The 72,089-nt window shown below is 38.3% G+C and overlaps 2 protein-coding genes and 1 long non-coding RNA gene across 4 annotated transcripts; 1 reads left to right on the top strand and 2 right to left on the bottom strand.

Moving 5' to 3' along the window:
- Positions 1-15,260: 15,260 nt before the first annotated feature.
- On the top strand, positions 15,261-17,819 carry LOC122022511. Its single transcript, XR_006122993.1, has 4 exons — positions 15,261-15,528; positions 15,948-16,020; positions 16,694-16,771; positions 17,620-17,819. It is a non-coding gene; the product is annotated as an uncharacterized LOC122022511 (long non-coding RNA).
- Positions 17,820-37,378: 19,559 nt separating this feature from the next.
- Positions 37,379-40,211, bottom strand: LOC122024756 (regulator of nonsense transcripts 1 homolog). Of its 2 annotated transcripts, XM_042583444.1 has the most exons (4): positions 38,638-40,211; positions 38,433-38,564; positions 38,262-38,294; positions 37,379-37,723 (listed from the first exon to the last, which is right to left on the bottom strand). In XM_042583444.1, exons 2-4 carry the CDS (start codon positions 38,511-38,513, stop codon positions 37,526-37,528), a joined length of 312 nt encoding a protein of 103 aa, XP_042439378.1. In that variant the 5' UTR covers positions 38,514-38,564; positions 38,638-40,211; the 3' UTR covers positions 37,379-37,525. The 2 variants fall into 2 exon arrangements, with proteins under 2 accessions (XP_042439378.1, XP_042439377.1); XM_042583443.1 differs by lacking the exons at positions 37,379-37,723; positions 38,262-38,294 and having other exon boundaries at positions 38,520-38,564; positions 38,638-38,883; positions 39,550-40,211.
- A 15,830-nt stretch (positions 40,212-56,041) lies between these two features.
- On the bottom strand, positions 56,042-64,702 carry LOC122023229 (probable N-acetyltransferase HLS1-like). The gene is made up of 4 exons (XM_042581302.1): positions 64,433-64,702; positions 64,124-64,313; positions 63,382-63,839; positions 56,042-56,314 (listed from the first exon to the last, which is right to left on the bottom strand). Exons 1-4 carry the CDS (start codon positions 64,700-64,702, stop codon positions 56,042-56,044), a joined length of 1,191 nt encoding a protein of 396 aa, XP_042437236.1.
- Positions 64,703-72,089: the final 7,387 nt, after the last annotated feature.

The raw sequence follows: 72,089 nt of genomic DNA, 5'->3' as shown, positions 1-72,089 counted from the left end.
ACGTGATGGAGAGGTACAATTCTATAAAAAGTAGTTGATTCTTATGAGCAAAGGTACGTGCGTACACATACTTTACATACCCTAATTTTCAGCAACTATTTTCTTCTTGATAAAAAGTTGACTTGAGCGTCAGAGGGACATTATCGGGGACTCCCCTAGCTGTCATTCTAACTCATTTTCTGTGAGTCTTTTCCTTCGCAGAATAGAAGTTGTCACCTTCCTTATTAGCAGTAATAGTAGTGCATTACCAGTGAGTCAAATGTCTTCATTCTCAAATAGGATCAAATTGACATAGTCCGTGAGAAACCTAAGTTAAGAACTGAAATGAGACGTAAGATGGATGATATCGGACAATCCAGTGCAGAAGCTAATGAAAAGTCAAATGTTATCACCATAACAAAGAAATAATTCAACAAACTTGTGGAGACGACTGTACAAGCGGTGCTACAAGAGCAACCCCAACCTTCAGGATTCCCTAGGATTCTCCCCCAAAGTAAGCAGCCATCCCAACCTGCTTTCCAAGCCTCGGTTAGCATTTCTGCTATGAGGGAGAAATCTCTGGGGTCTTAAGGGGAAATTTCCTATCGGAGTCCTCTGAAAGAAAAGGTGTATATGTCCAATAAAGTACACATTCTAAAGGCCCCCCTTTCTCATCCAAAGTTCTCAAAGATGAAATCCAAGGCATTTCTGAGCCCCACAAATTGGAGAATATAATGATGCAACAAATCCCGAAGATCACCTCTGTAAATTTAAAAATACTAACTTATTACATCAATACATAGATGTGGTCAAATGTCGAGTTTTTCTAATGACATTGTCCGGTTCGGCACAGAGGTGGTCCAATCATCTTCGAGCATCTTCTATACGGTCCTTCGAAGACTTTAAGACAGGGTTCATGAGGCATTTTACTACTAGCCGGAGGTATCAGAAGACTCCTGATGATCTATTTATCCTCAGGCAAAAGCCCAAGGAGTCCTTAAAAAACTATCTATAGAGGTTCAACACGTGGCCATGGATGCACCTTTTGTTACTCTAAAGTACAAGTCAGTGCATTTTCTTAAGGTTTGATCGATGGAGATTTCTTTAGTTCCCTGGTGAAAAAATCCCTAGCTGACTTTGATGGCTTACAAGCTCGGATTATTAAATACGTTCAAGTAAAAGAAGCACAATCTGTCAAAAAAAGAGAGGCGTCGACCCAAATCTCAACGCCCACCCAAGCAGATCGAAAGGCACCGCTTCCTCCCTTGCAGAATCAGGAATTCATGAATTGTAAGAAAGAAAAAGTTATGCAAATGATAGAAAATAATCTGATTATAGAATCAAGTCGGGAGCCTATAGCAAGACCTTACTACAACTTTCATTGGTTGAGTACGTATTCCACTAGAGAATGCCAATAATATGCCCGAGAGCTGCGATTGGTGGTCAATCAAAGAAGAGCAGGGTATAATCCACCAACCAAGAGACCTGGTGGACCTTATTATCATCAACAAAATGGGAGGTAGAAGATAGACGTTGGTAGAGACTCGTAGTAGCGGTCTCATTCTCCAGAACACTGTTTTGACGATATTCGGCCAAAGTGACCCTTGACAGACCAGGAGAAAGATAATTACAAAGGCAAGGGTAAGGTCGACCCTCGGGGAATGATTAATATAATTTCCGGAGGGTGATAGATCGTGATTCCACACAGGTCAGGAAGGCCCACGGGTACAGACTAGAAAATTATACGGTTAGCTCGAGTCAGGGCATTTGTCCTAGTCCCATGACCAGCTTTGATCCAAATGATCTAGAGAGAGTAGAGATCCCTTATGAAGATGCTCTTGTGATTCAAACCCTTATTATCGATTACATAGTCAAACGGGTGTTCATCGACATAGAAATCTCTGTTAATATTTTTTTTCAAAGACACCTTTGATAAATTGTAGCTGGACGGAGAAGAGATGCATCACATGAACACCTCTTTATTCAAGTTTACGGGGCATCGGGTACAACCTATAGGGCAGATCAAGCTTTCCCTTTCTCTAGGGGAAAACTGAGGAGAAGGACCAGACACACACCCTTCCTTATGGTGAATACCAAGTCATCTTACAATACTATATTAGGGAGACCAACACTAAATGCTTTTCAGGCAGTGGTCTTCACATTCTATCAAAAAATTAAATTCCCGATGGAAGGCCAAATCAAGGAGGTAAAAGGGAGTTAGTCGTACGAGTGGCCAACGACCTCGCATCATGCCTCAAAGTTGATTGCTTGTCTCTCTCATAATCATGATGTCTTCGCCTGGTCACCAAAAGAGGTTATAGGAGTCCCTCCTTTGGTGACAGTCCATCGGTTGAACACTCTGCCAGGAGCTCAACTAATGTGGTAGAGGAAGCAAAATTTTTCACCTGAGCAAGGTTAGGTGATCCAGGCAGAAGTGGACATACGGGAGGTTCAATTTCTAACCTGGGTATCCAACATAGTGTTGGTCTCCAAACCAACAGGCAAGTGGCGGGTTTGCATTGATTTTCGAGACTTCAACAAAGTTTGCCCAAACGATTGCTATCCACTTCCTTGTATTGATCAATTGGTGGATGCGACAGCTAGCTATGAGATCATTTGCATGCTCGATGATTACCAAGAGTATCACCAAATCCCTTTAGCTTAGGAAGATCAAGACAATGTTAGTTTCATCACTCTCAATGGAACATTTTGCTACATTATTATACCTTTTGGTTTGAAGAATGCAAAGCCAACCTACTAGCGACTCATGGACCGAGTGTTCAAGTATTAGATTGGAAAAAATATAGAGGTATATGTTGATGATATCTTAATCAAATTTGCATGCGTCGATACCCTCATTTCAAATATTGAAGAGACTTGTGCCACCCTCAGGAAATATGGTCTTAAGCTAAATCCTCATAAGTGTCTATTTTGAGTCAAGAGTAGAAAATTTCTAGGATATATTATCACTGAACAAGGAATCAAGATTAATCTAGAGAAAGTTTAGGCTTTACAGAGTATGTTACCACTCGTAATCTTAAAGAAGCACAGTGGCTAGTAGGTCGTATCATGACATTATCTTGATTCATATCTCACATAGCTGGGCAGAGTCTACCTTTCTTCAAGGTATTAAGAAAAGAGACTAAATTCAAATGAGATGATAAATGTGATAAAGCCTTCACAGAGTTAAAATTATATTTATCCCGACTACCCCTACTCTCCAAGCCGGTACTAGGAGAAATACTGTGGGTGAATTTGTTGTTGGATCGAAAGTGCTAGAAGGGGTGAATATCGCTCATGGTTTTTTTACTTTTTTGCGTAAAACTTAGAGTAAAGAGAAAACACAATGAAATAAGAATAAAGAATAATACACAACCAAGTTTTTTACATGGTTCGGAGCCTGTGGCAACTCCTACTCCAAGGCCCGCACTTAAGAGTGCTTTCGTTGGATAATTCACTAATAATTTGAAGTATTACAAGAGAGATCTCAATTACAATATAAATGCAAATATATAAAATTTACCGACAACTACAGATTTGAAGATTTGTGCTTTTGGTCGTTGGAGTAGCATTTTGGCATCGTAGAATCATTTTCAGAACAACGCGCAAGAGAAAAAGTCATTCAAAATGATGTGTTCAAGGTGCTGGTTGAACCCTCCTTTTATAGCCCGATTCAGGTGGCTGGATGAGTCCTCGGGCGCCCCAAAGTGTTAACATGACATGCTCTTGTCGAAACTCTATATGGTGAATTTTATCCATCTCCGAGTGCTCGGACCTATCCGGGTGCCTAGACTGTGACATAGACCAGCGAATCAACATGGGCCACCTCAGCCCATCGCCTAGGTGCCCTATCCACCTGTTCGGGCGCTTGGAGCAACTCCAGGCGCATGGACAAGCTCCGGCGCCTGGAGCCCTTTTTTCAAGCTTTTGATTTTTTGCAATATAGAGTTAGTCCAACAAGCAATAATATATAAAGCAGAGTAATATTTGGTAGTCTTCAGATTGTCCAGTCTTGATTTTGAGTTTCGTCGAAACTCTAGGTTGGATCGACGCCTACTATTCCCTCTACTGGGAACACATTCTCACCTACTCCTCTCAGGAGAGTTTACCTTTTGACAAATTAGTCCTGCATGTCGTTTGGTTTTTTGCTCAGCATTTGAGACCTTAGGACTTTCCACTGGATGTCTAAACCCCGACCCGTCCAGTCTTTTGCCTGGTGTTTGTGACCCCTAAGACTTTCACCTAGTGTTTTCAATCCTAGAATTTTTGTTCGACGTCTTCGACCTGCCAAGACTTCGCCATTCTCTCAAATCAGGACTTTCTTACCTAGTTGCAACTAGGACTTTCCACCTACCTAGTGTCCACTAGGACTTCTTTGCCTAGCCTCAACTAGGACTTTTACCTTGCTTAAGATCACTTAAGATTTTTTTACACACTTAGTCAAACTTGTCAGTACAACAATAAAACTTAACTTTGAACTATTTATCAATATAAAAACTTAGGCTTGATCATCTAATGTTCTTTACACCAACATTTGTAAGTCACCATGGTTTTGTTAAGACAAGGGGACAAGGTATAATATCTCATCTACTTTTTTGGTCATCTATTGAAGGAGACAGAAAGCAAGTATACTAATTTGGAGAAGTTGAAATGGGGGCTTACCTTAGGAAGTTTAAGATCTTACTTTTTAGCCCACCCAATTATTGTCCTTACTAATAGTAATTGGGGGCGAGTACTTACCAACTCGAAACTCGGGATGATTAATCAATGGATCACTGAGTTGAACGAATATGACATCCAATAACAACCAAGAACCACTATTAAGGTTCAAACCTTAGCTGATTTCCTTATGGAAGTCCTCGGGCAAATGGCTAAAGGCATCTAAAAAATTTATGTGGATGACTCTTCCAATCGATAGGGTAGCGGAGTGGGAGTTTTAATGATACCTCCTCGAGAGGAAGCATTGTCTCTTTCTATTAGGCTAGATTTTTGGGCGTCCAATAATGAGGCCAAGTACAAAACTTTATTATCAGGACTGCTGGTTGTAAAGTGATGGTCTCTTGCGGCCGACAAGATGAGAGTGAATTATCCTGCACAATAACAAATAAAAATACCTTTCTCAAAAATTACAGCTTCATTAAAATAAACACTGTTAGACCCTGTGCTAGTTTTGATGTGATCAACCAGATTAAGTTAGGTCTTGTTATGTTTGATCCTTGTGTCTAAGTATGCAGGAGCTTAGGAACACAAGAAGTCGAGCAAAAGACGCAACTAGCGAGAAGGATGATATGGGAAGGGAGTCGACGGACTCGATGCATCTAAGGGACGAGGTGCTGCAGAAGAGTGCACTGGTGGATGAGAAGGACGTGTGCGACGTTTCGAGAGACGAGAAGACAGAGCGGAAGCTTGCTCGAGAAGAAGGTCAGATATTGGGTTAGGGTGAGCACTATTTCGGTTGGCCGACATCACCTAGGTGATCGGAGCAGTAGAAGAACAAAAGGTGGCTGTAAGTGCTGCTGGAGGCGCCTTCAAAGGGAGTTAAAGGCGCCTCCGCGCACCTCCGCACCTTCACTGTGGAAGACACCTTCCATGGCGGGAAGGCGTCTTCAATGAATAGTCCGAAGGCGCCTTCAACTAGGATGATATTATCGTTGCCAAAGGATAAAGCTTTATCCTTCGGTGCCTCGCTGGAAGCGCCTTCCAGCCGCGGATAACTTTTCCCAGGGACTATAAAAAGACCCCTGGACGTAGGAAATAGACATCAACTCTTGTTTTAATTTCCTAGCAACTTTTTAAGTATTCAACGGGTGTAAGAGGCTTCTCCGCCTTCAACGAAGGAGATTTTCTTTTAGTGCTTTCATTGGTCTTGGATTAACAACCACCTAGGTTGTAACCAAGTAAATCTGGTGCCTTGTCTTTAAGTTGTTATTTTCATTTATTATTATAGTTGCTTTTAATTAGAGTTGAAAGAACGGGAAAGATGTTTGTTTTATTTTAACAGGCAATTCACCCCTTCTTGCCGGAACTATTGCACCAACAAACACTTGTATAAAAGAATTAAGAAGCTAATTGACAAAAGGAAGAGGCACAGAGATTTACTTGGTTTACAATTAGAGGATTGCTAATCCAAGATATTGAAAGTTCACTATAAATCTCCTTCATGTGGAGAAGCCTCTTACAGCAATTAAAGTACTCAATTACAAAACTAAACAAAAGAAGAATCATTTTCAAGTGTTCATTTAGCTATTACAATCAGGGCTATATTTATTGCTCTTATCAGGGCATCTAGAAGGGTTTCCGGCGCCTTGGCATAGATAAAACTTTATTCAGATCGTAATAATTCGCAACAGCTGGCGACTCAATAAAGTTTTTGGTCCGGGCGCTTAGACTAGGTCTGGGTGCCTGGACCAGGTCTGACCAGGACACACACGCGGGGTGCCCTGGCTACCCCGGGTGATCTGAGTGTTCGGACCAGAGTCAACAAAAGTGTTGACATTTTTGTTCGAGCTCTTGCTCCGTCTCCTCTTGCTTGGGTGATTTCGGCCATTAGGAATATGACTTACCTGAACTCATTTTCCGGCCTTCTTGAGCAACCTTCCGCTCCAGTTTCTTGTCCCTCGAAAATGCCGCGCACTTCCTTCTCATCTGCCACCATACTCTTCAACAGTGCCTCATCTCTCAGAAGCACTGAGCTCGTCAGCTCTCTCTCGTGCCGTCCTTCTCACTAGCTGCATCTTTTGCTCGACCGCCTATGCTCCTAAGTTCTTGTACACTTAGACATAAGGCATCAAAAAGTTAACAGGACCTAACATGATTTGGTTGACCACATCAAAACTACCACAGGGTAGTTACACAAAGTAAGTAGGAGTTTCTCGAGTCATAATCCACTAGGACTCCCAGTTGGTGCTCAACAGATAGCTGGGAATTTCAAGATTAGAAATGAGAAGTTACAAGTTTATACTAAATCTTTTGAAAAACTCCAAGCGCATTTCCAAGAAATCAATCTTCAAAAATTATCTAGAGTGAAAAATCAGAAGATAGACAAGCTGGCTAAGTTAGCCAGCGCATTGTCTAGCTGGAGAATCGAAGACTGCATATTCCAAGTATTGCTCATCTCTCAGGTTAACCAAATCACAGATCCAGATATATCTCCTGATTGGAGGGTTCCTATTAAGGCTTACTTGGAGTGAGGAGTTCTTCCTACAACTCGACACAGGCCCTATTGCTTAAGAAGAGGGCACCCCGATTCACTCTTATCGGGGACATATTGTAAAAACAATCCTTTTTTTGACCCATTCTCAAATACTTGGGTCAAGAAGATGTCGACTATGTAACGAGGGAAATTTACGAGGGTATTTATGGAAATCATGCAAGAGGAAGAACATTATTACGAAAAATATTGCTAGCAGAATATTTGTAGCCAACCCTCCAGATGGATGCAACTCAGTTCGTTGTTGTTTGTCCTCACTATCAAAAGCATCAGAATCTATCTCATAGCCTTACAGAATTCTTAAAAACCTTCGTAGTGGCTTGTCCCTTTAATTAGTGGGGTATGGATATCATAGATCCTTTTCCCATCGGCAAATATCAAATGAAATTTTTACTGATGGCCATTGACTACTTTTCCAAATGGGTAGAAGCTCTGTTGCTATAGCTCGCATAATGGAGCAAGAAGTTATAAATTTTTTATGGAAAATATAGTTTGTCGATTTGTCCTGCTTCACAAGTTAGTCTCAGATAATGAGAGACAATTTCAAGGTCGACATCTAAAGGATTGGTGTGAGAGCTTTGACATTCAACAGACTTTCACTTCAATGGCTTATCCATAGAGCAATGGGTAAGTCGAAGTCATTAATTGGAAGATAGTTTAAGGTTGAAGATCAAGTTAGATCATGTGGAGGTAGCTGAGTAAACGAGTTACCTAGTATATTCTAGGCTTATTGAACAACTCCTTGGGAAAGCAGCGGGATGACTCTGTTCCATCTTATCTATGGTGGCGAGATGGTTGTACCGGTGGAAGTCAGGAATGAATCTATAGAAGAAGTGCTTATGGGTCGGGCAATGACTGGTTACGCCTTCTCGACTTAGATTTGATTTCAAAAATAAGGAAAAAGGATGCTACCCGACTTATGGCATATCGCCAAAGGATGCGTCTCAGCCATAACAAACGGATGATACCCCAGTCATTCTAGATTGGAGATTTTGTCTCGATGAAAGTAAAGGTAGTTGGGGATGTTATCAAACTAGAGCTCCGATGGGAAGAACCATTCAAAGTGATTGAGAAGACAAACTCGGGGGCATATTATCTGATAGACTCCCAAGATAAGAAGTTGGACTGACTATGAAATGCCAACCACCTGAAGCCATACTACTCTTAAAGTCGCCTCAGTACCCTCATGCATTTAATCATTATGTTTTAGTCATCTTTTGAGATATTTTCTTTTAATAAAATGTGCACTCACTAATTAAGTATAAATGAAAGCACTTTTTTACCGCTTGATTCCCTAAATTCTCCCGACTTGAACATAATAGGGGGCAAGATCCTTCCGGTTCCAGTATCAACCTCACCCCTGCTAAGGGGTTGAGCCTATACCATATCGTTTGTGTTTGTTTCAGGACTCAAACTCCTTCGACTTGGACATGGTCGGGGTTGAGATCCTTCTGACTACAGTGTCAACCTCACCCTTGCAAAGATGTCAATATATATCATATCGTTCGCGTCCTTTTCAGGGTCCAAATTCCCTCAAGTTGGGCATATAGTTGGGGTTAAGATCCTTTCGATTGTGATATCAACCTCACCCTTACTAAGGGGTCAAGTATATATTGTATCCCTCGTATCTTTTTCAGGGCCAAAACTTCATCGACTTGAATATAGTCGGGGTCAAGATCCTTCCGGCTGCGACATCAACCTCACCCCTGCTAAGGGGTCGAGCATATACCATATCGCTAGCGTCCTTTTCAAGGCCAAACTGTAGGTACCCCGAGGTAGTCCTCTTGCCAGTCGAGCGAGGACCTATACAAACTCCCTCGACTTGGTCATAGTCAGGCTCGAGATCCTTCTGGTTACGGTGTCAACCTTACCCCTGCTAAGGTATCAAGCATATATTGTATCACCCGAGTCCTTTCCAGGGTCCAAACTCCCTCGATTTGGACTTAGTCGGGGTCTAGATCCTTTCGATTATGGTGCTAACCTCACCCCTAGTTGAGCATATACCATATCGCTCGCGTCCTTTTGGGGTCAAACTCTCCTGATTTGGATATAGTCAGGGTTGAAATCTTTCCGGTTGTGATATTAACCTCACCCTTGCTAAGGGCTTGAGCATATACCTTATCACCCGCGTCATTTTTATGGAACAAACTCCTTCGACTTGGACATAGTTGTTGGCGCTACTCGAAATTTCGTTCTATTTTCCTGTTCAAAAATTTGTACAAGCACAGAACTTTTCATAGCAACTCATGTGTTTTTCAGAAGTTAAACTTGGATTGCAAACGAAACTTAATATTATTAGTCCATGTTCAACCCATGTGTTCATCAGAAGTTAAACCATATTACAGAAGTTGATTAAATATCTATTTCAAGGATTGACTTCCAGGTCGTTGGCGAGGCACTCGACCTTCTTGGGTATGAGATCATCCACCACTTCCTAGTCAAAGTCTTTCAAAGAAATTGAATATTTAAACTTCTTACAGTAAACCCTAGGTTAAACTACAAAGATCTCAATCAAAGCACAAGATCACTAGTCTCTTGTGTTGGTACTTCAGGATCCATACAAAGGAAAAATAAACTAATACACAGCGGAAACAATTAACTAGTTATACTTTTTTTTGTATCTTAAAGACCTCTTGATCTTCTGCTATATTCCTCTTTTTCTCTTGGACGTCGTGTAGGCGGCGATCTACCAAGACGCAAAGACCACCCAAGTCCAGAAGTCCTTCTTTCTTCTAAAACTTTCGGCCACCAAGGAATCAAAGCTAGGAACACCACCTCTTGTTCTTCTTTCTTCCTTGCAACCCGCTAGCCACAAGATAGTTGAAGCCTCTTGATGCTGCCAGCCTTAGGTGAGAAAGCAAGGGGAGAATAAGAATATGAGGGGGACGACCACAAGGAGAATAGAAGAGGAATAGAAATTGTGTAGATGATTATTATTTCTAAGGCACCATCTATCCTCTTTTATAATCCTTGGTAATGGCTAAAAAAGGAAAGATTTTAACAACAATTAAAATCTCTTTTTTAAATTTACTATTATAGATGACTATAAAAGGAAAGTTTTAAAATTAAAAATCCCTCTTTTAAACATTGTAGATGGCTACAAAAAGGAAAAAATTTTAAAATTAAAACCTCTCTTTTAAATCATGGTTACAAAAAAAGAAAGTTTTAACAAAAATAAAATATCTCTTTTAAACCATTGTAGATGGCTACAAAAGGAAAGATTTTTTAAATTTAAAACTCTATTTTAAAACCATGTGGATGACTTCAAAAAAGAAAAGTTTTTAAAATTTAAAATCTCTCTTTTAAAACATTTTAGATGGCTACAAAAAGAAAGATTTAAAAAAATTAAAAATTCACTTTTAAACTCATCTTGGTCGGCCTCTTACTTGGGCACCAAGCAAAGGGTCGACCCCTTTGTGAAGGAGATTGGCCGACCCCTTTGACTTGGTCACCATGCCATGGGTTGGCCTCTTCTTGGACACCAAGAAGGGCTTTTATATGTGTGGACTTATGACTTTAATGAGGCTATGACAGGGACCTAGAGGAGAAATTAGTTTTGGTCTTCTGATGAGCTTGAGTATTCCGTGCTCGCCCCGAACACACAACTTAAGTTCATCAATAATAACTCATTACACTAGAGAGTTATTATTGTACTACCGCACCAATCCCAAATTACGTTATGGGTTCCTTCTTATCATGAGTGTGTTAGTCTCCCTGTGTTTAAGATAACGAATGCCCACTAATTAAGTAAGTTACTGACAACTCACTTAATTAATATCTAAGTCCAAGAGTAGTACCACTCAACCTTATTGTCATGTCGGACTAAATCCACCTCCAGGGTTTAACATGACAATCCTTTTGAGATCCTCTTGGGGACATTCTCAACCTAGATTACTAGGACACAATTTCCTTCTATAATCAATAACACACACTATAAGTAATATCATTTCCCAACTTATCGGACTTATTGATTTATCAAGCTAAATCTCATCATTTGATAAGTTAAAGAAATAAATACTTAATATATATGTTCGTTATTATATTAGGATTAAGAGCACACACTTCCATAATAACTAAGGTCTAGTTCTTTTATTAAGTCAGTATAAAAAGAACTTACATAAAATGGTCCTACTTAATACACTTAGAGGGTATTAGTGCAATTTATTAGTTAAGATAAACTAATACTTAATTATACTACAACTATTCCAATAGTTTGTTCCTTTCCATCTTAGTCGTGAGCAACTATTTATAATTTATAAAGAATTGATAACATGATTTTCTGTGTGTGACATCACACACCATGTTATCTACAATATAAATTAATTGAACAACTACACTTAACAAATAAAATGTAAACATTTGACCAATGTGATTCTTTTATTTCAAAAATAAATGTTTACAAAAATTAGGCTTTTAGTATACACTCTAACACCTCCAAAGTCATCCAGAGCGCCTCCAATGTGGATAAAGTTTTATCCACGTTCCAACGGTCAGCCAACGACTCTAACTGGTTGGAGGCACCTTCAATGTCATTGGAGGTGCCTCTGCTTGAGGTGCCTTCGAGCTTGCTCGAAGTGCCTTCACACCTTTTCATTCGAGGTACCTTAGAAACTAGATGCGGCAGCTTCGTTGCCAAAGCTTGAGGCGCCTCTAATGTGGATAAAGTTTTATCCACGTTCCAACGGTGAACCAACGACTCTAACTGGTTGGAGGCACCTTCAATGTCATTGGAGGTGCCTCTGCTTGAGGTGCCTTCGAGCTTGCTCGAAGTGCCTTCACACCTTTTCATCCGAGGTACCTTAGAAACTAGATGCGGCAGCTTCGTTGCCAAAGCTTGAGGCGCCTTCAATGTCATTGGAGGCGCCTCAATCACTGTTCATCCGAACCATCCATTTCCCGTGCTTGCTTGAGTGATACTCTGATCATCCAGAGTTGAGCTCACCCGAACCCAACTCTGATTTTCTCATCGAGCAAACTTCCTCCCCGGCTTCTCGTGCCTTAGATACGCATGCGCTTCCTTCTCAGCCGCCGGTGTACTCTTCTGCAGCACCTCGCCCCTCGGATGCACCAAGCCCGTCGACTCGCTTCCCGTGTCATCCTTCTCGCTAGTTGCATCTTTCGTTTGACTTCTTGTGTTCCTAGGTTTCTGCACACTCAGACATAAGACATGAAAATTACAGGACTTAACTTAACCTGGTTGACGACATCAAAACTAATCTGAGGTACTTACAATCACTTCCTTTTAATGTGCATAATCCCACATTAAGTTAGGGTAAACAAATAAAAAATAATTTAATAAAATAAATTTATAATTTATCACAAGTAATAAATTTGCAATAAGTACAAGTAAAGAACATAAAAATTTATTAAAATTATATACTAAGTATTTCTCCCTTAACTTAATTTTTCTCTCTTTTGATCCCATCAAAAAAAAATATTAGTAAAAATATGAAAAATAAGTAAAAAATAATGGGAAATATTTTTGGGGTTTCCAACATAATTTTCAAGAATATGATCAATTTTTATCAATTAAATCTTAGTTTTGGTAAAAATAATTTTAAAATTAATTTTAAATTTTGAAAAATACAAAAAATTGTAAATCACAAACATACGTATTCTGAACATGAAAAAAAAAATCACGAATAGATATATTATTATTTTAACCGTAAATATTTTTCAACATAAGTGGTTATTTTCGAATTTAAATATTTAAAAAAAGATTTTTATTTCAAAAAATCTTGTTGATTTTTGTAAGCATTCAAAATACAACTGTCATTTACCAAAAAAAAAAATCATATTTTTCAAAATTTATTCCCCAAAAATTTTAAATTTAAGATTATATTATTTGATAAAAAAATCATAAAAAAATAAAAAATTATTGAAAAATCTTAAAAATTTTATTTTAACAGAAAACCTAATTCATTGTCGTAAAAGAAATTAAATTTTTTAAAAAACAATTTTTGAAATATTTTTAATCATTAAAATTTATTTTTTGAAATGATTTTTAAAAAAATAATATAAAGACCAGAAAATTTTTAAAAAAAATTTAGTAGATAGCATCTTTATTTTTCATAAAAAAACAAAACAAAACATGAAAAAGAACCATGTGAAACAATTAATTTTGTAAATTATTTTAAAAATTAAATCAAATTCAATTCAAAGCATCCATAAAGATTAATTTCAATCATACAAAGCATTATTTAGGAACTCAATATAAATTTCTACTAAATTTTTCAACTATTTTCTAAGAATATATTTCTAGTAATTTTTACAATTTGATCCCTATGATTTTATAAATACCAATTTTGCCCTCCATAATTTCTAAACTTAAAACTTTGTGACAAATTTGAATTTAGGTATGCAGAGTTCTTTTTCAAAATTTTTAGTTCATCTTTTAATTTTTCATTTTCATCCTTAAGTTTTTTGAAATTTTCTTATAGGCATGCCTAGTTTTTCTTGAGTTTACATACTTTGTCCTCTTTTTAAATAAACTTCTAGATAACATTTGAATTGCATCGTAAAACTGGTAAGGAGCTAAGAGTCATACCTCACTTATCGTATCAGACTCATCGTTTAAAGCTTCCTCTTCATCGATGTTCTCGATGCTCATCTCGAATGAAGTTTCATCATTTTCTTCATCTTGGTGACTTGCCATTAGCACAAGTCTAGCGTATTGCTCTGGCTTGGATTCGAATGACGATATCTCATCCCAAATTGTCTTGAGGTTCTTGTGCTTTGACCGGCTTTGCCCTTTGTCCTTCTCTTTCTCCCTTTTCTTCAGTTTCAAACAGTTATCTTTTACGTGTCCTTCTTCATTGTAATGGTAACACCTTATTTTCCTTTTTCCTCGAAGAAACTTCTTGGCCTGCAACTTGTTAAATTTGTTAGACTTAAAAAACTTTAAAAATTTTCTTATGCATGCTCTTTCATCTTTGTCGAGAGATGTGTCAAAAATTGGTTTGTCCTTCTTGGCTTTCAGCGCTAGATTCTGATTCAACTCCTTTCTTAGTCTTGCACATTGAGATTCATGAAGTTTTAATGTAGAAAATAAATTTTCTAAGGTACTTACCTCGAGATCCTTGGAAATATAGCAGGAATCAATTATCGATGTCCAGTCTGGGGTCCTTGGAAATGCGTTTAGAGCATATCTTAGAAAATCTCAATTCGTTATCATTTCTCTGAGTTGGTCAATCTGATGATCAACTTCTTAAGCTTGGAATGCAATTGAGTGACTGATTATCCATTTTCCAGTCAAAGATTGCTGAGCTTGTTGTGGAGTATATATCTTTTTGCCAACTTAGTTTCCAAGGTTCCTTCGTGCAATTCTAGAAATTTTTTCTAGAGTTCTTTCATTGAGTTGTAAGTGCCGATTCAGTTAACATCTTGAAATGATAGTACGCTCAGGAGGTGGAATTTGGCATTACCATTTGTCATGGAGATTCACCTGATCTCCTCCAAAGTACCAAATTCAATAAAAATTTTAGAGCACTTTTTCACAATGGCAATCGAAGTTTACAATTTAAAAATTTAATTCTCGGAAGCTCAAAATTTCAAATATACAAAAAAATGGAGATTAAAGATTGGATTTTATGGGTTAAGGGATTAACATATAGTACACAAATAGAAAAACTATGCCATATCTTGAAAATTCCACAAATAATGGTAAGAAAAATAGTCTTGAGAAGGGAAAGAAATTAATAAGGCAACGACCAAAAAATAAGAGTTGTTCACTACAAGAAATTTGAGATACAATCACACATAATAAATAATAGTTTTTTAAAAAATGATTATCTTCTTTTTTATTTAACAATGATTTTATTAAAAATTGTTATTGTTGGATGCTTTCGTTTTTTAAAAGATAATGATTTTTAATAAACCGTGTTGTCGTATACATGTCAAAAATAGTGATTTTTTAAAATCATTATTTTTGAGATTTTTTTTGGTACACGGGTTTTATCGATCATTGTCTATTAATGTTGTTTATATGATAAATAAGAGTTTTATTAAATTGTTGTGTGTATGTGTTTTGGTGTCTAAGATAATGTAAATTATTTTATAACCCTAACTTTTTTTTCCCAGCTCCTCAGTCGCGTGTGGCTATTTTCCCCTACGCCTATCGAAGCACAGATGTCTTTGTCGACCTCTGCTTCTCCATCTCCTCTGCTACTCACTTTGCAACCACACAGGGCTCTTCCCTTCCACTGCTCTTCCTTCTCCCTTCGCCTTCCCAACCATCTCACATGGCCTCACTGCCGCTAGAGCCCCATCATCCGACGGAGCACGACGCCTTCCTTGTTGCCGCCGCTCCTTCCCAGAGTTCTCAGGTGGGTGAGGGTAAGGTATTATCCTCTCGACCCTCCTTGCTTTTCTTCGTCCCCCTTCGTAATTCTTCACCTTGTCTGTCGTTGGTTTTCCTACTTCCAGTTGTTGGTATTCTAGGTGATTCGAACTGTGTGCCTTTATGTGAATGATTTTTTTGCTCATTGATTTTATTTTTTCGATCCTCCTTGGTCCATTATTTCGTAAGGCTGAAGGGCTCGATTTTTTTGTTCTCTTAAACAACCCCAGTTTTTGATAAATTTTTAGATAGCGTAACTTTCCTTGTCCTGCTCGATCTCTTCATCTCTTATATGTAGTGTTATTCATAGTTTCCCTTTTTCATTTTTCATGATTTTCAGCTATTCATTAGCTTTTCCTTTTTCAAGATCTCACAGGTTTATGCATTCTAGTGATAGCATCTTATTTCAATTGTATGCAGATCTCTCTATGGTTGGTTTTGCGGCGGAAGCCAGTCCTAGCCATGGTCATTGTTGCCAAGATATTTTTTGCAGGTTTGCTTGATACTGTATTTTCAACTCCCCATTTTATGAGTGTTAATGTATTATGGAAATATTTTTCCACTTTCGCAATTGTGAACAGATGTGTACCAGAGATATTCAATTTTTTGTTTTCATCATTCTTTTTCTATAACATGTTTTGGAGATTTAAGTCTCATCAACATGCTTTGTCTGATGTGAACTAGAGATATTCAAAAAAAAAAAATATCATTATTTTTTCAATAACATGTTTTGGGGATTTTAATTAGTGTCATAGATGCACTATTTGTTTTCTGGCCTCTAGTTATTTAGTTTGCATGTGTTACTCCTATATCCATTTTACCCAAGGCAAGGCTTAGGCCTTAGCTTTTCGAGCCTTTTGTGTTTACATGTTTGTCAGTTTGTTGGTTTTGGCTCACATCCAATTCCTAGTTTATGGGCAACCTAAAATTAGTAACCAAACATGCAAAGTGTCAAAATGTTTCCAGCCATCTCGAGGGAAAAAAAAAACCTTGTATGATGCTACAGGACTTTCTTTTATATGACTGCACAATGCTTCATTAGTATAGCTACTTTTAATTTGGTCAAATTTGTGGTGGCTTTTAACTATAAGAATGCCTTTTCTGATTGTTATGATTTGTAAATGCTATAGAGACTTGGTATGAAATCCTAATTATTGATTTTGTAGATGTTCATCAATGCTTTTGATAAAGCTGCCGACTTGGATGTTCTAGACCACCCAATTCCGAACTTCATCTACTACATGGTATTATATTGTTTTGTATTGATAAACTGTTTTGTCTCAGTTTTTCTGGCTTCAAACTGTGTCACCAGGGATTTTTTTCTTTCAGTTTACTGAGCTTCTATGTTATTTGCTAACTCTTGCTTGATTGCAAGTATTCATGCTCCTTGAGTAACTCTAAGTATTGACCTTCATATTTATTGTTTTACAATTTTTAGTTGTTTTGTTTTTGCATACATGTTACTACCAATTATGTAAATCAAACTTCTCGTTCATAATGAATCTCAGCAAGGTTTTGTTCCTGAGGGAAATGATGTAGTGTTCATAATAGTTCATTATGTCTATGAAACACGTATACTTTAAATGAAATTAACTCTTTTACATAGTGTTCATAATAGCTCTAAATAGTTTGGTTGTTTCATTATTAATTGTGTAAAAAGTTCAGATTCCTTATAGATAAATGTTTAATACTTTGTGATCAATCACTTCTTAATGTAAATTGTGTCCCTCTTTTTCACTTTTTTCTTGCCGATTTTTGAATTTTGATGTTTTATTCCTGTCACAACAGCATCTGCTCATGATTCACATGATTCTTTCTTAATGGTTGAATGTTGATGTGAAATTTATCTCTTATTGTCACGTATGCCTTTCAAATTTGCTGAGAGTTGCAAGAGGTATATTTTTTTTTCATACAATTCTTCTTCTATTGAGGTCTATTTTTTCTTAGAAGCTTGTCTTGTAGTCTAGATGCATGAAATGTAATAATATTACATTTCAATTATTTGATGGTTATGTGACATTTAGGCTGTGCAATTAGAATTAGGTGTTCAATTTTGATTTCTGATTTGTAATATATATCTTTATTCGAGCAGGTGTCCTGAAGAGTACTAGGAAGAATGGCGAAAAGTTGAAAAAATGGAGAAACTTTAGCAGGTTAAGGAACACTGGGAGCTGCAGTGTCGCCTCTTCACCGGCATCTAAGAAAAAAAATCTCATGTGTTGTAAATATTATTTTCGAATGTTAGAAAATTGTATATTAAATTTTATATGTCAAAAAGTTCTAAAATATAAATTTGGGTCTAACTACCCAAGATCCTAATTATATGCCTAAAATATATAATACTAAAGAAAAATTTTGAGGGCCTCCTAAATTCTGGGTCCAGGGCCATCACCCAGTGTGGCCTTCCTCCAGGGTCAATCTTGAGATAAATTTGATCATCTGTCTATATCATCTGTGGATTCTTTACAATGTTTAATTGCTGAACATACTGCTGGAATTGTTGATATGGAGCTTGATGCTAATGTATCTTCAAAAGATGTGGATCTTGTAGCAGTACATGGGAACAAAAATTCCGTTTCTTTGACACCTTTGCATGGAAGCTGGTTTTTATTGTGTTGGGGCGGGGGCATTGGGGTCGAGTACCTCACTTTTGCCATTAGAGAATTGGTTTTTATCGATCCTAGATTCGATGTTATTTGGTTCATCTTTTTTTTAGAATTGGTTTCATCTATTGACCACGAGCATAGCTGAGATGGTAAGTGAATAAAGATTTGTCACTTAAGATCGAGGGGTACCGAATCTCAGGGCAAGCAGGGCATAAATCTTTGCACCCTATATAACTCACTCCTCATCCACTTGCCTCCTCAGTCATTATGATTTATCTTTTCCATGTTGGTCCTGGGATGAGACGGGCTGTGAGAGATGTCTGGGTGAGTGTAATCACCTTTTGTTACAATAAAATTGGTTTCTATTACCCCCATGGATTGGTGCAGTTGGTTCATGCAAGGATGTTGTTGCCAATAGGTTTGAAGTCGATTCCTAGTGGGTGTGTAATGCTCCGCTAGTTGTCTCTCAACCTCTCTTTTCATGCGCTGCTATTGTTGGACGAAACTCCCTTGATTTATCTCCCTTCTATACTATACAGTGGAGGATCACCCTGGAGGGATCGAGGGACCATGACAATTTCACCTTTTAATTTGCTGCCAATAGAATTAGTTTCTATTGCCCCCAAGGGGTTGATACTCAGGTAGTGATGGTTTGTCATATTTACCTATCTATATCTTAATAGTGGGACTGACGATACTAGGCCACCTAAAGTGATTGTATCACCGTTTGCCATATTAGAATTTGTTTTTATCATCCCATTAACGTAGCTGGGTTGATATTTGAATGATATATTTATATCACATGAGTGAATTTGAATCTCATGTGATTTATTTCCTTAGGAAATAAGTTTTTCTACCTAAGAGGTCATTTAATATTGTAATGTACTTCTCTTTCACAAAGTCTTATGGCGGACAACAGAGGAGCACTTAAAAATGAGCGTAATCAATTTTTTTTAAATCATAGAGTTGGTTTCTAGCATCTCAGAGTTTTATGCAGCATTACCATGTCGGACATGGGAGATGTTGTTTGAGATGACGGGAGAGAAAATGGCTCTAAGGTAGCTTCTTTTTGTTAAGAATAAAATTTCGTCATGTATTTCTCTTTGTACAATAGTACAATTTGGATTGTAACTGAGCATCCAATCCAATTTGTCTGAGCGCTCAATTTGTTTACTATCGTTCGTGAAAATATTTTTTTTTAATCTTTGCAAACATTTTTCTAGCCCTTCAGGATGTTTATCTGCCTCTTCATAGCAAGCTTATTATTTGCACGGACAATGAATTTTTATATTTGTATTGAGGCTTGATTTTACCGATTGAATGCTGCCGTTTGGGCTTAGTTCTCTGTTGAACGCTGACATTGTAATAGTTGATTGCATAATTTACGATGAGTTTCTTGCTTAATTTTTTTTACTTTGGGTATGAACTCTCGTATAAGAGGTATTCTTGCCGGGTTAAGGTGCAACGCAAGGTGTTTAAGTAGTTTCCCAATATTTATGATTCGAATGTTAGTACACTGTAGAATATTTTCCTCCATTATAAAAATTTAAGACGTTGACGATTAGATGAGGAGTTGTTTGCATTTTTAAATTTATTTTGATGATCGATGAAAAATTTTTATAGAATTAGGCCGATCATTTTTAGATTAATTGGATCGTAACATCAAGATATCGGGATTATCATATTTTTTCTTTACTAATTTGAAGTTTTTATTTTTGTTCAAGTTCCAACTTGACGGTCTAATTATATATTTTTAATAATTTATCTCTTTTCATATAATTTAAAGACGGACTATAAAAAAACATCTACACTAATGTAATCATCTCTATTATAATTATTTTTGTCCAGATTGGTCTACAAATTCAAACTAGTAGAGAAGCAAATAAAGGACATGCTCATAACACAATGCAAGTTCCTGTTGCACATAGATAAAAAAAAAGATTACAAAATAGAGTTCAAAAGCCACCTAGACTGCAACTAAGTTGACAACAAGGTACTCGTACTATTTTAACTATTTTAAGGAATGCATTAATTTACAATAAATTGAGACCTAACTCATGCAATTTATCGTACAATATTAATGAATGCCTTACTCTAAAACAAAACGACGTATGATCACGATGACAAGTTTACTAGTAATTATGTAACCGAGTTGCGAAACCTAGAGGTTAATTGGGTACAAAGAACCTTGAATTGACTATGAATGAGTTGAAATTCAAGAACAGCACAATTTCTCAAAAGATTGAAATTCCAAGAACAGTAAACAGTTTCTTGAAAAAAATAACCCGATATAATCTTTTCTCAAACTTCCCATCATGCAAGAAGATTCAAGCAAAAATCAAAAATATGATATAATTTCATTTCAAGAAGATCTGACGTCTGTCGTGGAAGCAGTGCCGAAGGAAATGAACACCTACGGCTTAAATCGACGTTAACGGTCGAATCCCGATCGATTATAATGCTCCCAATCGATCGGGGAGGCTTTGGATCGATCCACGGATCGATCCAGAGCGCCTTTGTGCTATGGAAAAACGCCTGGATCGATCCACGGATCGATCCAGCGCTTATCGCGCGAAGCAGCAGCGTCCCAATCGATCCACTGATCGATTGGAACCTCTGGATCGATCCATAGATTTTCTGTGCGCTGGGAAACTGCCTGGATCGATCCACTGATCGATCCACTGATTGATCCAGCTCTTGGTTTTTACCCAAAACCAAGTCCCAAGCCTCCCAAACCAACATTCGATCAACCTTACTCTGTTGGTACGTCATGCCTAGCATCTAGTCACTTCCTTAACCTGCTAGGACTCCCTTGCCAAGTGTCCGGTCAATCCCTTTGACCCACTTGGACTTTTCTTTGTGTCAAGTATCCGGTCAATCCTTTTGACCTACTTGGACTTTTCTTTGTGCCAAGTATCTGGTCAATCCCTTTGACCTACTTGGACTTTTCTTCATCATGCCTGGCTTCACTCACCAGGACTTCTCTTCTGCCTGGCTTCACTCACCGGGACTTTCACCTAGCTTCACTCACTAGGATTTCTCTGCTGCCTGGCTTCAATCACCAGGACTTTCATTTCGCCTAACATCCCAGTTAGGACTTCCCAGTCAAGTATCCGGTCAATCCTTGACCTACTTGACTCTTCTTCAATCAACCTTGTATTGCCAAACATCGAAACCCAAACCAAGACTCAAGCTTGGTCAACCTTGACCTGAGAGATGTTGCACCAACAAAATGTACATATAATCTAGATCGAACAAAATATAAAATCCTATATCTAAATATAGCTCCTGTTGTATTTTATAATACAATCATGCACACACAATAAAATGCCCTTGACATGTCCAAGGGTCCAATTACACATAATATCAATAAGTCATAATAGTTGGAGCCTGCAACCACAGAGTTAGCATATCCTACTATTATCCTGCCTAAATTATGACATGTGCATAATTAAACAAAATACTAAATACACAGAGGCAAACCCTAGCTCTGATACCAATTGTTGGTTGCTACTCGAAATACCTAATGGTTCCTCTGTACAAAAATTTTGTACAAGGTCTGAACCTTTCCTAGCTACCATGTGTTCTTTAGAAGCTAAACTTGAATCGCAAGCGGAACTTAACACTATTGATTCTAAGTTTAACTTATCTATTCTTATAGGTTTAGACTTGGATCACCTGCGGAACTTAACACTTTGGATCTAAGTCCACCCATGTTACAAAGTCGATTAAATATTTATTTCTAAAATTGGCTTCCAGTACTGCATGGCGAGGCACTAGGCCTTCTTGGGTATGGGATCATCCACCACCGACTAGACAAAGCCTTTTAAAAAAATTCAATATTTAATCTTCCTACAGTAACCATAGGTTAACCACTAAGAACAATCAAATCACAATATCAAAAAAGAAAAGAAACACATATCGAAACATAAATTCGAAACTTAGAATCACATGCCTCTTGTATTTGGTATTCATACAAAGAAAACTAGTATGATGCGGAATAAAATTACTAGTTATACCTTTCTTTGTAAGCAACAACCTCTTGATCTTCTATCATATTCATCTTCTAATTTCGGACGTTGTGTGGGCAACGAACTATCGAGATAAGAACCACCAAGCCTTCTTCCTCCAAGCAAGTTTCAGCCACCAACCAAAGAGCTCCAAGGGATGCTTCCTTTCTCTCCTTCTTCTTCAAGCAAGGACCGACCACCTTTAAGCTCCAAGAGATTATGTGGTTCGGCCAATGAAGAAGAAAGAAAAGGAAGAGGGAAAAAGCAATAGGGTCGGCCACCAACCAAGGAGGAAAAGAGAGGAAGAATAGAAGAGAGTTCTCTCTCTTGAAGGCACCCCTACCCTCTCTTTTATATCCTTGGTCTCGACAAATAAGGAAATTTAATTATAATTAAAACTTCCTTATTTTTCCTTGCCATTGAATAAAAGGAAAGTTTTAAAACAAAAAATTAAAACTTCCTAATCTATTCTTCAATGGCCAACCACACCATAGCACCACAAATAAGGAAAGTTTTAAACACAAAATTAAAACTTCCTTATTTGCTTTCGAAAATTTTTAAAATAAAAATTTCTCTTTTAAATTCTCTTCATGGTTGGTTATAAAAGGAAACTTTTATAAATTAAAACCTCTCCTTTAAACATGTGGATGATTTACTAAAAAGAAAAGTTTTCGCCAAAATTAAAATCTCCCTTTTAACTACAAATAAGGAAGGATATTAAACCTTTCTCTTAATCTTTTGTAGATAGCTATAAAAGGAAAGATTTAAATTTTAAACTCTCTTTTAAAATCATGGCTTCCACATAAGGAAAGATTTTAAAATAAATTATCCTTTTAATTAATTGTGGCCGACCAACATAGCTTGGGCTCCAAGCTTTGGCCGGCCACCTACTTGGCTCTAACCTTAGGCTTGGTCGGCCCAAGCTTGGGCTCCAAGCTTGGCTTGGCCGGCCACCTAAGGATGGGTAGAAAGGTGGGTATAGGTGTGTATAATACTTTATAAATAGGAGGCTACGATAGAGACCGAGAGGAGGAATTGGTTTTGGTCTCCCGATGAAATTAAGCTTCCCGTGTTCGCCTCGAACACCCAACTTAATTTTATCAATAATAATTCATACCACTAAAGAATTATTATTGAACTACCGCGCCAATCCCAAATTACATTTTGGGCTCCTTCTTATCATGAGTGTGTTAGTCTCCCCGTGTTTAAGATATCGAATGTTCATTAATTAAATGAGTTACTGACAACTCACTTAATTAATATCTAGTTCCAAGAGTAGTATCACTCAACCTTATCGTTATGTCGGACTAAGTCCACCTACAGGGTTTACATGACAATCTTTATGATCTCCTCTTGGGGACATTATCAACCTAGATTACTAGGACACAGTTTCCTTCTATAATCAACAACACACACTATAAGTAATATAATTTCCCAACTTATCGGGCCTTTGATTTATCGAACTAAATCTCACCCATTGATAAATTAAAGAAATAAATATTAAATATATGTGCTTGTCATTATATTAGAATTAAGAGCACACACTTCCATAATAACTGAGGTCTTGTTCTTTTATTTAGTCAGTATAAAAAGAAACTACCTCAGTGGTCCTACTCAATACACTCTAAGTGTACTAGTATAATTATATAATCAAGATAAATTAATACCTAATTACACTACGACTGTTCTGATGGTTTGTTTCTTTCCATCTTGGTCGTGAGCTACTGTTTATAATTTATAAGGAATTGATAACATGATCTTCTGTGTGTGACACCACACACCATGTTATCTACAATATAAACTAATTGAACAAACTACAATTAACATATAAATGTAGACATTTGACCAATGTGATTCTTTATTTCAAAAATAAATATTTACAAAAGCTAGGCTTTTAGTATACACTCTCAGAAGCTGCCCCCGTCCCTGCTCAAGTTGGCGGCGGCTGCTCCCAAAGAACCCAACCCCCCTACCTTTTTTCGTGAACAGTGCTTATAAGCACTAAAAACCCTAAAGCCTTATCCTCCAAAATGATGAAAACGCCCCCTTCCCTCTCCTTAATTCCCCTTATGCCCTAAACTACATGCGGATCACAAGCCTCCCCTTCAAGTCTAGTCGAAGGAGGCGCGAGTCCAACTAACTGGACAGTCTACCGAACGCGAAATCATATCACCGGGCTCGTCTTATTACGTCAAATGGGTAGTTATGGCGATGTCGAGCAAGCGACTCCAGTAGTATCGAGCGAGCGACGAGAAATAGTGTCGTCCCGGCAACGGAGATAATGCTGATCAGGCGAAAAGACGGGCGATCGCGCGCGCGATCGAGAAGATGTCGACTGGGTAATCGAAAAAAATATGAATCGAGCAATCGAGAGAGCGTCGCGCGAGAGATGGTAGCAATGCCGAGCGAACTACGAGAAATAATACCGAGTCGGCCACCGAACCAATGCCGAGCGAGCGACAAAACATCAAGCGAGCGGCAGGTGAAAAGATAGTAGACTGAGCGACACGCGGGACCAAGAGTAGACCGAGCGGACGAGCAATGCCGAGCGCACGACCACGAAGATGCCGACCGATAAACTATATAATGCTGACAGGACCATCTAGAGAATATCAAGCAAAACAAGCACATAGCTAAGTGGACGGTCGGACGTAGGATCAGGCGGCTACCAAAGTGTCGACCGAGCGTCGAAAAATAATGCCGAGCGGCTACCAGGCAAGATCTTGGCCAAACGCCAAGTAAGCGTATAGGCGGATACCGAGTGAACGACGCAGTAGAGCCGGGCATAAGTGGAGCCCCAAAACCGAACAAGAGCATAGCCCGTGAAATCGAGTGCGCATAGAGACAAAAGTCGTGAGCCGAACGGGCGCATCGCACGTGGATTGAACTGGGGTGTAGCCCGTGAATCGAAGGCGCATGGAAGCGAAAGTCGTGAGCTGAACGGGCGCATAGCCTAGGAGATATTCTGGTTCGAAAACTAGTGGAGATACTCTTGTCCGTGACCATCAGAGATAGTTCGTGTTGGTTGCTACTCGGAAAGCCTAGAGGTTCCACTGTACAAAGATCTGAACCTTTTCCTAGCTACCATGTGTTCTTTTAAATTAAATTTTGGATCGCCTGCGGAACTTAACACGTTTGATCCAAAACTTAATCTATTTGTTCTTTTAGGTTTTGACTTGGATCTCCTGCAGAACTTAACACGTTCGACCCAAATCACCTTAAGTTATTAATTCCATTAAATATTAATTTCCATAATTGGTTCCCAGTACTGACGTGGTGAGGCACACGCCCTTCTTGGATATAGGAGCAACCACCACCGACTAGACAAAACCTTTTATAGAAATCTAATATTTAATTTCCTAAAATAACTTTAGGTTAACCGAAAAGAACAATCAAATCACAAGGAAAAGAAAAAACAAAAGAACACAACATCGAAAAACATATTCGAAATTCTAGAATCGTAAGCCTCTTGTATTTGGTATTATTTCCATAAATAACTAGTATGATGCGGAAAGAAAAATTACTAGTTATACCTTATAGAAAAACCTCTTGATCTTCTACCGTATTCCTCTTCTAACCTCGGACGTTGTGTGGGCAACGATCTTCCGAGATGAGAAACCACCAACCGCCTTCTTCTCCTCCTAGCTAGGTTCGGCCACAAAAAGCTTAACCAAGGATGAAGAACAAAACACCAACCAAGCTCCAAGAGATGCTAGCTTTCTCTCCTTCTTCTTCTTCTTCTTCTTCTCCAAGTAGTATCCGGCCGCCACAAGAGCTCCAAGCCTTTGAGAGTTTCGGCCACCACAAAGAGGGAGAGAGGAAGAGGATGGCCGGCCACTCCAAGGAATAAAAGAGAGAGAGAAATAATAGAGGTTGTTTTTCATGAAGGCACCCTCACCCCTTCTTTTATATTCCTTGGCCTAGGCAAATTAGGAAATTTAATTACAATAAAATTTTCTTAATTCCCTTGACATGATTTAATTGAGAAAAATAAAATAAAATTTCCCCAATTAATCTCTAATGGCCGGCCACATTAAAAGAGATAGAACACTAAGGATAATAGATACAAGCCCAAAAACAAAAATGCTCATGGGTGTAATGAAAAATCAAAATCTGAGGATTTAATGATAGAAAATCAAGTCTTGAGATCAAGACTTGATAAAATGGAAAAGACCCTAAAAAGGATGGAAAATATCCTATTAGGGCAAAATGAGCATAGCCTAGGTTTAGGGGTGCAAAAGTCATTCAATGGCCATAGAGGTTTGGGATACAAACCCAAAACTAAAAAGGATGTGCCAAGTTATCATAGGGTTCCGTATAGCTATGGAACAAACCCTAAGTCTAGAGGTCAAGTCAAAGATACAAGGGAAGATATCCCTAGAAGTATTTTTGCAACCAAAGTGACTAAGACTTCTAAGAAGTCTAAGAAAGTCACTAACAAGGTCACAAGGGAGGCTATCCCTAGAGTTGACCTAGAAAATGTGACCAAGGCTTCTAAGAAGCCCAACAAGGTCACTAGGAAGGTATCTAGGGAAGTTATCCCTAGTGAGTACCTAGAGCATCCAAGGAGCACCAATAGGTGTTGGGTTCCTAGGAGTATCTTCTCTATCCCATAGATGGGTTGGAGAGTGTCAACTCCGATTAGAAGGGTAGTTAACCCAACTTTAAGGAAATTGACACTCAAGGAGCATTTTCAAGGTTTTTGTTAACCTTTGAAAATGAAATGGAATTATTATTTACTCCTTGAAAGAGTAAAATGTGCCTAATGGTGGAAGAATTGATTTTAATCTTAAATGGCACATATTGGGAAATTCATAAGAACTACCAAGTTGGGATTTTGGTATGTTCTTAGGAAATTTAAGGCAATCCGGGCCTTAATTTAAAAGTGCTACTCTTGTGAAAAATGAAATATGCCAATATTTGAGGATATGCTTAATTTCAACTGGCATAAATTAATCAAGGGAATTAGAAATGCCAATTTAGGCTTTGGCATTTTCATGAAGCACTTTAGGGCAATCTAGGTTTAAGTTGTAAGTTTAGCTAAGTTTTTAAGGATACTTAGATAGTTGATCTAGGTATATTTTATTTATGTTAAATCTTGCCATGATTGTTTGCCCATCATATGCCATGACATCATGTTTATTTTTGCATTCATGTTTTATTATGCAAAATCCAAAAATACCATGTCATGACTTTCATACATCATGTAGTTATAGGAATCTTTCTTTTGAAAGTTATTTTATTTTGATGTATGCCATAACATTATCATGCATTAGTTTAATTCCTTGTAATTAAGGACAAATGGCATTTTAGCAACACTTATTAACAAGTGACATCCTAGGTGGATGTCTAATATCTTTAAAATGCCTAGATAGATATGCATGATCCCTAGATTAGGGCAAAACCAAAATCTACATCTCACAAAGACCTATAAGATGACTTGTATGTGTTTTGTGCACATTAGATACAAGTGAGATGTTAGGATGATGAACAAAACTCAAGATGTTGATTTAGTGCATTCTTTTGAGTTTTAAGTTCATCAAAACACATAGTTATGTGTTTCCCATCATTGGGAAAGCTAATGTACAAGTCATGTGCATTAAGCCCAAGGAACATGGTGGGATATTGGTTTTTAAAATGTTTTTAAAATAAGTTTGGAAAACCTTGGTGAAGGTTATCTTTTGATAGTAATCACCATTGAATAGTTAGACACAAACTTGAAGAAAACACTAAAGTTTTTGCAAGTTCTCAAGTTTGTATCAATCTTTGAAAATATGATGTATTTTCATAGAAAGCTATTTTTCCATGATTAAGTATGCCCTAAATAATGTCTACACGAAATTTCATGATTTTTGGATTTTTGTAGAATTTTCTAGGGGTTTCTGAAGTTGACTGAAATGGAATTTCAGCAACTATCAGAGCTCCGATCGATCCGTGGATCGATTGGAGTGCCTGAATCGATCCGTGGATCGATTCGGAAGGCAAGTCTCCCGCGAGCAGAAGCTCGCTGGATCGATCAGCCGATCGATCCAGGGAGTCTGAATCGATCAGTGGATCGATTCAGAAAGGTTCAATCGATTGGAACCCAACTCCAATCGATCCAAGTTGCTGATTTTGGCTGGGAAGGCCTGATTTCAGCATCTTTGAACCCCTTTGAGTCTAGGTAACCATTCCAAACCCCTAAAATACATTTGTATACATACAAAGGGTGTTTTCATGTGAAAACAAGGATGGATTGGTTAGGGAAGGCTTCATTGAAGTTTAGGTTGAGGTTTGTTTCAAATTTTGAGTATTTGAACCTCAAAACTTCTAAATTTGGGTTTCCTAAAGGTTTAGGGATTCCAAGTCATTGTTGGTGCAATGACAGAAGTTACCACCATGTCTTTAGGGGGAGGGACTCTTTAAAGACATGAAAAATTTATTTTTCATGAACCTTGGAAGGTGGTTAACCTTCTTTAAAGAAAATGCTCATGTATGAGCTTTTGAACTTGAAATGGGGAGTGGATATCCTCATTATATCAAGTGGGAACTCACGTGGTTAGAAAATGCTCAAGGTTGAGTATTTGTCTACATTGAGGGAGAAGTTAAGGATAAATGAAGGGTATGAGACCTTCATTATCGTGTTGGTCACAACAAGTGATGTTGTGAACAACGATGAGCAACTCTTCAGGGGGAGAGTCTTCAACAAATGGAGTTGTTGAAGTGTGCCCAAAATTGGAGCATAGTTTGATGTGTGTCCAAAGATGGGTTGATGTGTTTTATTAGTAGGGGGTTGATGTGTGCCAATAGGGGGAGAATGAAAGGACCTGTGAATGGGTGTAAGTTAGACTTTCATTACCTAGAGGGAGTGTGCCCTCTTAGGGGGAGAATGAAGAGCTTAATTTATGTGTTCATTGCCTAGTGGCATGAAGATTGAGGCTATAGGATTAGCCTAACTTACATGTGGTATTGTAAGTGTTATTGTGGTATTGTCAAACATCAAAAAGGGGGAGATTGTTGGTGCAACATCCCTCGTTAATGAAACTGGTGACAGCCGAGTCTTGGTTTGAGTTTAGATGTTTGACAATAAGATATTGATTGAAGAAGAGTCAAGTAGGTCGAGGGAGTGACCGGATACTTGGAAGTCTAGTGAGTGAAGCTAGGCGAAGAAAATCTAGGTGGTGAAAATCTGGTAGTGAAGCGCGGTGAAAGTCCTAGTGAGTGAAGCTAGGCGGATGGAAAGTCCTAGTGAGTGAAGCTAGGCGGATGGAAAACCCTAGTGAGTGAAACTAGGTGAAAGTCCTGGTGAGTGAAGCCAGGCAAGAGAAATCCAGATGGATCAAGGATGATCGGACATCCGGTGTTGGGAAGTCAAGTAGGTCGAAGGACTGGATACTTGGCATGAGGAAATCCAGATGGGTCAAGGTTGACCAGACATCTGGTGGAAGTCCAAGTAGGTCAAGGGAGTGACCGGATACTTGGCACGACGAGAAAAGTCCAAGTGGGTCAAAGGGATTGACCGGACACTTGGTGGGGAGTCCTGGCAGGTCAAGGGAGTGACCAGATGCCAGGCATAATGTACCAACAGGTCAAGGTTGACCGGATGTTGGTTAGGGAGGTTTGGGACTTGGTTTTGGGCAAAAACCAAGTGCTGGATCGATCAGTGGATCGATTCAGGCTCTGGATCGATCCGTGCATCGATCCAGACCTTACCCAGCGAACAGAGAGCTTCTGGATCGATCAGTGAATCGATCCAGAGGTCCCAATCGATCAGTGGATCGATTGGGACGCGGCTGCTTCGCGCGATAAGCGCTGGATCGATCCGTGGATCGATCCAGGCATTTTTCCAGAGCACAGAGGCGCTCTGGATCGATCCATGGATCGATCCATGGATCGATCCAAAGCCTCCCCGATCGATTGGGAACATTCGAATCGATCGGGATCCGACCGTTGCGTCGGGTTTATAGCCGCAGGCGGACGTTGTCTTCGGCATCTCTTCTCCGATTCACTCCAGATCTCTCGCCAACTCCTCCACAGCGCTCTCAAAGATCAGATCGCCAGTTCTTGAAGGATCTTGGAAGCTTTCCAAGTCAAGAGGCGGATCAAAGGCAAGAAGAGAAGCTAGGGTTAGGGTTTTCTGTACTCATTGTAAGCTTTGCGCTTGTATTTTGTTTCCCTTTCCTTTCTTCTTGTACTGAGAGTCTTGTAGGGCTTCTCCGCCCTCGGTAGTTACCGAAAAGGAGTGTTTTCATAGTGGAGGGTGCGTGCGTGGTGTGGATCCTTGGATTAGTCACCTCTTGTGAGGTGGATACCAAGTAAACCAACCTTGTTAGCGTTGTGTGATTGTTTCTGTTATTTTCCGCTGCATATCCTTGAAGAAACAAGCCACGCCGAGCGACGAGCACGCGACGAGCTATTAACCCCCCCCCCCCTCTAGCTACTTTTGGTCCTAACAAGCTCGACCCCAAAAGGGGGAGAAAGAATATCCGATGAATTGGTCCATGAAGACGGGGGTTTAACGTTGCCGCTCGACGGTCTTCAAGCTAGGGTTTTTATAGTCGCTGGTTCGACTCTGTCGTTTAACGCCGCCGCTCGACAGTGTTCAGGCCGGGTGGTTTATAGTCGCCGGTTCGACTCTGGCGTTTAACGTCGCCGCTCGACGGTCTTCAAGTCGGGTGGTTTATAGTCGCCGGTTCGACTCTGGCGTTTAATGTCGCCGCTCGACGGTCTTCAGGTCGGGTGGTTTATAGTCGTCGGTTCGACTCTGGCGTTTAACGTCGCCGCTCGACGATCTTCAAGTCGGGTGGTTTATAGTCGCCAGTTCGACTCTGGCGTTTAACGTCGCCGCTCGACGGTCTTCAGGCCGGGTGGTTTATAGTCGCCGGTTCGACTCTAGCATTTAACGTCGCCGCTCAACGATCTTCAGGTTGGATGGTTTATAGTCGCTGGTTCGACTCTAGCATTTAACGTCGCCGCTCGATGGTCTTCAGGCCAGTGGTTTATAGTCGCCGGTTCGACTCTGGTGTTTAACGTCGCCGCTCGACAGTCTTCAGGCCGGGTGGTTTATAGTCGCCGGTTCGACTCTAGCGTTTAACATCGCCGCTCGACAGTCTTCTAGCATAACTCAAACCTGGTCGATCGGTGCGTGGTCTTCGGCATCGAGCCTGTTGCTCGGATAATATACGCCCGGCCGATCAGCGCGAGGTCTTCGACATCGAGCCTGTAGCTCGGATAATATACACCTGGCCGATCAGCGCGAGGTCTTCGGCATCGAGCGTGTGGCTTGGATAATATACACCCGACCACGAAGACCTCGTGGCTAGGATAATATATGCTCGGACGATCGACGCGGTGTCTTCGACATCGAGCCCGCGGCTCGTATAATATACGCCCGGTCGATCGGCGCGGGGTCTTCGACATCGAGTTCGTGGCTCGAATAATATACGCCCGATCGATCGGCGCGGGGTCTTCGTCATTGAGCCCGTGGCTCGGATAATATACACCTGACCGATCGGCGTGGGGTTTTCGACATCGAGCCCGTGGCTCGGATAATATACGCCCAGCCGATCGGCGCGCGGGGTCTTCGACATCGAGCCCGTGGCTCGGATAATATACGCCCGGCTGATCGGTGCGGGGTCTTCGACATCGAGCCTATGTCTCGGATAATATATGCCCGACCGATCGGCCCGGGGTCTTCAACATCGAGCCCGTGGCTCGAATAATATACGCCCACCTGATCGGCGCAAGGTCTTCGACATCAAGCCCGTGGCTCGGATAACATACGTCCGGCCGATCGGCACGGGGTCTTCGACATCGAGCCCCTGGCTCGGATAATATACGCCCGGCCGATTGGCGTTCGACATTGAGCCCGTGGCTCGGATAATATACCCCCAGCCGATCGGCGCGGGGTCTTCGACATCGAGCCCGTGGCTCGGATAATATACGCTTGACCGATCGGCGCGGGATCTTCGACATCGAGCCTGTGGCTCGGATAATATACGCCCGGCCGATCGGTGCGGGGTCTTCGACATCGAGCCCGTGGCTCAGATAATATACGTCCGGCCAATCGGCGCGAGATCTTCAACATCGAGCCCGTGGCTCGGACAATATACGCCCGGCCAATCGGCGCGGGGTCTTCGACATTGAGCCTGTGGCTCGGATAATATACGCCCGACCGATCGGCACGGGGTTTTCGACATCGAGCTTGTGGCTCAGATATCAAGGAACTAGGGCAGATCATATAACTAAAAGAGAAAAGATAACGTAAAAACTGACCTGCCGACTAGCAGGGGATCTGACTCAGTTCCTTGACTCTCGAATACCCGTGGAGTGAGGAGAACGACATATTCGTCGAAACCTACCACGGTCTTGAGGATGGTAGAATTTTTCGACGTCGTCCACCTTCACATTCCAGATCAGGTGCGTTTCCACAGACATCGCCAAATTTGTTCCTATCGAGAAGCTGAGAAGATGGACCTGCCGGTGTGACATGTTTGGAAAGTTGACCGCATCCCCATGACCCGGTGGTGTGATGTCTTCCGCGTTGACCAAGCCATCAGAAGTCCTCCGGTAGCCAGCGACCAGCTTGCCCCGGTCTCTGGTACCTCGATGCTTAAGGCGGGTCCCACGGATATATAAGTAGCCGCATAAAATAAATCAATAAAATAAGTGACGAGTATGAGAACGTACCCTGGCCCCGGGGGCGCCCTCGGATAGGTGGGTGAGTTGATCGAGTCGTCGTGGCCCTGAATAGTAGATAAATGTCCACCAGGCGAGTAGGTGGCTCCGGTGGCTCGAAGCCGGGCGCGATATGGATCCGCAAGGCGACGCATGGTCCGACTACAGCCTCGGCTCGCAAGTCGGCATACAACAACGGCACGAAGGCCAAACACTCCCTCGGCTCGCGGGTCGGGATACAATAGCGACACGAAGGCCGAACACACTCTCGGCTCGCAGGCCGGAATATAGGCATAGTACGATACCTGAGCCCTTGGACGGCAGCTGCTTGGAGGGTGACGATGGTGGCGCCCGCTGGGGACGACTGCGGTGGTTGCAGGAGGTGTAGTCGGTGGCTGGAGGTGGCATCGGGCGCTGGGGTCGGCGGAGGCGGTGGCAGCCGCTGTCGGCAATGATGACAGCCCCTGGAGGCAGCTGCGATGGTGGTGGCGGTGGCCTCAAGAGGCTGAGGTGGTGCCCGTCAGGGGCGGCGGCGCGCGGTGGTGATAGCGGCGTGTGCTGATGGTGGCCGCAGGAAGCGGCGGCTGTAGTCGCCGGAGGCGAAAGCAGTGCCCGTCGGGGGCGGTGGCGTGCACTGGCGGCACTGACGCGTGCTGGTGATAGCGGTGGTGGTGCTCCTCGTCGCCGTCCACCTGGAGACCGAAGGAGAAGACGACTGAATCAACGGCTGAGGAGAGAGGGAGAGGGGAAGAAACAAGGGGCGGCACCAGGAATGCCTGGCGGTGTTGTGAGGAGAAAGAAGGAGGAGGGTTGCGGTCGGCGTCACGAGGAGGAGAGGAAAAGAGTGGCGACCGGCGCCGGCAAGGAGCGAGAGGGGGAGAAGCTGCCCCCGTCCCTGCTCAGGTTGGCGGCGGCTGCTCCCAGCCGCCCCCCCTGCCTTTTTCAGTGAACAGTGCTTATAAGAACTAAAAACCCTTAAAGCCTTATCCTCCAAAATGACAAAAATACCCCCTTTCCCTCTCCTTAATTCCCCTCATGTCCTAAACTATATCCGGATCAATAGAGATTAAAGATTGGATTTTATGGGTTAAGGGATTAACATGTAGTACACGAATAAAAAAAATAAGCTACTATTTATCATTTTTGTGAATACAAAAGATAAGGGAAAGAAATTAATAAGGCAATAACAAAAAACAAGAGTTGTTGAAGACTTGAAGTGAGCAGAAGAAAAAGAAAAGGGGACGCAAGTCCTAGTAGCAGATGCACATCAGTCAGAGAAAAAAAGAGATGCAAGAGAGAGCTTCAAATAGAAAAAAGAGAAGACCTATGTTTTTGAGTCTTTCTTCTCTGTTCCACAGGCCATAGCTCTTATTGTTTGTTTAGCTCAGCCGCAAATCCTCAATTTTCTATTTGTTTGCTACGCTTTGCAAATTATAACCTAAAAGGGTAAAAGAAAAAGGCAATGTCAAAAAGTTTTGAAATATGAATTTGGGTCCAACTATCCAAGACCCCAACTACATGTCTATGACATATAATACTAAAAAAAAATTTTGAGGGCCACCTAAATTCTAGGTCCAGGGCCATCACCCAGTGCAAATTTGATCATCTGTCTATACCATCTATGGATTCTTTACAATGTTTAATTGATGAACACACTGCTAGAATTGTTGATATGGAGCTTGATGCTAATGTATCTTCAAAAGATGTGGATCTTGTAGTAGTACATGGGAACAAAAATTCCATTTCTTTGACACCTTTGCATGGAAGCTAGTTTTTATTGTGTTGGAGCGAGCTGGCAGGGGCGTTGGGGGTGAGTACCTCACCTTTGCCATTAGAGAATTGATTTTTATTGATCCCAGATTCGATGTTACTTGGTTCTATCTTTTTTTTAGAATTGATTTTGTCTATTGACCACGAGCATAGTTGAGGTGGCAAGTAAATAAAGATTTGTCACTTGAGGTTGAGGGGTACTGAACAAGCAGGGCATAAATCCTTGCACCCTATATAACTCACCCCTATAGAATTAGTTTCTATCATCCCAGGACCCAGGGGGTTGATACTTAGGTAGTGATGGTTTGTCATATTTACTTATCTATATCTTATAGTAGGATTGATGATACTGGGCCACCTAAGGTGACCACATCACCTTTTGCCATATTAGAATTGGTTTTTATCATTCAACGTAACTGAGTTGATATTTGGATGATATATTTATATCACATGAGTAAATTTGAATCTCATGTGATTCATTTCATTAGGGAATAAGTTTCTCCTACCTAAGAGGTCATTTAATATCATAATTTACTTCTCTTTCACAAAGTATTACAGCAAGCAATGGAGGAGCACTTAAAAATGAGAGTAATCATTTTTTTTTAAATCATAGAATTGGTTTCTATCATCTCAGAGTTTTATGCAGCATTACCATGTCATACATGGGAGATCTTGTCTGAGATGACGGGAAAGAAAATGGCTCTAAGGTAGGTTCTTTTTGTTAAGAATAAAATTTCTTAATTTATTTCTCTTTGTACAAGAGTACAATTGGATTGTAACTGAGCATCCAATCCAATTTGTCTGAGCGCTCAATTTGTTTACTATCGATATCGTTCGTGAAAATATTTTTTTTAATCTTTGCAAACATTTTTCTAGCCCTTAAGGATGTTTATCTGCCTCTTCATGGCAAACTTAGGGTGGTAAATGAACAAAGCGTTCATGAATAAATTTGGTGTTCGGCTTGTTAAGAGCTGGTTTATGTTCGTTCAATATATATAAAATTAATTAAACAAACAAGTTTAAACAGCTCATTAAGCTAAACAAACAAGCTTGAACACATACGTGTTCAGCTCGTTAACGTTCGTGAACATGTTTGTGAATAACATTCATGAACAATGTTCGTGAACGTTCACGAACAATGTTCATGAAATATATTCATTAATAAAACTCTTTTCAATATGCTAAATAAATAATAAAATAAAATAAAATAAATATATAAATTTAAATTATCAAGCTCAATAATCAATCAAACAACTAAAAATTTCAAACAAACTTAAATTGAGAGCTTGATAACATCTAAACGAATCAAGCTCGAGCCAAGCTCGAACCAAGCTCAAGTCATGCTTGAATTGAGACCTTGATAACATCTAAACGAACCAAGTTCAAGTCAAACTTCAAACAAATTCAAGCTCATAAAAAATAAACCAAACCAAGATTGAATGCTCATTTCAAAAGCTTGGTTCACTTTAAGTTTGGTTCGACTCGGCTTGATTACCTTATCAATTTGAACATCCTAAAACTCGATTCGACTCGGCTTGTTTACCGCCCTAAGTAAGCTTATTATTTGCATGGACAATGAATTTTTATATTTGTATTTTCGGTATAGATTGGCGATATGCATTATTCATTATAAATGGTCTAGTATTACTGGTTTTACAGTAAAATATAGATTAATAAATGGACAAAATAGCACAACTGCTCTTTACACTAGTTGGTGATTTGTATTCTTGATATTTGAGACAACCAGTTTGATAAGTGACTTTACAAATAAGGATAGAATTATGAAGTTTTATAATAGAAATATTTTGACTTGCATTAATGCTCTATTGAAGTCGTTGGAGTCCATTTACTCTAAGCATAAGTTCAAAGAAAATTGTCAAGTATTCAATGAAAGCATGTCATTTGAGGCTTGATTTTACAGATTGAATGCTGCCGTTTGGGCTTAGTTCTCTGTTGAACTCTGACATTGAAGTAGTTGTTTCTAAATTGCATAATTTACGATGAGTTTCTTACTTAATTTTTTTTACTTTGGATATGAGCTCTTGTATAAGAGGTATTCTTATCGGGTTACGGTGCAACGAAAGGTGTTCAAGTAATTTACCAATATTTATGATTTGAATTTCAATTATGGTGCACTGACAACGGCATGAGGAGTTGTTTGTATTTTTGAATTTACTTGGTTGGTGAGAAATTTTTATAGGGTCAGGATAATCACCTTTAGATTAATTGGATCGTAATATCAAGATATCAGGATTATCATGCTTTTTCTTTACCAATTTAAAGTTTTTATTTTTGTTTATGTTCTAACTTGGTGGTCAGTTATAAATTTTCTATAATTTATCTTATAAAAAACATCTAGAGTAATCTTTTACTATAATTATTTTTGTTCATATTGATTTCCAAATTCAAACCAGTAGAGAGGCAAATAAAGGACATGCTCATAACACAATGCAAGTTCCTGTTGCACATCAGATAAAAAGAAAAGATTACAAAATAGAATTCAAAAACCAATGGACTGCAACTAAGTTGACAACAAGGTACTCCTACTATTTTAACTATTTTAAGGAATGCATTAATTTACAATAAATTGAGACCTAACTGACGCAATTTATCATACAATATTAATGAATGCCTTACTCTAAAACAAAACGGCATATGATCACGATGACAAGTTTACTAGTAATGTAACCGAGTTAAGAAACCTTGAGGTTAATTGGGTACAAAGAACCTTGAATTGACTATGAATGAGTTGAAATTCAAGAACAGCACAATTTCTTAAAAGATTGAAAATCCAAGAAAGGTAAACAGTTTCTTAGAAAAATAATCAGATATAATCTTTCTCAAACTCCCCATCATGCAAGAAGACTCGAGCAAAAATAAAATATGATATAATTTCATTTAAGTATAGATGAAAGTGGGATAAAGGTTTGATTGGTGCTGCCTCCATCATGCAAAATCAAAGATATCCTCGTAAGCAGTCATCATCTCCATAGTCATAGCCTTCATCACTATCTCCCATGTAATCGTCATTACTACCACCATAATTATCAGATGTTCCAAGCCCTTTGCCATCCTTGTTATGTGGATTATCTGCATGATCATCCTTCTTGTGGCGAGTTCTAAAAGCAAATGGCAAGCTGAGTTCATTATCTTCCTGTGATAACGTTATCAAAGATTCAGTTTAAGGATCAACTACAGAGAAAAACAAAGTAAATAACAATCAAAACAAATGATATCAATAAAAATATAAAATAAAGCTGAGAGAACCTCAGGAATGACAAAGTAGGCTACACCCCTTTTATCAAGGCCGACATCTCAGTGTACAAAATATAAGCGAACATATTGTTAAAGATTGGAAAAGCAATTAAAACTTGGAACTAACACCGCTAAAGGATGATCATGAGAAACAACTAAAAGTAAAACCATGACATACATATATTAATTACATATACCTTATTATTGGGCATGGTTATGTGCATAGAAAAATAGACATATAATATATTCATTCTTCTAACCTAAGTTAAATTGGCCTGAATATTAAGATTGTGCAATAAAAATGGCAAGGTCACGAATAAAAATTCCTTATTATAATCACTTATCGCATGTGTGTTCAATGGAAGAAGTTCAATTCATTTGATTTAATCAAACAATTTAAACAGCACAAATAAAGGCAAGAATGAAACTACACATACCTCATCAGAGTCAAAATCAAGGATTGCTTTGAACTGCAAAACAAAAGAACAAAAAAAAATTCACATAAGAAAAGTATATGCAATAAACCCCCCTACTGATTAGTAGAGGCCCTAAAAACAGACTAAGCCAAGAAACCTCATAAAAGAATCAACGTCAGCACAGAAAGTAACCTGGTATTTATCTCTATCTTCATACTTCAATGAAACAGGTTGTGGTTCATCATTCTTCCATAACTCTTCAAGTTTGTTCATTTGCTGTTCACTTATTTGCCATGCTCTATGTTGTTCCTGTTCTGAAGGTACCTGTAAAAGAAACCAGAGTAAGTGATATGTGGACATGCAGAACAGCTACAAAATGTTAGTGAAAGTTCCAAACCTTAACAAGCCATGGTAAGAAACATCCATCATCAATGAGTGGACGCCATTAACTAAGATCACAATTCATGCCCCTTAATACATAGACATTCAAACAAGGTATTTTGCAGAGAACGATAACACTTCCTGTTGCAGAAGAAATAAATCCAAGAAGAAAAACATTCTGGCAACCACAATTAAAGCATTCAATAGTCTCTCCTCGTGGACTGTCGTCGGGGAGCCAAACTTCCGTGTGATTTGCTTGCACCTAAAATCAATTAATATAAAAAAAAAAACACACATGAACCAGAAATGCAATATTCTGTAATGGCATCCCACTCAACAACGGCAGCTCTAACAAAATAAATAATTGCAGTTTCTTAACCATCAACCAAATGGAAGTTGTATAAATCAACAAGATACTCTAACATATGCTTAAATGTTGTATTAAAAATGTAAATACCACCTTTAAATGTAGCCCAATGATTTGTAGCATAGAGCAGTATATGATACCAAGATGGCTAGTGAATTATACTTCACTTATCAGGCTAGTCTAGTAATCAAACTTCAGAATGTGGCAGATGAAAATTGAAATAGATGAATGAACAGAAGGATTAACGATGGTAAAAAAAAACTTATCTTTCTCCCAAATTTTGCTAACTTGAGGGTAAACTTAAATTTTTCTGACAGAACCGTATAATATATGTTTCCAACATAAGGAAGAATATTATTAAAAGAGGGAGTGAACAAGTATCCATAATGGGCTCTTATGTTTTCCAACAAAAAATAAAAATATTAAGTAAATGGTTAAATTGAGTATCATTTGAGGGAGTTGAGAATAAAAATATATAAAGAGGGCAAAATATATAGAAAATCGTTTAATAACTTTTATGATGTTTTTCAGTTATGCGATGTGCTTAGCATGTTGAAATACCAGATGATTCACGATATGAGAACCCCCTGTGTTCCCCTGCAACCGACAAAACCACTTCCAGCACGTCGAAATGTTGCACCTGACGACACACTCCGGATCCTCCACCCCACAATACTCGCACGCGTGCTCCGTAAAATCACTCTCGCCAGACTCGTAACTTTCATCCCCACTCTCCTCGAAGTTGAGCTCGTTCATCCCGGCAGTCAGGGTATCAACCGCCGCGGCAGCCGCCTGCCCGCCAGCGGCCCCCATGGCCATGGAGGACGAGGAAGGACCGCCGAGGGGAGTCGATGAGGAAGGCGACGAGGTGGGCTCGGGAGAAAGATGATCGGATGCTGAGGAGTCCGGCGCGGGCTCGGGCGGTGGCTGGGGATGGGGCCCAGCGGGGGATCGGGAGGGCTGCGAGAGATCCTGGAAATCCATGTAGTCGACGAAATCGTCCTGGGTGTTGAACTCGAGGAAAGTGTACGCGTGACCGCCGGTGTCCGGCTGCAAAGCCGTCTCGTAGAGGTTGTTGGCCGACTGCGCCGCCATAGCTAGCCCCGTCCCAGGTTACGTAGATAACAGGAGGTAAATCAGGGCGACCGGCCGTCGTAGAGGTTTGTGTTTTTTTTTTCTTGCGAAAATTGATTTCTTACTCCATTATTATATTATATGGAATCTGCCACCTGTAATCAATTCGGCATCCGTGAGACAGAAGCCTTGCAATTTAGGTCTTAAAATTTTATCTTAATTATATAATTTTTTTAAATTATTATTAAATTTAGAAAGTGCACGAATTACCAACATGGTTTAGGTTTATCATGGAGTAAAGCACAACAATAACATTAATAACCATTTCAATAATAATAATTCGATGTTATGTTAATAAATTTTATTATTTAATATATGTTTCTTGAGCAGCCTCGTAGTTTTTGCAATTGTCAAAATGCCCCTATTTCTATTTATCAGCCGGATACTTTTTCACTACGCATCTATTTTTATTTTTTATTTTTTAAAGAACGATTTATTTCTTAAATTTCAAAGCATTGATAGTTAATTCAAAGGGGTCGGATCCTCTGATCTCCTTATCTTAATTTATTCTTGGACCAAAATAAAAAGATTGGTGAAAGATAATAATCCCCCACCTGTTAACAGGTGGGGGCCATTATCCCCCATCAATGTAGGACCAAGGATTAATCCAGCCTTTACGAACCAAAGGATCCTATCCCAATTCAAGATTCTTAGTAGTCAATTAACTCCTGGGTTATGATGTAGTAGAAGAGCGTCCAGTTATCATCTAAATATTTATGGTTTGATTTCTAATTACGATACATTTATAGAAATTTTTTTTTCAAATGGGACGCATAATCAAAAGATATTGAACTTCTGTGCATCAGGACTAGTAAAAAATTTCAATTAAGTCAAATTAATTAATCATTGTTTTAATCAAATAACTTTTAGGTTTCTTAACTCCATTACATGACCAGTAAACTTTTGCCATCGTGATCATATGCCGTTTTGTTTTAATTTTTATATTTGTCTTATAATAAGACATTCATTAATATTGTATGATAAACTGCATCAGTTAACTCTCATTTTGTTGTAAATTAATACATTTTTTAATATAAACTCTATTTTATAATCTCTTTTAGTTCTTTTTCTCTGATATGCAACGGTAACTTGCATCTTGTCATGAGCATGCCCAATATTTGCCTCTTTAACAAGTTAAATGCCACACCCGACGCAACTAGTTTGATTTTATATACCAACCTGAACTGAAATACGAACTTTAAATTGGTAAAGAAAAAGCATGTTTAGATTGATTTAATCTTAATTTATTTTCAATCAAACCAATAACAAAGTCTCTTAACAATATTTGATCCTAAAAGTTTTTTTAATCTCCACGGTTAATGCTCTGACCACTTACAATATAGCTAATCTGATATTTTATCAGATAAATGAGGGACAAAAACAAAAACTAATATTCACATAAAACTAAAAATTAAATAGGAATTTCTAGAAATATAGGGCAGGAAAACTTGAAGCTAGGAACATAATTTGAAAGAAATTTTACAAATTAAGCGCCAAAATATGTAATACTCTTATGTACAACAATCAGTTAATTTAGCTTAATACTTGTGTTACATATAAAATTTTTAATTCCGGCCTCGTTGATTTTGAAAAGGTTTACCTGCTTAAAATTTGATTATCAATTTTCCTCCACAACGAGTAACCAGTATTAAGTATTTCAATGGAATCATTCATCAACTTGCATATTTTAAACGAATTATTATAAATAATATATAATCAAAAAAGTAGTTAAATTTAGGGAAAAATACCTTTAACCCCCTTTAATTTCTATCCATTAGTATTTTGCCTCTCCTATATTTTAAAAATAACATTTAATCCTTTTTGACCAAAGTAAAAAAAATTATAAAAGATAATTATGTCCTTGTCTTTTTAATATATATTTTTTAATAATCGTAAGAGAAAAAAATAAAATTGAATTTATTGATAATTTACATCCACTTATGTATCCTTTATTGATATCTAAACTAATTCTAGACAATTCAAAATTCTAATTGATATTTTCATTATGTGGGTAACTACTGATTTGCTAATTAAAATTAATAAATTATATGTAATCTCAGACAATATAAAAATTAATACCTAATTATATAAATAAAATAAAATTAAATAGTTTAAAATGTATATTTTCGTAACTCTGGCTACATAGCCTTCGAATACAATGTATAATAATTCTTTTCTTTACTTCCCCTTAAATTTAAAATTTTAGATCCGCTCTTGTTCACAATTATACAAGGTTCCGCGAAAATATGTGAATGTATAATTTTTTTTCTTACGCGAAGACAAATTGTCTTCGTCTTCTTCATCTTCTTCGAGCTCTTTTGGTTTTTCATGCATGCACGTGAACCTCACATCTCAGTTCATCATTAACTTGACCATCAAAGAAGGTAACACCAACAATGTCAACCCTCAGTTGACAAGTTTTACTTTGCAGAACACTGAGAGCGGACGCACGACAAATCAGCATCACCATAGATCCGAGCGAGTGACGAAGGACATCGTCATTAGATGATTCTATATTTTTTTATCCTTTTATATATATATTTTTCTCTGTGTACATCATCGATCCAACTAATCAATAATTAAAAAATCGACCCAAAGATATGTAATTATTCTCCATATCAATTCAAAATATTTTTTTCTTTTAATATTATTAAAAAATATCAAAAATATAAGGGCATAGTTCTCTTTTAAAATATTTTTCACATTTAACTTTGGTCAAGGACATTCAAATACAGGATGAGATAAAATAATACTAGATAGAAAATAGAAAAGGTTAAGGATATTTTTTCCTTAAATTTATGCTCTTACAAATTCTAGAAATCTAATCAGAAATAGTTCTTTATTTTTATTAGTCAGATATTTAATTCTTTGAATCGATTAATTTTGAAAATGATCAATTAAACTGCAATTAGGAATCGAACCATGCATGGATGTCTGATTAACTACGCAAGTTATTTACTGTTGCACTAAGGATAGAGCAGAGGTTGATTACCAGGTTCACAATTTTTCTAGCTAAGCCCGCCAAAAATACTGATTTAAATTTAAACATGAACTTAATGGGCTTTAATTCCTGGATTAATAGGTTGGAACCGCCCGTACGAATCTGATTTAAAATAATAATAATAAAAATTAAACAGACAAACTCAAACAAAAAAATTAAACTAAATGATAAAAGACATAAATAGACAAGTCCTAAATCACATAATTTGCAAAGTAACTGAAACTAAAAAGATCATAAAAAGATGTGACTTAAAAATTAGTCCAGAAGTTCTTAACTGATGAACAATGAAGTCAAAATACAGAAGCATAATATTGGAATTCTATCAAAATACAACATCCAAATTTACATAAACTATCAAGTTACATATCTAGATTCACAATCATATGGTGCAGAAAATTCATGCTTAAAAAACTTTATGAAATCTTCATATTTTAATCAGGATCTCAATTTATATTTTCTAAATAGAGCTAAATTAGGACGATATCTACTGTCATCTTAATCAAGATGCGTCCTCACTGAATTACTCTCCTCCAGTGATTTACATCCACTTATCTGTCAAACATCTAGTCCATCAGATCTGTTTGGACTTTTTCTGACCTTGCTTAGTATCTAACCAAGTTGATCTACTAAGACTTGCCTGGAACACTTAGTTAGCACAATAGATATAAAATGATAAAGGAAAATCGTATTAGCATTATTAATAATTCGTTGATCCAGTCGACCAGAAACCAGCTGGTCATACATGCTTAAAGTTTACTTCTCCAAGACTTCTCATTACCTAAGATTACCTCTCCCTATGGTTGCCTAACTTCACTCACTAGGACTTCCATTACCTGGCTTCACTCACCAAGACTTCCACCACCTAACTTCACTCACTATGACCCGACTTCACTCATGAGGACTTCCATTACCTAGATTCACTCACTATGACCCGACTTCACTCACCAGGACTTCCATTACCTAACTTCACTCACTAGAGTCTGACTTTACTGACCAGGACTTCCATTACCTAGCTTCACTCACTAGAGCCTAGCTTTACTCATTAGGACTTCTCCTTGCCTAACTTCTAGTTAGGACTAGTCGTCCCCTTGGGATGGTCTAGTGGCTAGCGCATGAGGTGTTGCCACTATGAGGTCTGGGGTTCGAATCTTAGCATAGTCGAGGTAATTGCCTCCCTCATGTGCCAATCTGTATTCCAAGGCTTGTAGCCACTCGTGATTTACTTCCTTTGTGTTAGTCCTAGGACGGGTTGGCGAAGGTGCTTGAGGCGAGCAAATCGCCTTTTGCCGCCATTTAATTAAGATTAGTCACTCAATAAACTTCTCACCTACCTATCCTTTGGTTAGAACTTACCATTGCTAGTCATCTAGTCCTGGCTAGACTTCTCTCTTCCAAATATCAAGTGGCTAGTGCATGAGGTGTTGCCACATGTTTGGATTGTTGGGGTTGCAAGGTTACAAATATAGTCCCACATTGAAAACACATGGGAAAGATCATGGGTTTATAAGAAAAAGATATGTTCATTGGCATGAGGCCTTTTGGGTAGAACCCAAGAGCAAAACCATAAGGGCTTAGGCTCAAAGTGGACAATATCATATCAGTGTGGAGATATCTAAATTCTTTTCAATCCTACAAAACCTCTTCTTGCTTGATCTTGTTCATGCAGATCGCATCTTGACTCTTGGAAGTGCGGCAACACTTATCCCCCAAGAAGCTTCAAGAATCGACATTGAGTAGCAGAGAAATCGTGTGTAGAATTGGGGAGGAAAATCTTTTTAAGGACCATTCTGTGCTTGCGACAACCACTCCCAATCGATCGGCTAATCAATTGAGCTCGGTCAAATTTGATCACTTTATCAAATTGACCAACCTTAACTTGCCTAACTCAAGTCTAGGGTTTTCAAATCCAACATCCGATCAACTGTGACCTGTTAGAACTCCTCATGTCTAGCATCCGATCAACCTTGACCTGTTGGAACTTCTTCACCAAGTGTCCGGTCAATTCTTTGACCCACTTGGACTTTTCTCCTCATGCCAAGTCTCCGGTCAACCTTGATCCACTTGGACTTACCATCTCGTGCCAAGCGTCCGGTCCTCTATGACCCATTTGGACTTCCTTCCACCAGATGTCCGGTCACCCTTAACCCATCTAGATTTCCATTGTCTGGCTTCATTCACCTAGACTTCTTTCTGCCTAACTTCATTCACTAGGACTTTCACCTAGCTTCACTCACTAGGATTTTCATCTGCCTAACTTTACTCACTAGGACTTTCACCTGGCTTTACTCACCAGGATTTTTATGCTGTCTGGCTTCATTCACTAAGACTTTCACCACCAAGTGTTTGGTTAACACTGACTCACTTGAATTTTCCACTTCTGCCAACCTTCCTATTGGACTTTACTTTCCTTGCCTAATCTCCAATTAGGACTTTTCAGTCAAGTATCCGGCCAACCTTGACATACTTGACTTCTCACTTACCTAACCTCCGGTTAGAACTTCCCAGTTAAGTATCCGGTCATCCTTGACCTACTTGACTTCTACCTTTCATATTGTCAAACATTGAAATCAAACATCAACTTATGCTTGAGCCGACTCAAGCTAAGTCCACCTGATCAGTCTGACCCATGAAATATTGTACCAACAACTATAATTTGCATCTTGTCATGAGCATGCCCTATATTTGCCTCTTTAACGAGTTAAATGCCACACCTGATGCAACTAGTTTGATTTTCTAGACCAACCTGAACAGAAAAAAGAACTTTAAATTGGTAAAAAAAAAAATGTTTAGATTGATTTAATCTTAATTTATTTTGAATCAAACCAATAACAAAGACTCTTTGAACAATATTTGATCCTAAAAGCCGATTAAAGAATCTCCATTGTTATTGCTCTGACCACTTACCATGCAGCTAATCTGACAAAAGTAAAAAATAATATTGCATTAAGCTAAATGACAAATTAAGCGCCAAAATAAGTAATACTACAAGAATCAGTTAATTTAGCTTAATACTTGTGTTACAATTAAAATTTCTTATTCCCTCATTGATTTTGAAAAAGGTTTACATAGAAAAAATTTGAACATCAATTTTCCTCCACAAGTAACCGGTAATTCAAATGGAAACATTGATGTACTTGCATATTTTAAATGAATTATTATAAATAATATACAATCAAAAAGTAGTTAAATTTAGAGAAAAATACCTTTAATCCTCTCTAATTTCTATCGAGTAGTATTTTGTCTCCTTTATATTTTAAAAATAATATTTAATCTCCTTCGACCAAAATCAAAGTGAAAAAAAAATATAAAAGACAGTTATATCCTTGTTTTTTTATATTTTTTTTGATAATATTAAAAGAAACAATCATATTAAATTTATTGATAATTTACATTCATTTCTATTTCTTTTGTTGATATCTGAACTAATTCTAGATAATTCAATATACTAATTGATATTTTGTTGATTTACTAATTAAAATCAATAAATTATATGTAATCTCTGACAATATATAAAGATTAATACTTAATTATATGAATAAAATAAAATTAAGTAGTTTAAAATACATATTTTCGTCGCCCTAGCTGTGCAGCCTTCGAATACAATGTATAATAAATTTTTTTTTTTACTTCCCATTAAATTTAAAATTTTAGATCACTCCTGTCCACAATTATATAAGGTTCCACGAAAATAGGTGAGTTATTTTTTCTTACGTGAAGATAAATTTTCCTCGTCTTCTTTGAACTCTTTTGCTTTCTCATGTATGCACGCAAACCTCACATCTTAGTTCATCACTCACTTGATCGCCAAAGAGGGTAACACCGACAACACCAACCCTCAATTGACAAGCTTGACTTTATAAGACACTAAGAGTCGATGCACTGATAAATTGACATCAACCATATATCCGAGCAAGTGACGAAGGACATCATCACTGGATGCTTCTATATTTTCTTTTATCCTTTTATGTATTTTTTTTCCATGTGTACACTATGGATCCAATTAATCAATAATTATATTAAAGAGTCGACTCAGAAAATATATGTAATTATTTTCTACATTAATTCAATATTTTCCCTTGTAATATTATAATTTTTTTTTCATATTTACTACTTGATAGAAAACAGAGGGAGGTTAAGGTTATTTTCCCTTAAATTTATGCTCTTACAAATTCTAGAAGTTTAACCAAAAAAAGTCTTTTATTTTTATTAATTTCCGTAGCCAACGCCCCCAGTTTGTTTTCTTACTAAAGGAAATTAATCTGCATTATACCGTAGTTAGGAATCGTTCCTAATTAATTACGAAAGTTATTTACTCTTGCACCAAGGGGAGAACAACTTTTTAGAACCTAGAGCAGGAGTTGAAACATTACCCAGGGTCACAATTTTTAGCCCGTCAAAAGCATATAATTTAAGTTTAAACATGAACTTAATGGGCTTTAATTCTAAGTTTAATAGGTTAGACCTGCCAATCTGATTTAAAATAATAATAATAATAATAAACAACTAAACAAAATCAAACAAAAGAAAACTAGATGATAAGAGACATAAATAGACAAGTCCTAACTCCTAAATCAAAGTAACTGAAACTAAAAAGAAAATAAAAAGATGTGACTTAAAAATTAGTACAAAGTTTTTAACTAACTGATGAATATTGAAGTTGCAAAATACAAAACATAATAATGGAATCCCATCAAAATACAACACCCAAATTTACATAAACTATCAAGTTACATATCTAGATTCACAATCATATGGTGCAGAAAATTCATGTTTAAAAAACTTCATGGAATCTTCCGTAAGTAAGTAAGAAAATACAAAAAATAAATTTAGGTGAAAAAATAAATTCATCAAAATTTTCAACATAAATCAAACAAATTGAACTGATAAAATATCAATTAATTTAATTTTCAACTAAATTAATCTAACTTTTCAATAATTATATATATATATATATATTAATTCAGAATTAGAGACTTAAGCTTTTCTAATTTAGAGATTTAAGATGATTTAATCCAATTAAAAATTTTAAAATTGAAATCGAATCAAATTAATTAAAATAATTGATGTTTTTTTAAGTCAATTTGATATAATTTTTTGAACACCCGTGGCTATCCTACTAGTAGATATAAAATAGTTTGACATATGACACAACATCTTCTATAGCAACATAAAAAAAATTTAATGCGGAAGTGTTGGAGTGAGTGAATCATCTTTTGCCATATAAAATGAATTTAAAGAAATATAAACAAACAAATATATACAAAACAAACTCACAAATGTCTGATCTAAGGATCCTGATATATGGGGGCATTCTTGTTACAATGAGTACACCAACTGCAACTTAGCTTAACTTACAAATAACAGTAATTAGTAGATTAATCAGGGGTAAAAGATCTGAATCAATTATGTCTAAGAACATCAAAACATAAATTAAACCCCCGGAGTTACAATCAGATATTCTAATGATTAATCATGTATTTAAGATTTGAATTCAAACTGCAAGATGATAAATCTAAGAATATTGGTTGTTCTGAATGGATAATCGTGAATACTTCTTAAGTTATCTTGATGGTCGAGAGAAAATTTTTATGAGATCAGATTGATCATTTTTAGAATTAATCGATTAAAAAAACTGAGTACCTAGATAAAAAAAACTAATGTGAAAGTTAAACTCTATCGCAGTAACCCTAAAACTACCCATGGAGAAAAAATAAAAAGGAGAGCGGGTTTCAATTCTCTTTCTCTTTTCCTTAAGTGAGATTTACATCTTAAATAGGAGAGAATTAAATGTTGGTAGGTGATGAGCATAGAAAGGAAGGTCGTGTGTTTTATTATCAAACAAGTCTTTAGCCTTTTAGAAGATGAACATGTTTGTGAGGGACTCTTCCTCTTAACGTTGTTACTTGTTAGGTGTATGAAAAATAAAGGAACTTATGGTACCTAGTACCTACAAAGTCAAGCAATAAGAATATTTTTATTGTTGTGATTTTACTAGTTTCTTCTATTTGATGTCAATGCTTAACCATGCTAATTTAAATTATATAAATTTGGTCGTTAATTATTCAATGACTAATTATTAAATAGTAGCTTTAATTTAACAACCAAATTAATGACATATTTAAATTTAGTTCCTAAATTTAGAGGCTGATTTATTTCGATCTCTAAAGTAAAATCGGTCTCTAAATTTAATAACTGAATATAAATTTGGTTATTAAATTAGTGACAAATTTAAATTCAGTCCATAAATTTAGAGATCGATTTTATTTCGGCCTTTAAATTTAACAACCGAATTTAAAGTTTTGGTCGTTAAAATTTGACGATTGATTTTATTTTGATCACTACCACCAAATGGAAAATTTGATCACTAACCAGAAGCGATTGAAATGGTAGCAACTGACTAAATTGGTCATTAAATTCTTTTAGAGACCGATTAGCAACGTAAATTGATGATTATCTTATTATGTACAATGTGGGAAAAATTGATTTTCAAGTGAATATAAATAGACAGAATTTTTCGATGAGACTCATTTATCCGACTGAGATAGTTAAACAACAAACATTCTCATCAAAATACCAATAATCAATGCCCACAAAACTATCTTCGCTAGGGGAGAATTAGGCCGGTATACAGTTAGTCCAACTTCAACATTATGTCATTAGATGTTATGTAATCATGATTATATTATTTTTATCAAAATTAGCTTAGACATGTATTAAAAACTAATGATAGGGTTCATAAATAATCAAATATTAAAAAAGCTAATCGTACAATAAATTGAAGTGAATAAGTTTGGGAATGAAACTTGGAAAGAGAAGGATTATTACCGAAGTAGCAATTCTAAAATATGTCCCAACTCCAGATTGCTTCTTACTAAGCAGGTAACTAGGTCGGTAAAGTAGAAAGTCAGCGTTTGCCAGGTAAAATCCATCCGGTGATCTTTCAAGAACTTTCAAACGATCTAGAGCAGTAGAAGTAAGAAGACAAGAGGAAGCATTTAGATTAATCCTTTCTCCTCTCCCGACTAGTCCTCTAAGCAAATGCAACTGAACGATTCCAAACTTCTCAGCATTCATAACCACCATCAAAGAAGTGTCTGGTATATCAACACCAATATCGATGACTTGTGTGACATGAAGTATATGAGTTTCTCCGGATCTAAATTGTCTCAATGCACCAGCTTTGCGATCACTCGTCATGTACTGCCCATTCAACAAGCCACATTGGTAATTAATTTTAAACCTTTCTCTCGTGGTGCCAAATTATTACCGACACAAGTAATAACACTTCTCACTAAAAAAATAATTGCTTAAAATTATTTGTATAGTTAAGTACATTAATAGTAAATGTATTTATTTTTGTAGATGACAACTATGTTTACAAATATTATGCAACAACAAGTTCCATTAACTACGGAAGTAGATAGGTATAGATCTTTCTCATCATCAGAATCAGATAATAACTAGAGAGGTTGGGTTTTAATTACAAATGTTCTTATTAGAGTATTTATAATTTTCTATTTTTTTAAATTGATGTTTAAAATAAGTTAATTCATAATTCTAAGCATATGAGTTTTTTTTTTATTCTTGCATGTTTAAAATAAGTTTAATTTATGATCTGTTTGATTATTTATAAACCATTAAATAAGTTGTTTATAAATTGAAAATATAGTTGATTCTGTAACGACCCGGTCCTTTGGCCTCTTGAGCGGCCCTTGTGGCGGCCCAACTGGCGGCCCTTATGTCGTCGGCCCATTTGGCGACCTCTCATATCGTCGACCGACGACCCTTTTGGCCGTGCCGTTACTCACTAGGACTTTCCACCCCTGGTAGTGGATTTTTGCCTCCCCCAGGATTTGAACTCTAAACCTCCAGGCTTAAGTATTAAAGTTTATGAATCCTGGTAACCAAGTGAGATCAATAAAAAGGCGCCTTTTTATTGTAACGACCCAGCCCTCTTGGCCCATTTGGCGACCCTCGGGTCGTCGACCGTCGGCCCTTATGTCGTCGGCCCATTTGGCGACCTCTCATGTCGTCGACCGACGACCCTTGGCCGTGTCGTTACTCACTAGGACTTTCCACCCCTGGCAGTGGATTTTTTGCCTCCCCCAGGATTCGAACTTTAAACCTCCAGGCTTAAGTATTAGAGTTTATGAATCCTGGTAAATTAAAAGGAAGGTGCACCTTGGTGGTATGGATAGTACCATCTAACCTTTTAAGTCGTACTTAACTAGAATCTCAGAACCGGGGTATTACAATCACCCCTACTTAAAGACACAACGTCCTCGTTGTGTAACCACAAATCACACCATAGACAAATCCCAGAATCTCCCTCGCTAGGTGGTGCCCTGGGTGCTCCTGCCACAGGCGCACTCACGGTCGCAAGGTCGCTCTGATACCATCTGTAACGCCCCGGCTCGGGTGGGCCCCACCCGAACCAAACCGGGAACGCTACCTGAATTGTCCATCAGGTTGACGACTAGCTCCACAAACCACTGGAGGTCCTTTCAGCGTGTTTTGTCCTCACTCACACGCACCCTGGAAAACTTCCCAGGAGGTCACCCATCCTCGGATTTCTCCAAGCCAAGAACGCTTAACTTTGGAGTTATTTGAGTTTGGGCTTCCGAAAAGGAAGGTGCACCTTGGTGATATCGATAGTACCATCTAATATTTTAAGTCGTACTTAACTAGAATCTCAGAACTGGGGTATTACAGATTCAAACTGTGTAGAACTGGTTGATGCAGTGGAATTGTTGTGGTCTCATTTGATGGTGTATGACTAGTTGATGTTGATTATTAGGTGCCATGAATAGGTGTGGAAAAGATGTGGAGTTTGTTTTGCTCGGCTTTGAGATTTTGGTGTTAGTGTTTGCTTATTACTATGGTGTTGAAGGGGGTTTTGTACTCTTGACACGCTGCTGGATTTTATTCTTGGAGAGTGGTGGTGTAAAGAATGAGAAAATAGTTGTGTTGGTTGAGCTCGGAGCATGCTATTTTTTTTCATGGAGTTCATTTCATTTCATTCTGTGGAAGCTGTGGGTTGGTGTTGGAGGTGGGGAGGAGCACCTTTTTAATTCAACCTTTTTAATTTGATACAAGATTTTGTTAAATATTTTTTCCATTATATATTGAAATATGTTGATAGAATATAATTTGATTGTGACATAGAATATAATTTGATGATTCTATTGAAGGTTGTTATTGAAGGTTGGAGCAAATGACTTTTTTTATTTGGAGCACATGCCTTTTGTCATTTGAAGCATATGCCTTTTGATTTTTTTTTTTTATGGAGAAAACTTGTTATTGAACGTTGTACATATTTTGGAGATTGAAGAAAGTATTGTGTTAGTGTTATAGGGTGTAGTTAAATGTTATGAATATTTTGAAATGAAATACAAATTTTATGTATTGATTTGGTAATTATATTCAATTTATATTTATGTGTTATGAAAATAAATTAGGTTTGTGAAATGAAATATGAATATTGTCAATTGATTTAATTTGAGTATTTGGTTTTGAATTCTACAGGTACAATAGAAAATAAGATTTTTTTTTATAAAATTGGTAATTCAATAATAGCAACGGTTTTAATTGTTCCTATAACTAGACCTCTAGAATCGGTTATAACTGCTTCTAAAGGCCAGTTTTCTGGATTAGAAAAATCTATAGAGATGGTCATGACCATCTCTAAAGGGTATTCATTTGCATCGGTTATTACCTATTTCTATAGGTATCCATCAGAATCGGTCATTAACCGTTTCTATAGATATGTATCAGGATCGATCATTAACCACTTCTATAGGTATCCATCAAGATCGGTCATTAACCGCTTCTATAGGTACCCATCAGAATAGACTCTTAGTCATGAACCAGCGGTCAGTTTTACCGGCTTTAGCGTCGCCAACATCCATAACAATTTTTAACCGGTGTAATATATATATAGCAACGGGTGAAAACCATTTCTATAGGTGTCTAAAAATCGCTTCTAAAAGTTTGTTTTTTATTTTTTGTAGTGGCAGCTCAAGTATAGGTAATTGCTCAAACTATGTGATTACTGGATAAACAAGATAAACTAACTTTTCCACTTCCTGTTAACTCACCTCTCATCATGATAAGCAATTTGCTCAACAAAAACATTTTTAGAAAGTGATAGATCATTTTCCTCACTACGAAATACTATGCTAATAAATCTGATATCTTAGAATAGTATGCTCGAATTGTTGAAATGTAGCTGGATTCTAATGTATTTTCAAAAGATGTGGATCTTGTAGCATTGCATGGGAACAAAAATTCCATTTCTTCGACACTTTTGCTCTAACTTTTTCTGTCTTATATTTCTAGAAATTCCTATTTAATTTTTAGTTTTATGTGAATATGATCGATTAGCTATATTGCAAGCCGTGTTCTAAAAAGCGTCATTAAACGCCGATTAAGCGCGCTAAAGCGCGAATCAAGGATGAAAAGTTTCGCTTTAGGCGAAAGCGGGGAAAAAGCGATCAAAGTATGTTTGACCGAATTAAGCATGATTAACCGCGCTTAATAGCGCTTAAGCGTGCTTTTTATTTATAATTTTAATTGATTTGTAACTTTTTAAAGAACATAAGGAAAATTTTTTGGAGAAAACGAAGAGACACAACGTCTCTAAACTCTCAAGAGAAAATCTATAATCTGTCATAAACCTCCTATCTGCTTGTCATCGAGAAAACCTAGAAAAAGCGATCGGAAAGTATTACAACCTGTCACCGACTTCAAATTTTGCAAATGAATCGACAGTGGGGTGGCGGCGACGGCGACAGGGGCGATGGCGAATAGGGGCGACGGCGAACAGAGGCGATGGTTTCTATCCGGTCTTGTCATCTTGTTTCCTATCCATTCTCTGCTTCTCTGCACGGTCAGTCTCCCCGACATTTTATTGAAATTTCGTAGATCAACCTCTCGCTCGAAAGCAGATTTCGATTCGATCGTTTCATAGAGAACTTGTTTTTGAAGGGGTCAAATATTGTTAATTGTCTTGTTATATTTTAATTTGATAGTTGTATAATAATTTATAAATTACTCATAACTTTTTTTTTTTTGTCTTATCTAGATACACACCAAGAAAAGGAATAGACTAGATGCTACAAGGATGAATAATCTAGTTTATGTCCGATTTAATGCAAGATTGATGAACAAGAAGAATGGCAAGGATAAATTAGAGACTTTACTTGCATGTGATGGTAGCAAGACACAATCTTGGATAGTAGGGTTGTGCTAATGAAGTATGCTAATATTATAGGGGAGCCCGATGAAAATGAGTTTGTATCGGATAATATACGGAAGATGAGATGAATGAAGATAAAGAAATTGAATTAGAATCAGACATTGAATTAGATAATATCTAATTTTTTATGTTCTTTTATTGTGAAAATCAAAAATTAATGGATATTATAAACTTTGTGACTTTTGCCTTTCTAAATATGAGAAATTTATATATGAACCTTAAATTTATCATTTATCATGTTTAAATATTATTTGATCTATTTATTTGTTTAAGATAATTAAATTTAATTTAAAAATAAAAAACATTTTTTTACGTTTAAATTATCCTAAGCACGCTTAAGCTTATAAAGCTTGAAACTTGGACTCCGCGTTTCGCGCGCTTTACGCTTTTTAAAACATTGATTGCAAGTGGCCTGAGCATTAGCGGTGGAGATTCTTTAATCGTTTTTAGGGTCAAATATTGTTCAACAGAGACTTTGTTTTTGGCTTGAATCAAAATAAATTAAGATTAAATCAATCCAAACATGCTTTTTCTTTACCAATTTAAAATTCTTAATTCTGTTCAGGTTAGTCTATAAAATCAGACTAGTCGAATGAGTGCGGCATTTAACTTGTTAAAGAGAGGCAAATAAAGGACATGCTCATAACAAGATGCAAGTACCATTGCACGACATCAGAGAAAAAGAACTAAAAAAGATATAAAATAGCGTTTATATTCTTGTTCAAAAGTCACCCTAGACTGCAACTGAGATACAAATTTGTTATTTTGCCTTAGACAATTAAGGCTAAAATTTCTTACGTGTATAAAGTTTCAAATTATGTTCCTATCACTTTTGCTCCAACTTTCCTGCCCTATATTTCTATAAATTCATATTTGATTTTTAGTTTTATATATGTGAATATTATTTTTTACTTTTGCCGCTTATTTGTCGAATAACATATCAGATTATATTGTAAATGGCCTGAGCATTAGCCGTGGTGATTCTTTATTCGACTTTTATGATCAAATATAGTTCGAAAGAGATTTTGCTATTGGCTTGATTCAAAATCAGTTATGATTAAATCAATCAAAACATGCTTTTTCTTTACCAATTTAAAGTTTTTATTTTTAAAATGCTCGCTCGATGGACTCCAGTAATGTGAAATTAGAGAAGAGTCGTGGCAATAAAACGTGGTGTTTAGGTGCAGCAAAACTCGCGCGAGTCAACTGCAATAATTAACAGCGCTCTCTCAATTATCGGTGGCCTACAAAAGCTCATGCACTTTTGACTCGGTGCTCACTTCTCCCTTGGCACGGCATGGCGCGCACGGTCCTCAGCTTTTTGACCATAGCGAAGTAACAAGTCACTTTCATTCTTGTCTTCCACACCTCTTCCACCAAAACCATAATAAGAAACATTTGTCCTTCAACCGCAAGTCATCGAAAGGACTTGGGCCCGTTCTCTCCAAGGAAACAAATGGATTATGAACTATCATCTCTATCAGATATGAGATATACTTTTATGTATAAATATATACATAGAAGAGAAACAGAAAGAAAGGGACTGAAAATTACAATCTTTATAAAAAATTATATGTGAGGAAAAAACAAAAGTGATTATAAACGTATGTTGTTGGTGTTTTATAATTCCCTTGGGTCGATAAATATGGAGGACCCCACCGTCACCTCGGTATCCCCTGCCGGAGCGGCACCATCTCCGCCACTTCAGTGGCCACCACTGCCGCTGCCCCCCGCGCACGGTTGTGCGCCTCTCTCCACACCGCTGCAGTCATCAACGAGGCGGTCGGTCCCTCGCCTCCGATCCCGTAGAGAAACCAGGCCCCGAACGGGCGGAAGAGGTCCGGCACCGAGGGGATCCGTAGCCACGGCATGGCCCTGTCCGCCATCCGCGTCGCCGCCGCCGCGGCTCGCCGCAGCCGCGACGCCCCGCGCACCTCGAGCTAAAACACGCCGCCGCAGTCCCAAACGCTGGCCAGGGCCCACGACTCCGGCTGCGCGGCCACGAAGGCCTCCGCGCCGAGCCACCGCTCCGCCGCGGCGCAGCCGGAGGGCATGGCCACGAGCGTGGCGAGGGAGAGGGGGTTCGCGAGGACGACGTCGATGTCGCGCGGAAAGAACTCAGTGGCCGCGAACCTGTTGGATATTGGGGCCTTAAATGGACAAAAACGATTTAGAGGAAGGAAGCCATCAATTGTTGAAAGTTGTAATTGACTTCAAAATTGAAATCTACGATTCGCGTAGATAGATTTAGACTATTAATTTGCTCAAAACCGATTAAGGGTGAATGAGAAATTAATGTTTAAAGTCAGCCCAAAATAACATTTATTATCCATTAATAAAGTACATGGGAGAATAGTCCCACATCGGAAATTTTCAATGTGTATTCTCTACTTATTAATAAAGATGTGTTAATGGAGTTAACACAAAAAATAAAAGGACAGGTGACCCCTTAGCCCAGGGCGAGCAGGTGCTCGCACCTGTGAGCCCGCCACCCGCCACGTACGCACGTGCGCGTGAGCAATGGGCGCTTTGTAGGCGCACTTTGCACTTCGCGAGGAGCATTGAGGAGCTTAAATTTATGCTCCAGGTGACATTACAGTGCCTACGTGGCACTCGGGTGACGTGTCAGGCTTGTACCTGACGTGGCAGTACCTATGTGGCATCCTCGTGGGCAAAGGGAGATGACTGGACGGTTGACTTAGGGAATGGATGGCTACCGTTTGATCAACGTTGATCAAATAGGTATGATGGATCGCTTGTGATGCGATCTAGAGCGTTAGATCGCAAAGAGTAACGATCTGACGGCCTGGGATGAGACTTGATCTGAAGCATCGAATCAATGGATCCAGATCCGATGGCCGATGACAATAGGCGGATCTGAGGGTCACAACTCCTCAGATCTGATGGATGAGATTGAAGTGGGCTTGGTGAAGGGTTACAACCCTTCAGAATAGATGATCTAGATCGATCCAGCCCAAGGAACACATCCACTCACCCAAAGGACACCAACCTCTTCTTACAGTATAAATAGAACCCTCCAGATGATGGAATACTCACTCAATCCTCTCTTCTCTTCCTCAAGCATTCATCTCATCTTGTGCATACAAGAGTCCAAGAAGTCTACTAAAAGGTTCGCTGGTCTCGGAAGTCGGAGTGCTACGATTCCGAGACGTTCGTCGTTGTATCTTGGGAACGAATTGCAACAATTCGTTAAGCACCGTAGCGGAGCAATATCGTTTACGGAGATAGTGTCGAACACTAGCCTCGACGATCAGTTTGCATACTCCAGAAGCTACCCGGGGATCAACAGTCGTAAACGATATTTCCTGCAAACTGATATGGCTTCCAACGACATTCCGACGGCCATTCCGCACGGAGAAAAGCCGGAGAAATTCACCGGAACCGACTTCAAAAGATGGCAGCAGAAGATGTTGTTTTATCTAACAACGCTAAACCTTGTACGGTTTTTGCACGAAGACACGCCAGCCGCTACGGAAGGTAGTAAGGCTGCTAGCGATGCGTGGTCTCATGGAGATTTTCTGTGCCGCAATTATATACTCAACGCCTTGGACAACACGTTATATAACGTATATTGTTCTCTGGAGACGGCAAAATCTTTGTGGGAATCCCTTGAGAAGAAATACAAGACCGAAAATGCTGGATTGAAGAAATTCATCGTCAGTCGGTTTCTGGATTTCAAGATGGTGGACTCAAAAAGCGTCTCATCTCAAGTCCAAGATATGCAATTAATACTGCATGATCTGGATGCCGAAGGAATGAAGCTGAACGAGACATTCGCAGTTGCTGCGGTAATTGAGAAGCTCCCTCCGTCATGGAAGGATTTCAAGAATTACCTATAGCACAAGCAAAAGGAAATAGAGCTGCAAGACCTGATCCTGAGGCTACGAATAGAGGAGGATAATCGAAAGTTATCCGACTCCAGAGGAACCAAGCGGACTATAGACGAAATGTCCAACCTGGTCGAGCCGAACGCCAAAAAGCCGAAGCAGTTCAAAAAGAAGGCTCAAGCAAAGAAGTTCAAAGGCTCCTGCTACAACTGTGGAAAGGCGGGACACCTATCCAAGGACTGCAGACGCCCAAAGAAGCCAACCAAGGGGCCAAAGGATGTTGCGAATCATGTCGCAACCTCTCTTGAGGACTTGGATCTCACTGCGGTTGTATTTGAAGCCAACTTGGTGGATACCAACCCGAAGCATTGATACTGGAGCAACTCGTCATATCTGTTCCGATAAAGCGATGTTCTCCAAGTATACTCCGATAAGTGGCAGGAAGCTCTATATGGGTAATTCCACGACGTCGCCAATTGTTGGACTCGGAAAGGTTGTTCTGAAGATGACGTCCGGAAAGGAGCTAACACTCATTGATGTACTCCATGTTCCCGACATCAGTAAGAACCTAGTTTCTGGAGCGGCATTGGTCAAGGCCGGATTTAGGCTAGTGTTCCAGTCAGACAACTTTGTACTTACGAAGAATGGTGTCTTCGTAGGAAAGGGGTACCTAGAAAAGGGTCTATTCAAAATGATTGTAATGCCTGTACTCCGAAATTTTGATGGTAATAAAATAAATGCTTCCAGCTATGTTGTTGAGTGTTTTAATTTATGGCATGATCGACTCGGACATGTGAATAATAATACTCTCAAACGTCTCGTCAAATTAAATTTATTACCAAACGTCAATATTGACGGAACACACAAATGTGAAGTGTGCGTGGAAGCAAAAATGACGAAACTACCTTTTCATTCGGTGGAAAGGTCAACGACTCCTCTAGAGTTAATACATAGTGATCTATGCGACTTGAAATTTGTGCAAGCTAGAGGAGGTAAAAAATATTTTATTACTTTTATCGAAGACTGCACAAAGTTCTGTTATGCCTTTCTTTTAAGAAGTAAAGGCGAAGCCCTAGAGGCGTTCAGAACCTATAAAACAGAAGTTGAAAACCAACTTGACAAATGAATTAAAATAATTCGAAGCGATAGAGGTGGAGAATATGGTGCACCGTTTGATGAATTTTGTACAGAATCTGGCATTATCCATCAAACAACGGCGCCTTACTCACCTCAATCAAACGGTGTTGCCGAACGTAAAAATCGGATACTAAAAGAAATGATGAATGCCTTGTTGATAAATTCAGGCTTACCTCAAAACTTGTGGGGGGAAGCAATATTATCAGCAAATCACATTCTCAACAGAATCCCTCATAAAAAAAATGATAAAACTCCATATGAACTATGGAAAGGCCGCGAGCCATCGTACAAATACCTGAAAATGTGGGGGTGCTTGGCAAAGGTCGAAGTACCTAAACCAAAGCAAGTAAAGATCGGACCTAAAACGTTCGATGCGATATTTATCGGATATGCCCATAATAATAGTGCATATCGTTTCCTAGTTCACAAATCAGACATTCCTGATATACATGTGGGAACAACCATAGAATCTCGGAATGCGATATTCTTTGAAAACGTATTCCCAAATAAAAAGGGAAACGTTGAAAGTGATAACAACGGAAGTTCAAACAAAAATGACGTTACCGAACTTAGCTGTTATAAAAGGACTATTGACGATCAAAGTGAAGAGCCACGTCGTAGCAAACGGGCTAGAGTTGAGAAATCGTTCGGGCCAGATTTCATGACTTTCATGTCAGAAATGGAACCAAAAATATTAAGTGAAGCTCTCTCTAGACTCGATGCTCCAATGTGGAAAGAAGCTGTCAATAGTGAAATTGAGTCTATCATGAATAATCATACTTGGGAATTAGTAGACCTTCCTTCTGGTAATAAACCATTAGGTTGTAAGTGGATACTAAAACGTAAGTATAAAGCTGATGGATCAATTGACAAGTATAAGGCCAGACTTGTAGCCAAGGGGTACAAGCAAGAGGAAGGCCTTAATTACTTCGATACATACTCACCGGTGACAAGGATTACGTCCATACGAGTGCTAATAGCCATTGCAGCACTGTATGACCTTGAAATACATCAAATGGATGTTAAGACTGCGTTCTTAAATGGTGAGTTGGAAGAAGAAATTTATATGGAGCAACCCGAAGGGTTCATGGCTCTGAAATGAAAAAAGGTGTGTCGACTTGTTAAGTCGTTGTACGGACTTAAGCAAGCGCCTAAACAATGGCACGAAAAATTTGACAAAGTAATGCTGTCAAACGAATTCAGAATAAATGAATGTGACAAATGCATTTATGTCAAAAACACACCTGAAGGCTATGTAATTGTCTGTCTATACGTAGACGACATGCTAATAATGGGCAGTAATCATGATGTAATCATGACTACAAAGAAAATGTTGACCAGAAATTTTGATATGAAAGATATGGGTCAAGCAGATGTTATATTGGGAATTAAAATTCTCAGGACATCAGAAGGGATAGTTTTAACACAATCCCATTATGTAGAATCTGTATTGAAAAAATTCAATGCGTACGATCTCTCTTGTGAAAACACCTATGGATCTAAGTCAACACTTAGCGAAAAACCATGGTGAGACCATATCGCAGTTGGAATATTCTCGGATAATAGGCAGTTTGATGTATCTCACAAACTGCACACGTCCGGATATTGCTTGTACGGTCAACAAACTGAGTCGTTTTACGAGTAATCCAAATGACACCCATTGGAAAGCATTGATGCGAGTTCTCAGATATTTGAAATATACTATGAACTATGGATTACATTATGGAAAATATCCCGCTGTGTTGGAAGGATATTGTGATGCTAATTGGATATCAGATACAAAAGACTCCAAATCCACTAGTGGATATATATTCACGATCGGTGGGGGAGCAGTATCTTGGAAATCCACTAAGCAGACTTGCATTGCTCGGTCAACTATGGAATCCGAGTTTATAGCACTAGACAAAGCAGCTGAGGAAGCTGAATGGCTGCGGAATTTCTTGGAAGATATTCCTAGCTGGGTGAAACCTGTGTCTGCCGTACTAATCCACTGTGATAGTCAATCAGCGATTGGAAGGGCACAAAGTAATATGTATAATGGGAAGTCACGACATATACGTCGTAGACATAATACCATTAGGCAGTTGATCTCGAATGGAGTGATTGCAATCGACTATGTTAAGTCCAAAGATAATTTGGCAGATCCTCTAACGAAGGGGTTGAGTCGAGATCAAGTATAATGCTCATCAAGAGGAATGGGATTAAAAATCTACAACTAAAACGACTGTAGCGGTAACCCAACCTTGTTGACTGGAGATCCCAAGATCTTGGTTCAATGGGACAACGAAGTTACAGAAGTTGTGGTCCAGCACATTAGATAGTTTATCTCTATCCCAATCCTAGGATGAATTTGTGCTGTCCTACCTCATGTAGTGAGGTTAAGCTTATGCTTTTAGTGACTTCTATACCTGATAAGGTGGAGTATGGTAGGAAACTCTTGATAGAAGTGTCACCTATGTGAGTGTGAAGACAGGTCGCTTCAATGAAACACTCATGAATCCAAGATGGTATCCATGGCCGAAACAGAATCAACCATGAGAACCTAAAGTAGGTGAGATAGATCTCTGTGTGGGTGTTATTGTCTACGTATACACCAACAGCTGAGCAGTTCAAGACATCACGTTCACTGCGCAGCCTAGTATACTCGATAGCATTTCACTACGGAAGGTTCAAAGCCACAAGCTACCTCTCCCGATGTAGTGACTTATCGATTGGACTCTTGTAAAATGTCAGCATGCATACACGCATTGCATTAATTTCCATTCATGTGGGGGATTATTGGATATTGGGGCCTTAAATGGACCAAAACGATTTAGAGGAAGGAAGCCATCAATTGTTGAAAGTTGTAATTGACTTTAAAATTGAAATCTACGATTCGCGTAGATAGATTTAGACTATTAATTTGCTCAAAACTGATTAAGGGTGAATGAGAAATTAATGTTTAAAGTCAGCCCAAAATAACATTTATTATCCATTAATAAAGTACATGGGAGAATAGTCCCACATCGGAAATTTTCGATGTGTATTCTCTACTTATTAATGAAGATGTGTTAATGGAGTTAACACAAAAAATAAAAGGACAGGTGACCCCTTAGCCCAGGGCGAGCAGGTGCTCGCACCTGTAAGCCCGCCACGTGCGCAATGGGCGCTTTGTAGGCGCACTTTGCACTTCGCGAGGAGCATTGAGGAGCTTAAATTTATGCTCCAGGTGACATTGCAGTGCCTACGTGGCACTCGGGTGACGTGTCAGGCTCGTACCTGACGTGGCAGTACCTATGCGGCATCCTCGTGGGCAAAGGGAGATGACTGGACGGTTATCGCTTGTGATGCGATCTAGAGCGTTAGATCGCAAAGAGTAACGATCTGACGGCCTGGGATGAGACTTGATCTGAAGCATCGAATCAATGGATCCAGATCCGATGGCCGATGACAATAGGTGGATCTGAGGGTCACAACTCCTCAGATCTGATGGATGAGATTGAAGTGGGCTTGGTGAAGGGTTACAACCCTTCAGAATAGATGATCTAGATCGATCCAGCCCAAGGAGCACATCCACTCACCCAAAGGACACTCAACCTCTTCTTACAGTATAAATAGAACCCTCCAGATGATGGAATACTCACTCAATCCTCTCTTCTCTTCCTCAAGCATTCATCTCATCTTGTGCATACAAGAGTCCAAGAAGTCTACTAAAAGGTTCGCTGGTCTCGGAAGTCGGAGTGCTACGATTCCGAGACGTTCGTCGTTGTATCTTGGGAACGAATTGCAACAATCCGTTAAGCACTGTAGCGGAGCAATATCGTTTACGGAGATAGTGTCGAACACTAGCCTCGACGATCAGTTTGCATACTCCAGAAGTTACCCGGGGATCCCTCGCCTCCGATCCCGTAGAGAAACCAGGCCCCGAACGGGCGGAAGAGGTCCGGCACCGAGGGGATCCGTAGCCACGGCATGGCCCTGTCCGCCATCCGCGTCGCCGCCGCCGCGGCTCGCCGCAGCCGCGACGCCCCGCGCACCTCGAGCTGAAACACGCCGCCGCAGTCCCAAACGCTGGCCAGGGCCCACGACTCCGGCTGCGCGGCCACGAAGGCCTCCACGCCGGGCCACCACTCCGCCGCGGCGCAGCCGGAGGGCACGGCCACGAGCGTGGCGAGGGAGAGGGGGTTCGCGAGGACGGTGTCGATGTCGCGCGGAAAGAACTCAGTGGCCGCGAACCGGCTTCGGTAGATGAGCTCCGCGTCCGAAGCCTGGATTCTGTGGACGGTGATTGAGAGCGGGACGGGGAGGAGGTGCGCGAAGACGGGGTGTACGAGGATGGACGACGTCCGAAACTTGGAATAGTCGCACCGGTCGGTGAAGAGACCCAGCGAGGCCTTGTTGCCCTTGGTGGTCGCCATGTACGCGTACTCCGCGCCCTTCTCCCAAAACCACTCCTCCATTTGCTCCACCAGCTTCAATGCGATTCCCATTGCCCCCAGGGCGTAGCGCAGACGGTGGGCGCATGGTATCTCTGGCGTAATGGCCAGGGGTCGATTCTCAGGAACTGACGACCTGGGGTTTACCCCGCCATGCGCCTATGGCCTGTGTACCTGCATGAACCTCCCTCCATATCCGTGGGGCCGGCACTAGGGGGGCCGCTAAGGTAGCGGATCTACCTTTTTTTCAATGCGATTCCCATTCTCCTATTCAATTTTCAAACGCATTCATTCATTCAAATCGAAGCAATCAGCCAAATCCCCAACCAATAAGAAAATTACCTGTGAGAAGGAAGGACTCGAAGGCCGAGGATGTAGCCGACCTTGGTGTATATGGGACGCGCCTCCGCCGGAGCATGACCTTTCTTCCACATGCCTCCCTGTCGAGCCATCTTCCGGCCGCAGCCGACCACCTTGACGCTGCCACGGACGACGCCCACGATTTCCTTCACTGGCCCACTCGTTTCCGCAACCTTAATCGCAATTCATTCAAAACCACCAATAATTACTCCATCACCATCATCGCATTGATAAAATAATAATAATAATAATAATTAAAACGCATTGGATTGCCAAAATTAAGCAGAAATACCAGCATTCTGTAGGCGGGGGAGTGGCGGAAGCGCGAGGCAGGGTCGCCGAGCAGGTCCATGTAGAGCGAGACCTGGCCGGTGGCGCCTCCGTCGCACAGCCGGTCAACGGCCTCCGTCGCCGACAGGTCCTTCTCCGGATCGTACACCCTCACCGCAATGCTCACCATCCCCTGCGATCCGCCGATCAAACGGAAACCAGTCCCCTGCTCTCCTCTCCGATGAATAGCTGAGCCATTAGAGATCGAGGCCTGGGCCCCAATTTTATTCATTAATCAAAATGTTCCAATTAATTCACTATCGATTCTACTTCCCTATCATAACTTACGTTTAATGACACCTTATAATTAATGACACCTTATAATTAATTCATTATCAATTCTGTTTCCTTACACTTATCTTTATTTCTTCATTAATTGTCTTCCATAATTTTATATGATTCTATTAACCTTAAATATATTGACATTATTATTATTATTATTATTATTATTATTATTATACCATTAGCAATACTATTCAATTCAATTATATGTCTTATAAAGCTCTTCCTAACCTATAATACTACCAAGAAAGTCATTCTCCTCCCTAGCTGATAATTTTTCTTCCTCGTTTTTTTTTTCTTCCTCAATAATAACTACATGAATTAGAGATTTTTTATCCTTTAGTAAAAATAAAAATTTTAAAATTAAAATTAATAAAGACTGATTTACTGGCTGAAAAAAATAATTTAGTAATTTTTTTAATAAAAAATAAAATTATTATCAAAATATAAGTTAGAAAATTAAATTTTATATATTTATTAAAATTTTATATTTAATTTTAATAATAAAAAAAAATTAAACTTATAACGCCAGATCCTAATGAAAAATGTTAGGAAAAATTTTAAAAATATATTAAAGGACTTTGTTTTTAAATTTTTTTACGGCATCCAGAAATCTTGAGACCGCCTTGGATCGAAGGAAGCGTGTATATATAGATGCGGATATAGCACAAGCTGATCGCACATCAACAGGCGCATCATTAAATAAATGAATTATCGCAGGCAGAGATAGATGATGGAGCTCGTGGTGAAGGTGGCGACGATGATGACATGCAAATTAAAAAGGTAAACAACAAAAAAGTTGGCTGTGACTGAGCAGACTTGACCATTAATATCCATTAAAAAAATGTGTTTTTCCCACCTCTGAACAGGGAATATTCATGAAATGAGAAAGAAATAACTTATAATTCTTGGAAAATCATTGCTTTTGAGAAAAATAGAGAGGAAGGAGTAAAAAAAGAAGAACTTTACTTTCTTCGTTGACAACCTTGTCTAGTTTTGGTGAGCTCAATAATAACACAAAGAGAGCAAGGTAAGATAAAACATGACTATTTTGTTGTGCCAATAAAATCCTAAAAAATATCAGAAGAGGAAGAAGATAGGGGGTTGATGGCTGCTTGATCTTGTTGTTAGAAGAGGGCAGCAACTGGTGTTATATTTCTTGTTTGCTGGAGAAGAGAAAGGAAAAGAAAAAAGCTCGTGTGCTCTAGAAGAAGAGAGGAAAAAATTGTAGGTTTACTAACATTGGAGAAGAGAAGCAGAAGAAGCAAATGAGGAAGAAGAGGAAGAAAAAAAAAATAAAAGAGAGGAATGGGTGAAAGGTTGACATATGGTACGTTGGGGGAGAGAAAAAAATGAAAGGTTTCATTAAAAATATCCTAATTCTTTTTAAATCGTTCGAACTCATTTAAACATTAAACTTGGTTAGATCATAATTCAACTTCAAATCAATTCCAATTAAAACTAACATAATTCTTATCTTCATATCTACCCGTTGAATTTAGTTCAAACTCGATTCAATTTTAATTTAGTTTCCTTACTTTGTGCCCTACGATTTATTTCATCTATTTATTATTATATATTTTATTTTTAAAATTCAATACTTAACATGTGAACTTTTTTTCAATTTGATTTCCTCGTAGAAGTGGTACTAATGGATAACTTAAATAATGAACTTTTTTTCAATTTGATTTTAGACATTGAATGGTGAATGACGATAAAGACTTCCATATATATATATATATCTTATTTTTTTTAATAAAATGTGAGAGGGGGCGGTCGCACCCCCTCTCCTTAAGGTGGCTACGCCCCTGCTTCTGAGTAGCGTCGGTCGATTTGGTTTGGTTTGTTCTTCTATGATTTTTTTTTTCGGTTTTAATTTAAAAATATTCGGTCCAAAATCAAATTATTTTTTTTTGTTACTGTTAGGTTCATTTTTTATAATACAATTTACTTTTTCGGTCCGTTATATACTATTTTAATATTTAATTCCGTATGATTGCAAATATTAATTTTAAAGATAGAAAAATAACATTAAATTAAAATTATGAATTTACATTTAAAATGAAAATCAAAATCTAAAAAAATTAATATTAAAATTTCATTACGAACTAATATTAATATGATATATCATTTAATTAATTTAATACAAAATATAGACCAAGTCCTCCACGGTAATAAAATATAAATTGTTATAATATTGTAATTTTAATAATTAAATAAGATACTTGTTACTACTAAATATAAAAAAATATTAAAGACTCAAATGTATGATTTATAATTTATAAAATACGAGTAAATTATTAAAAACCCAAATATATGTTCAATATTTCATAAAAAAAGTGAAAATGTTATTGGAAAAATTGACTGAAAAAAATCGAAAAGAAAGTTTTTTCGGTTTATTTGGATGGTTCAGTTTTTTCGATTTGGTCGGGTTTTTCGATTCGATCGATTTATGCCCACCCCTACCTTTGAGACTCTCCCCTCCCAGCCCCACCCAAGTTTTTTTTTTTTTTTTTTTGCCCTTATACCCTTTCCATGTTTTATTTTGTTTTTTTTTCCAGTTTTATTTTGTGTTTTTTGGTTAATCAGTTTTTTTTTATCAATTTTATTTTTTGTTTGAATTTTTTTTTTATTATGTGTTTGTATTTTTTTTTTATTTTTAGTGGTAGATTTTAGGAGGTATTATTTGTAAACAAAATTAAAAAGTATAAGAATATATGGATTAAAACAAAGGGAGTATGATATATGTCAAGGATTGGAAGAAGGGTAATTTAAAGGGAGGAGAGATTCTACATGTGCTAAGGGTTATAAGGAGGGCAACTTAAAGGGAGATGAGTGTTTTTGACATGTGTCAAGGGTTGGAGGGTGAATAATTTAAAAGGATGGGAGGTTTTGACATATATCAATGGTTGAAGAGGGTTAATTTAAAGGGAGTGGTATTTTGATAGGTGTCAAGAGTTAGAGGATGAGTAATTTAAAGAGAGTGAGAGGTTCTAACATGTGTTATATGTGAGTTGGAGGGAGATAATTTAAAAGGAGGTGAGTTCTAACTAAAAGTGGGCGTCGGTCGGTTTGGTTTGTATTTCTCTACCACGGTTCAGTTTTTTAATTTTAAATTTGAAAATATTTGGTCCGAAACAGAATCATTTTTTTATTACGATTCAGTTCATTTTTTATAATACAACCTGCTTTGTCGGTAGGTTATATATGATTTTAATACTTAATTGAACTATTCTTCATTTGATTAATGCAATTCAAAATATAGACTCAAGTCACTCAACGAAAATAAAATATCAATTATTTCAATATCAAAGAAGTAATTCCAATAATTAAATAAGATAACTTGTTACTACTAAATATAAAAATATATAAAAAAAAATAAAAGCTCAAATGTATGGAGTATAGTTCATAAAATAAGAGTAAATTATTAAAGACTCAAATATATATTTAATATTTTAGAAAGAGTGAAAATGTTATTGGGAAACTTATGAAAAAAATTGAAAAGAAAGTTTTTTTTGTCGGTTCGATTTTTTAGTTTGATCGGTTTTTCGATTCGGTCTGTTTATGCCCACCCCTCTATATGCGGCAATATGATGCGGTTATTTATGGAATGCGATTGATGGGATTTAGATGAGACGGTTAGATTCTCTAGGTTTCTTTGTCTTTAGGCCCCTGGAAATTTAATGGAGTAATTTACATCTCCCACTCCTCCTGAGTCCTGACACTGTCCGCCTGCCCTTTTCAGATTTTGTTCCATCTAAATGACTTTTATACTCCTAACTCCTTTATTTATAATTTTTATTTTATTTTTTTAATCCATTTTATTTATTATTTTTTATCAATTTTTTCATTTTTTATTTTATACTTGTATTTTTTTTTAAATTTTTATTTAGTTTTATCTTCTTTAATTAATTTTCTTTATTATTTTTCTATCAATTTTTTCATTTATATAATTTTTATGATAAATCAGAATCTCCTTATTTATTTAAATTACTTTTCTAATTCAACACTTAAATTATTCTCACACATGTTAGAAATTGACCTGTAGCTTGATGTTAATGTATCTTCAAAAGATGTGGATCTTGTAGCATTACATGGGAACAAAGATTCCATTTCTTGAACACTTTTCCTCTAACTTTTTCTGTCTTATATTTCTAGAAATTCCTATTTAATTTTTAGTTATATATATATATATATATATATATATATATATATATATATATATATATATATGCTCGATTAACTATATTGCAAGTGGCCTGAGCATTAGCGGTGGAGATTCTTTAATCGCTTTTAGGATCAAATATTGTTCAAAAGAGACTTTGTTTTTGGCTTGATTCAAAACAAATTAAGATTAAATCAATTCAAACATGCTTTTTCTTTGCCAATTTAAAGTTCTTAATTCTTGTCAGGTTAGTCTATAAAATCAAACTAGTCGAATGGGTGCGGCATTTAACTTGTTAAAGAGAGGCAAAGAAAGGACATGCTCATAACAAGATGCAAGTACCATTGCACGACATCAGAGAAAAAGAACTAAAAAAAATAAAATAGCGTTTATATTCTTGTTCAAAAGTCACCCTAGACTGCAACTGAGATACAAATTTGTTATTTTGCTTTATACAATTAAGACTAAATTTTCTTACGAGTATAAAGTTTCAAATTATGTTCCTATTGTTGGGTTCGTCGGGCCGCGAAAATTGTTTTTTCGTATCGCGGAAACCCCGAGTCACCCAAAGCCGTAGATCCGTGCAAAGATTCGTAAACAAAAATTTTCGAAAAACCTTTTCTTGTACGAGTTTGTAAAACCTTTAGATCTACACTAGATAAGGGTTATACCTTCGAAGCGTGCCTTTCGCTTATCCCGCTCGTCCAAGGAGTTGCCGGATCTCTAGACCGTCAAGCGCCGGTCCTCTAGAAGTATCCACACGGACACGTAGGTGGAGAAAACCTCACACAAAGGTGTGCTAGCACCTTGGTGAGATTCGGCCAAGCAAGGAGGAGAGGGAGAGGGAGAGCTTGAGAGGAAGAAGGAGGAAGAATCACCACACTTGAATGAAAAATGAATTCACACCCATTCACCAAGTGGCCGGCCACTTTCTCCACAAGAATAACTCCCCATTAAATGCAATTAATGTGGAGTTAATAAGAAAATGGCTTTGTAACTTCCATGAGGTGGCACACCATGATGATGTGGAACATCATCATTGGTCCACCTAATGCCAACTCACAAATGAGGTGGCAAAAGGTCAAGTCAAAATTGACCTTTGGTCTTCCTTCTCTAGTCAAGTCCAACTTGACCCAATCTCTACCATGGTTGATCTAATTCAACCATTTGATTCGAGCCAACTTAATATAATGAATCTAATTCATTAAATTAAATTGATTTAATAAGTCATAATCTAAATTAGACTCATTAAATACATGAATCAACTTGAGTCGAACTCAAGTTAGCCCAATTAGGATTACTCTTAATCCAATTTGATTCATCAAATGAATCTAATCCTCTTGGTTCATCATATGAACCTAATCTCCATCTAATTGTCCTAAGTGTGTGACCCTATAGGTTCTTGTAACGTTGGCAATGCCCTAAACCCATTTAGGAGCATAAGTAATGAGCGGTATCTAGCAACACATCATTACTAACCAAGTTACAAGAATGTCGAGATCCGACATCACCTTGTGACTACTAATTGTGACTCCTCACAATATGTGACATTGTCCTTCTATCCTAGACATCTAGATTGATCAATATGAGGCATAGACCGTGTCATCCTCTAATCAATCTAAATCTTGAACTCCAAGTAGACTCACTCGATCAAATGAGCTCAACATCTAATGTTGACTCATTTGGGCATGGCCATGCGCTTAGTGGTCTCACTCTATCAAGAATAGCGATGTCGCTCCCGTCATATGGGAGGGATAGATCCCATCTACATCACTCACATCCCTCTGCATAATTTGTTACATACCCAGTAATCGCCTTTATAGTCCACCCTATTACGGGTGACGTTTGACGAAACCAAAGTACATAACTCCTTATGTAGGGATCCATGGTGACTTCAGGTCAAAGGACTAATAGTCATACTAATAGCCACATGAGAAAGTATATGACACTCATATAACGATCCATGATACTTTCTCATGGCGGGTCATTCAGTATACATTCTCCAATGTATACCCATGTGTCAGCTTGATATCTCTATATCCATGACTTGTGAGATCAAGTCATCGAACTGACCTACATGCTAGTCTTATTGCATTAACATTGTCCCTGAATGTTAATACTCGACTAGGAATGATTTAGAGTAGTGTTCCCTATATCATCTCACTATCGATTCAACTAATCGTTTGATATAGGTATGAACCCTCTACTCAAGGACGCTATTATACTTAGTCTATTTGGCACTAATACAAATAAGTATAATAACCAAACAAATGCCTTTATTAATATACAAGAATATGATATACATGAGTCCATACAATCATCAAATGATTGGCTCTAGGGCTCTAACTAACAATCTCCCACTAGCACTAGTGTCAATCAGTATAGGCTCTAAGGCCTAAAGACCTAGTGTGACCATCATGCTTCCTCTGTGCCAAAGCCTTGGTCAAGGGATCTGCGATGTTAGCCTCTGTAGGTACTCTGCAAATCTTCACATCTCCTCTATCGATAATCTCGAATGAGATGGAAGCGCCGTATGTATGGTCCGCCGGTGTGAGCGAGGTTCCTTCGCTATAGCTCCATTGTTGTCACAATAGAGCTCAACTGGTCGCGATGCTAGGAACCACCCCAAGTTCGATGATGAACTTGCGATTCAAGCGCCTCCTTGCCTACGATGCGCAATATACTCGGCTTTGTAGAATCACCATCGTATCACCGCTTGAACTCTTCCATTGACACCACCATTAATGCAAAATACGAATCTCGATTGCGATCGGTAATCATCCCGATCGGTCTGGAAGCTAGTAACCCTTTACAGTTAGCTCATCATTGCCTCCATATATCAAGAAATATTCTTTAGTCCTTCGTAAGTACTTAAGAATATTCTTGACCGCTATCCAGTGACTTTCACCTGGATTTGACTGGTATCTGCTCGTCATGCTCAAAGCATACGAGACATCAGGTCGAGTACACAGCATGGCTGAGGATCTGATCCATGCGGTCTCTCTCCTCTCTAGAAGAGGGACCTTGAGTCTTCGAAAGACTCACGCCATGTGACATCGGCAGAAATCCCTTCTTGGAGTTCTGCATGGCAAACCGAAGGAGTACCTTGTCAATATATGTACTCTGACTTAGGCCAAGCAATCTCTTAGATCTATCTCTATAGATTTGTATC

The sequence above is a fragment of the Zingiber officinale genome, chromosome 9B, assembly GCF_018446385.1.
Source record: "Zingiber officinale cultivar Zhangliang chromosome 9B, Zo_v1.1, whole genome shotgun sequence".
Classification (NCBI taxonomy): Eukaryota; Viridiplantae; Streptophyta; class Magnoliopsida; order Zingiberales; family Zingiberaceae; genus Zingiber; species Zingiber officinale.
Note: the sequence above shows the minus strand (reverse complement) of the source record. Positions and strands in the feature narration are given on the sequence as shown.

Coding starts and splice junctions, on each gene's coding strand:
- LOC122024756 (XM_042583443.1), bottom strand. CDS start 40,083: ATGGCGGCGCAGTCGGCCAACAACCTCTACGAGACGGCTTTGCAGCCG. Junction 38,884..39,549: donor CTCATATCGTGAATCATCTG/GTATTTCAACAT, acceptor AATTGATTTTAG/GTGCAAGCAAATCACACGGA.
- LOC122023229 (XM_042581302.1), bottom strand. CDS start 64,702: ATGAATAAAATTGGGGCCCAGGCCTCGATCTCTAATGGCTCAGCTATT. Junction 64,314..64,432: donor CCCCCGCCTACAGAATGCTG/GTATTTCTGCTT, acceptor ATTGCGATTAAG/GTTGCGGAAACGAGTGGGCC. Junction 56,315..63,381: donor GCGGCGTGTTTCAGCTCGAG/GTGCGCGGGGCG, acceptor TTTTAGCTCGAG/GTGCGCGGGGCGTCGCGGCT.